Source organism: Portunus trituberculatus, chromosome 40 (assembly GCF_017591435.1).
Source record: "Portunus trituberculatus isolate SZX2019 chromosome 40, ASM1759143v1, whole genome shotgun sequence".
Classification (NCBI taxonomy): Eukaryota; Metazoa; Arthropoda; class Malacostraca; order Decapoda; family Portunidae; genus Portunus; species Portunus trituberculatus.
Genome location: NC_059294.1, coordinates 8,226,626 through 8,295,000, shown reverse-complemented (window position 1 = coordinate 8,295,000; position 68,375 = coordinate 8,226,626). Strand labels below are relative to the sequence as shown.

Genomic DNA, 68,375 nt, shown 5'->3' with positions numbered 1-68,375 from the left:
TGATATCTGGAATTAAAGGAACCGACGATAAGATACTACAAGAAAGGAAAAAAAAATAATGTATCACCAGAAGAAGGAAAGGCACAGATGGTCAAGAGGACATGTGCCTTGGTAGATAAGATATAAGAGTTGAAAGAAGACAGAGTGACCTGATGGACCTCGCGAAATTGAGGCATGTGTGCATTCTGAACCACTTATCCTTCGCACGTCCACTTCCTTCAAAAGACTCTAATTGAAGTTAATCAGGTTTTTTACGCCCTTCAATACTGATACGCATTTTTATCTTGACTTTTGGGTATGATTAGACGGTTTTATTTGTATGAGGAAGAGTCTATGGATGCCAAAAGATTAATGGCTAGTCTTTACTATTCTAATCACCACATATGTTTTTGAAGCTGTATAAAATCTCCAAATAGTAGGCAGAATAAATATGAAAACGTATCATGGTACTGAAAGGGTTAGGGTGTTTTTACGGTTCTAATAACAGACTAACAACATCTCCATATTACTTACAAGACTTTGCTAACCATCTCTGTAGCCTTGGATAACAGTCGTGATGAGAATGTAAAGTGTTTCTGAACGTGGGGCCTGAGACAGAAGGCGTGGTGCAGAAGGCCACCACACAACAAGAGGCGACAAGAGTGACACATCTGAAGGCACAGGTTGGCACAGATTGGCACGGTACGTTAATAAGAGTCGCGGTAGCTGGACGTTGCTCAAGACCTAAGTATATACAGGCTCTCAAGATACATATGCTTAAGATATATATATATACTTAAGATATGCAATATTTAACATACATATTATGCTCTAAATACATATGTTTAAGATACACATACGCTTAAGATACATATTCAAGACATATATAAAATAGGTTTGAAGGTGACATGGCAGTCATTAATCCATCTTTTGTTCATGGTAGCATAGCAAATAATCACTTTAAAATCATTGTTACATATGCTTAAGATACGCATGTGCACAAAATAAGTACGTAAAGATACATGTATGCTGGACACAAACACATATGCACATTAAATTTCCTACGAATCTGCAACAAAAAAGGAGGAATCTTCGGTCCATCGATTAATAGTAAGAAAACCTCTCTCTCTCTCTCTCTCTCTCTCTCTCTCTCTCTCTCTCTCTCTCTCTCTCTCTCTCTCAAGAAATCCCACATCACACCCGACGCTCTACCCAAAAAAATAAACAAATCAAAATATTTCACATCCATCCTTCCCTCCTCTCCATTTCCAGCAGTACCTTTCCTTTTACACCCTCCAGACCGCTGCCCATCCGTGCCCTGCCCTTCCATGCCCAAGGACTGGCACCCTCCGTCCCTTCCCCAACCCAAACACAGACACACACCCAAGGCTCCTCCCGCCACACCAGCCTACATTGTAAACATTCATCACTTTCCATAACTCGTCCTGGAGGAATCCCCGGGCCATTCCAGTCCAGTCCAGCCCTTTCCAGTACAGCCCTTCCCTCTTCATTTATTTGTTTTCACTCATACATTTTTTTTTCATTTTATTCTAGTTTGTCTTTGTTTTTTTATTATTATACTTTTATTGTGGGGTTAGGTTGTGTATGTAAGTGTTTATATTTACTTTGAAGTTTCGTAAAGGTTAATTATTAATACGTATGTTGATGTTTGTCAGAGAGAGAGAGAGAGAGAGAGAGAGAGAGAGAGAGAGAGAGAGAGAGAAAAGACAATCCTTAAACTGGTTCGTGCGTCTTGTTCAACCTCGTGACCTCACACGGTAAAATCCCCGGGTTGGGCCACTCAAGTGATGTGTGTGTGTGTGTGTGTGTGTGTGTGTGTGTGTGTGTGTGTGTGTGTGTGTGTGTGTGTGTGTGTGTGTGTGTGTGTGTGTGTGTGTGTGTGTGTGTGTGTGTGTGTGTGTGTGAGTTTATATACAGCATACAAACAAACAAGTCCGGCGTAATATAAGCATAATAAACGTCAACTCTCTCTCTCTCTCTCTCTCTCTCTCTCTCTCTCTATATATATATATATATATATATATATATATATATATATATATATATATATATATATATATATATATATATATATACACACACACACACACAGTATATATCACACACACACACACACACACACCTGTTCAAACCACACCTTCGCACACCCACACCTCACATCCTTCAACCACACCCAGACTCCTGCCATCCCCGCCTTTCCTGGCCTACTACCAAAGACAAAGGAGGGGGAAGAAGGAGATGGGGAGAGAAAGAGAGAGGTGGGGGAGGGGCGGGGGAGAGGAAGAAGAGGAGAGGAAAGGTAAGGTTTGTTGAAGGAGGTGAGTGTGTCCGGCCGGCGTGTGGCGCACAAAAACTGGGCCACAGTCTCGTGTGTTTCTGACGGTAAAATCCCCGAGTAGTGGTGAGAGTTGTGCCCAGGCCGACACCCGCCTGCCCCACGAGGAGGTCATGGCTCCCTTAGCATGTTGCTGTTGCTGCTGCTGCTACTGCCACTATGCTAATGGCCCTGCTTCTGCCAATGATGCTGCTTACTGCTGCTATTCCTCCTATTGCCATTACTACTAACGCTAACGTCACCAATAAAAGCAACAGTCCACTGCTGTCTGGCTGACTGGCGTGATGTGGACTGAGAGGGTGCCACAAGCAGCCTTACACCAGCGGATCTTGTTCCTGGGTTACATGTCCTGACGCTGGTGTTAAAGACATTGATTGACCGCTAAACTTTCGACTTAAAAAGCTCTCCCTCCCCTTAATCTATCCATCATTATTACTAGTATATTATTTTTCCACATTATTGTAAATTTCTATTCAACACTAACGGTTTGCTGCGCTAGGTGGAAGCAGCGTCTTAAATCTCTTCAGTACCAGGGCACGTTTTCATATTCATTCTGATTACTATTTTAGTGATTTCCTACAGCTTCAGAAACGTATGTTGGGATCAGAATAGTAAAGACTCTGGTCATTAATCTTCTGACCTCTATACATTTCCTAATGCAAATAAAATCATCTAATCATACCAAAAAATCAAGGTAAAAATGCGTCTCAGTATTGAAGGGGTCAAATATACATGGCCATAGTGACTGCCACACCTTACTTGAGCGACGGCGACATACAAATACTAGTTGTGTGTGTGTGTGTGTGTGTGTGTGTGTGTGTGTGTGTGTGTGTGTGTGTGTGTGTGTGTGTGTGTGTGTGTGTGTGTGTGTGTGTGTGTGTGTGTGTGTGTGTGTGTGTGTGTGTGTGTGTGTGTGTGTGTGTGTGTTACTAGAGTCTGTGTGAGCAAGAAAGGGTTGAAGTCCTGACAACCTGAATAACCATAGCAACAAGGTAATTGGCAGCGACAGGTTGTGTCTGGTTACCTAGAGACTTCTTCGAGTAGAGCTTACTAGATCACGCCATTAATGATAATAGGGGCACTTGTCTGTCTGTCTGGCTCTCTCCCCACTGACGGGACGGTGGACGGACAGACAGACAACTCTACAGGAGGACAGGTGGGAGACGGACTAAACAGATAACAGCATTATTATCACCCTCACCATCACCACCACTACCAACAAAATAATAACAACAAAGAGTGAAGAAGAAGAAGAAGAAGAAGAAGAAGAAGAAGAAGAAAAAGAAGAAGAGTTATATTATTATTATTATTATTTAGTAGTAGTAGTAGTAGTAGTAGTAGTAGTAGTAGTAGTAGTAGTAGTAGTAGAAGAAGAAGAAGAAGAAGAAGAAGAAGAAGAAGAAGAAGAAGAAGAAGAAGAAGAAGAAGAAGAAGAAGAAGAAGAAGAAGAAGAAGAAGAAGAAGAAGAAGAAGAAGAAGAAGAAGAAGAAGAAGAAGAAGAAGAAGAAGAAGATGAAGATGAAGAACAATGATGAAGAAGAACAAGAACAAGAAGAAGAAGAACAAGAACAAGAACAAGTAGTAGTAGTTGTAGTAGTAGTTATTTAGTTGTAGTTTATATAATAACAGCAGCAATGACGACGAACACCAACACTAATAATGTAACAGCAGTATCATCATCATCATCAATAACCCAAGCACAGTCTAGGAATATTTAACAGACCCATAGCAGCTCCCACACAGGCAGCCAGCCAGTCAGCCAGCGAGCAAGCAAGCATACATTACGCCTCCCGTCCTCAGTCTGGCGTGGCCTAACGAGAGAAAGCAAGGATGCCACACTGATGGACAAACACAGAGAAATAAAAAAAGAAAGAAAAACAGTCTAGGAGGCAGGAACTCGCCTTCACGAGGATCAAGGACGCACACTGAGGGAATTCCCCCGCCACTAGCCTGCCTGCCTACCACCACCACCACCAGTACCACCCCGCGCGACGCCTTCCGCTCTCCACCCGCTGCGAGAAGTGCCCCAATGCTGTTTTCTTTGCGTTTTTCTTCCGATAAGTTGTAAGGTTCGTGAGCGAGAGATTATAAAAACATCCGTCAAGCAGTGTGTGTGTGTGTGTGTGTGTGTGTGTGTGTGTGTGTGTGTGTGTGTGTGTGTGTGTGTGTTAACGTCCAAACTCTCATAAAAACGCACATTACGTATACAAGTGACGTTTATTTATGAACTATTTGCCGTAACATCCTCAAGACAAGCTGAAATTTGGCACATAACACAACCGCCTTTAAGGATGTATGTGGGGAAGGCTGAAAAACAACAAAAAATTAAAGAAAGAAATGATGGTGACAAGGACACCATCGAGGCCACACATCGGGCGGCGTCAGTGAAGATCCCGCCAATCCTGCCCCGCCCCGCCAGTCTACAGTGCTAAACGTTTCCAGATGTGGCCCTAGGAAAAGAAGAACGTGTTGCCGAGATGCTTCATTCAGACGAGCATGCATAGTACAAGCTAGTTACTTATTTTTTCATCTTCAAAAACTGACTAGGTAAAAAGAAAAAAAATGTCACTCATGTTCATTGCCTGCCGTGATACATTTTTTTTGATAAGTGAATGTGATCTTAACCACTAGAATTTCCATCATCATTTAATGTTGCCATCATTATAATATTATCGGTAGTCAAGAGAAAAACTAATACGAATATGCCATGAATATATAACTTTTTTTCTCTCTCTGCTACTGCTGCTGTTGCTGCTGCCACTACTACTACTACTACTGCTACTACTACTACTACTACTACTACTACTAATAATAATAATAATAATAATAATAATAATAATACCATCATCAAGTGACAGGTGAATATATGCAACGAACACACACACACACACACACACACACACACACACACACACACACTTTTTTTTCTCAGCTAAATGTTTTTAAAACGATATGATAAAGTTGCTAAGCAGCTTCCACCGCAAGCGTATTCCCAGTCCCCACATCTCACCTGCGGAACCATGCCCTTCCACCCCAAGTCCGCCCACCCTCTGAGACGTGTGTGTGTGTGTGTGTGTGTGTGTGTGGCCAGGATTCATGAAAGAGGTGTGAGGTACAATTATCAACTGAACATAAATCAACATAAGAGATTGGACGCTTGCTTCGTAAATCCTCAAGATACGCATGTTACGTCAGTGATGTTTGAATAAAAATACTGAACAAGAGATCTATTGTCGTGCACTATGCGGACATTCACGCACTTACGGAGCCACGGCGATAGGTACACTCAATCGCGGAAAATCACGCGGGGGCGCGGGGGCGGGCAGGCGGGCGCCCCCAACCCCCCACACACACACATTTTCTTGCTCTAACCCCAAAGACCACTCCCAGTCCCTTTTCCTTTCACCAGTGAGTGTGTCAAGCGAGGGTGGCCACTGGTGAAGCCTTACAAGCAATGCTACTAGTACAGACAGTGGGAGGCTTCTGGCAACTCTCTACATGTACAGTACGTAAGAATGAAAATACAATGGCACATTCTAACAACCAAATAATTCTGGCACCTAGAGTTTTTTGCGTTCTAATCACCTATAGATAACTAGAAGCCACTGAAAGCATTACATATAATGCTAGATATGAAATTCATATGCTATACAGCCAAATTCACAACCCTAAACCAAACTATTTACTTAACACAATAATCATACACAAAAGTAAATTAATAATTCCTCTTACAAATTTTCACCAACAAATGAATAAGGAAAATTATGAAATGATAATTTTCCCTGCAAAATTTTATATGAATCACATTTTATTTGACTCAGGGACAACAAACACCATTTCCCTCCTCTCAATCTCCTACAGGACACAGGAAACCACCCCCTGCGTAATGAACAAAGTTGCTATGTTGGATACAGAAGACTGGCGTATGTGTAAATGCTTTCACATGCCCTTGAAGAGTGATACTCAATAAAAACCCTCAATTCGGCCAATACACCATGCTGTATCCACGACAGCCGAAAGTTGCACAAAAACTTGTCCAGGGCCTGGTTCCTCAGTCTAGGTAAATCCCCAGTCTCGAGAGCAGAACCAGATATGTGTAGTTTTTTTTTTTTTTTCTGTCTCATGAGGCTCCTCTTATAGAAAGCAAGATATCCAAGTTGCAAAAGCTATATTAGACATCTGTTTAACAAAACCTTTAAATCTCTGTTTATTTTTGTCATTGGTTGTTAACTTGGGAGCTCCTCTCATATTAGTCATTCATACCAAGCTGGAACACTTTTGTTCTAAACAGAACATTTTGTTGTGAAACTTGTGTCCCACAGAGTTCAATGACACCATGACACCTCAGACTCAGTGTGAGCTGGCTTGATGTCAAGCACATGTGAATATGAATTTTGAATACATATATATACTTATACTATATATACCTATATATATATATATATATATATATATATATATATATATATATATATATATATATATATATATATAGAGAGAGAGAGAGAGAGAGAGAGAGAGAGAGAGAGAGAGAGAGAGAGAGAGAGAGAGAGAGAGAAAAAAATAATATTCTTCACAATACATAATGTATGTTTTTTTCTGTTCTGCACAAGGTCAATCTAAAATTTTATATTCTGTACCATTATTTACAAAAATTAAAGTTTTTCTCTACTTTCATAAACTGAAAACTTTCTATAGGATAAGATAATGAAATCTATATTTACACAGCAATATGTAAAAGCACACAAAAATGTGCAAAGGTAAATCCATTATTATAATGCTATTTATTTTGAATTATAGTTGCTCTTTTTTTCATTCACTCTGAAAGTTTTGTACTAAAGATTTATCTATGACTTACAAAAATCATGTCAACCATTAATAATACTATGCACAGTGCTCCATATGTGTGTGTGTGTGTGTAAAGGAGGGAGTGTGGAAGGTAGAGGGGAGGAATTAATTATCAGTATACTTAAAAATTTGAAAATAATAATAACCATGTCCAAAATATTATATTATTACTTAGCATGTATATTTTCATATCTACTCTAACTAAAAAACATTAATAGAGGACTGCTGAAAAGTAACCGTCTATCATACATTTTTTTTAATACTTTAGCAATCAACACTGATCACACACACACACACACACACGTTCTATATTCTTGTAATGCTTTTGTTTGATTTTTCTCTTTTTGGGTGACATAATGTATATGTGGGTATTGGTTAACGTGCACACCAAGCAGGGAGTGACACTGACGGGGGCAATGTTCCCTCCCTCGGTGGGAAAACCCAAACACATTACTGCCCTACACGCTACAAGACACCTCACTCACCATTCAATACACTGATTTCACATAAATGACTCACGTGCCCAAACAAACAATATACGGAAAATATTTTATGCAAGTGTTCATGATTGGTAGGATAGAAACGAGATGACGGTCGTCTGCTCCAGTGAGGCAGACGATGCTCCCTCCCTTCCCTCGCCTATCATTCCAGTACCACACTACGCCTAATCTACCGCTCCATCAAGTCAGGTGACTGTGGTACTCACAATCTCAGTGAAGCAAATCAGAGAACTCTCGCCGTCGACACGATAAGAAGAAAGATAAGGTGAGTGTTTTAAGAGGCGAGGCAACCAGCAGCAGCAGCAGCAGCAGCCAGACGCCGTGGTAAACAAACGTCCGTGACAGTGACCGCAGACGCCATCTAGGGGCTGCTCCTCCTCCCTCCCCTCCTCCCTCGCACCTGTTTTATTCTTCTTTACATCACATTCCTCCTCCATTATTCCTGATTCTTTTAATATATATATATATATATATATATATATATATATATATATATATATATATATATATATATATATATTTACGTACTGTAGTTAAAACTGGAATATCATTCTATCTATTCATCATCTACGTAATGTTTCTTTCAAGGAACTCCTTCAGAGAAAAGTCTGCGATGGAGTTCTTTAACTTATCAACCACTGGTCTCAGTAAATGAAAGCCGAAAAACCTGATGTGGGGTAAATATAACCACAGCATGAGGGCTTTATAACAATACCAAAAGGATTTATTACAATGTCTTATTAGCAATAAAAATTTCATAGCTGATTGGAATGAAATATCTGTGTACTGAAACCAAAGTCATCAAATCGGTAATCTTAACAATAACTCATAACACAACTATCTGTACCTTGACCCATGTCATGGAAAGTTAACCAATACAAGGATGCCATTCCTCGGATTGGCAAATCTTCAACAACAAAAAACATTACAAGGAAAGATACAATAGTTTCTTGAAACAGCTTAACACCACTTTAAAAATCAATTACTTTAGCATTCTTTTGCTGCGACTATCCTACACCATCTAGCAATGATATAAAATCATAGATATTTTAAGAGTAAAGTGAATTCATTCTCTAAAACATTGGTATAAAAGTACATATTTATATAACAACAGCCACAATATGGACACATAATACTTAACGAATAAAGACAATATGAGTAACAGTTATCACAAAAATTTCTTTACATCTACATGTATTACTATACATATTGTAAAATATCTTCACTCATCATGTTTTGTTAAATTCTGATAATTTCCTTCTGTATTTTACAGTACCATCTTTTCCTTAACATTAAAGCATTCATTATTGAAAAGAATAAAAAAAACTTTCTGAGTTTTAAATGTTTAAGGACAGAATAATTTTTTGGCAGGAATAACTGGAGCATATATGATATTCAGGTGAGCTTTCACATTACTTAAGTTTTTACTGAGAGGTACTGCAAAAAAAAAAAATGTAAATCTAGTAAAAAATAAAATAAAATTTAAATCTAGTTCCTTTCTCTCTTAAAAAATTGTAGATGTATTCTGATATAGCTATTTCTAAAGCAACAAAATCTTATCCTTATTTCTAAATAAAACCATTATTTTGAATCATATATTTACACACACACACACACACACACACACACACACACACACACACACACACACACACACACACACACACACACACACACACACACACACACACACACACACACACACACACACACACACACACACAGAAAGCACATTCTTAGATCAAATAAATGCCTATTTCAATTTCAACTACTCAGTGGGAGGAGCAGAATAATCCTCAGTGACCATATTTGTGTTAGTCAACAAGCTACATCAGTCACTGGCAAACCTATCCTAGGGACACATTTTACAAGTAAAATCTGATTATCAATACTTATGTTATATTAAAAAAATAGTCCATGTAAAACAGAAGCCATCTTCAAAGAAAACTTCTGGCTTTTTCTATTTTATATAAAAAATAAAGCCTACTAAGTATCTCTACCTATGTACTCAAGAAAAACAATAAGTACATATCTAAAGATCACAATATTTTGTTTCTCTATATGCATTATGACTTATCACATCCATTTTTGAGCTTCATAGAAACCCAGAAAATGGATTGTATGATTAATGAGTCTGTCATGTCATCATTCAGGCTAGGATGATCACTAAGGCCTGAGTAAAATTTTGTTTGGCTTTGATTTCATTGTCACTAACTAAAAGCCCCTTTCTTCTTTTTCCTTTAGCAAACGGAGTCCTGCCTTTGCTGCCACTATCTTGGCCACATCATAATTCTTTCCACTTCTGATCAATGGAGGCAGGCCAGGAATCTATCAAAAGAGTTTTATTAAAATAAGAAACAATTCACTCTCTTAAATATGTACACTTTTTATCAATCCGTAAAGCAAGTTTCTAATAAAATTTCAGCTTTAATGGTCAAGTTTCAATACACCATATAGATGTTTATGTATGCCACACTATATCCACAAAAAACAGAGGTTAAGTGACAGCAAGCAATAAGCAAAAAAGTATGAAGAGAAAGTAGATGCTGCTAATCTGGTTAAAAGATAGAGTGAACATATAGGGTCATATATTATTATGGAGAGAAGAGTAGATGAAGTTTAAAATCAATGAAGTAATAAAAAAAATACATGGAGGAAAGAAAACATCATTCAGATATAGACCATTTGCAATTAGTGATGAGAAGGTTGCACAAGGGAGTAGAAGTGCCAAAAGAATATGGTAGTCAAGTGAGGTCTTAATATACAGGAAATTATCTCAGAAGTACAAGTGGAGTAAAACAAAATCAGGTCTATTGTGGAATAAGGAAATACTAGAGGAGAATGGATGTTGCAGGAGTTGGATGAATAAGTAATGCAGTGTTGCAAGGTTTTGAGCATACAGAAGGAATGAAAGAAAGATTGTTAAAGATCATAACTGTTTGATAGATTACCAGTGTATTTGTATATTTCATTACCAAATTTGACTAGTTGAAAAGCTAATTAACTGGCAAATAAACGATAATAATTTATTTAACACATTATCAGAAAGAATAACTGTAATACAAAACTTACTTCAAGCTTATACATTGCCTTGCCATCATCTTCCTGAAAGGGTAACTTGTCAAACCTAATTCCAGTGGGCACCATTTCATACAGTTTGCGAACACAATTCATGGGGATGTCTTTCTTCTTCATGGTTTCTTCTATTATATCACCCATGAGGACCTGCACCACATCCCATGCTCTCTATCAGAAGTTTGAAGAAACATAAATATTACCAAGAGAGAGAGAAAAAAATAAATAAATAAATAAAAATAACTTTCATGTATTTCACACATGAATTCTAGAAAGCAGCAAAATAAGGTGATAGGGCCATCACTGCCAGCCACCTCAAAACAGGATGGTGTGTACTTACAAGAACAATCATCGTTAGTTAAACGTTAAATAAGCAATCATGTGTGCTCAAAGAAAATGTGATCTCACCTAAGTCCTACAAAGAATTAACTAATCATTTTCTTTAAATTCTAAAGCAATGCGTAACCTCGAAATTAATGGTCTATATCAAGGAGGAAAATAAACTCCATACTACAGGTGTAGCACATTAGATGTTCAGGTGTAGTATACTATGAAACTTATTTTATAGTTAACATTGAAACTTTGTGAAGAGTGAAAGAAAGAATGATTTCTACACTAACAAATGCAGTAGTCTATAATACTGAATTTACTTTAGTACATATGTAAGTACAATTGAAAATGCATCAGAAGTGTTAATGAACAACTAACCTGCAAGGATTTGCCACTATCGAGATAGACAGCACCGATAATGGCCTCTATCAGATCTCCCAGAGCTTTGGGGACTTCCACATCCTACAGAAAAAGAAAAACAAGTCATAATCTCACACAGGTGCAAAGCAAATGGGTGTGATATTGAGAAATACTTGCAATGAAGGAGCCTTATTTTGAACCAAACTGTTCAAGCTATGTGGTTCATCCCTATAAAATGAGGAAGTAATTTCTTTTCCCCATCAGAAGCCAAGAGGCTAACAGAATTATATGAATTAGAGTAGGTGTGAAAGTTGTGTGCCTTGTCTTGATCACTTTTTTAGGGTAGACACTTGGTATATATGTAAAAATTTGGTTTATCAAGATGTAAATTTGTCTAATTTGAAAATGAATAGTATAATGAGAACTTGTAAGTTTTCATGTGATTAAAGAGGTTCTTAAATATGAGGAAGTAAATGTGCATTAGCCCTAATTCTAGTTAGAACTTACTTCCAAATCCACAGCATCATCTTCTGTGAAGATTTCATCATCATCATCAAGTCCATTTTGGAAAAGACTGATAAACTTGTCAATTGAGGCCTGGAGCTTGGGGGCAAGGTACAGTAAATGACACTGCAAATTCTTCTTGACAGCTGCTCTCGCCAAGGTTTCATTTTTAACATAATATGACCTGAAATAGGATAAAATACCTTTTACTTTCAACTCTAGCAGTATCTGCTGAAATCTGTCACAGTAAAAGCACCATATCTGTTCAACTTGTACTTGTAACGTTTTGGGACAAACACAGTCCCATCTTCAGGCAAAAAAAACTTAATAGGAAGGTATGGTCCAGAGCTGCCTTGTCCCTCTGAAGGAGTGTTCTCTGAAAATGCCAGAAATCCAAGACTCCAGACTGGCTGCATCTTTATTTGAGTACTTGATTAAGTGTAGATCCTCAAAGTTTTATGCTTTGGCAGATCTATGCTTAATCAAGTACTCAAATCAAGATACAGCCAGTCTGCAGTCTTGGATTTCTGGCATTTTCAGAGAACACTCCTTCAGAGGGGCAAGGCAGCTCTAGACCATACCTTCCTAATAACTTTTTTGTCTGAAGATGGGCTTACTGTATATAATGTGGCATATTTTTCAGTGAGGGTCTTACCTAAGGTCTGACATCTGACCAGGTGTGCAATGAACATGGCTGGAGAACACCATTCCCGTCACTAAGTAATCTAAGATGGCATCACCCAAAAATTCAAGTCTCTGGTAGCAATCAGTCACCTGCAACATTCATAAAATTTGAACACAGTGCCTGTTTCATACTGGTGTGGTGTCTATAAGTAATGATCACAAATCCAATTATGTTTATTATCTAATAACTTAATAATTTGATAACTCGACATAAACAAGTTTATGTCGAGTTATCAAGAAAATCAGTCCACTTATATAGTCATAATACTTTTTCTAATATTTAAATCCAGTCTAAAGTCCAAAGAAAGTTATATTGTCTCTATATCATGAGATCTTAGTGTATTTTGTATCTATAACATGTTTAGAAATGTTCCATTCTGAGCAGTCAAAGATCACAGAAAAGAACTAAAAAAAAAGGCTGTAAAGTTGCACTAGTTCTGAAAATACTGGTTCCATAGAATAAAACAATCAAAAGCAAAAATGCAAATAAAAAAAATAAAAATCATTGTAAGGAAAACTCTTTCATACAAATGGTTGTCTCTAAAACATACAAGGTGGTGGTTTAGAATTATATATTAAAGAACTATAATACAAGAATCTAGTAGTTCATAAGAAAACAAAATTGTGCATCTCTTACTTTTATGATTCAATTACTTGCCATATATTTCTTCATTACCACCTCATATATATACAGTAAAGGATCATCACATGTTCATTAGTATGTACATATTCACTAATTAATATATAGAATAAAGGCATAAGAAAGTTAATAGCTGTCTTTATATCTACTTTCATACAACTTAAAAAATAAAGTTCCCATCTTTATATTTCTTGTGGATGGAGAAAAAAAAATCTTCAACTTACTTTGTTTTGGCAGAAAGAGCTGTGAGTTGTAGCCTGTACAATAAAGCTTTTATCTCTGAAAGTATACTGGATCTTTTCCTCAAGGCGGTCAAGGCAATATTTATCATAATACCTGAGCACTTCTTCATTTGCCCATTCCTCTTTGCTTAGTAGAGCTGATGGTACAGGTAAACTACATTGAAATGAAGTGCCCTGAAATCGATAATAATCTATATTTCATCCAAATAGAAAAAAAAAATTATATACATACAATAAAATCTTAAAAGAATCATATATAATCCAATCACTACACAACAACACATATATGTCAAGAAGGGTTCTAAATGAGATGGATCAATATTTATGTCATTCTGATCACTATTTCTTTAACTGTGCCAACTTTCTTTTCTTGGTTTGTTTTGTTTCTTTTTTTTCTTTTTTTTTTTTGTTAGAATAAAAAAATAAGAAAACCTGCAAGAAACCCAGAAGCCTACACATGACCTGCAAAAATATATAAATAATTTTTAACCATCATCCTCATCTGTAAATTTCTCATCTCTTAAAAACTTACACCAACAATATGATTTTCTATATGACAAGATATAACTGTATCATTCACTGTTTCAATACAATTCAGGTCTTAACCCCTTAAGTACCATGATGCATTTCCATATTCATTCTGGTTACTATTTGGTGAGTTTATACAGCTTCAGAAACTTATGGGGGAATCAAAATAGTGACTGAAGACAATGGCCATTAATCTTGTGACCTCCATAGATCCTTCATAATGTAAATAAAATGGTATAATCATACACAAATCTCGAGGTAAAAATGTGTCCCTCTACTGAAGGGGTTAAAATGGTTTAATGTAAATGAATAACTGATGTTATGTTAGATTTATTTATCAAGTTATCTCATTATAATCATATAATGTCAAACATCACATAAAAACTTACATTATAAATTTCCATGCCCAGGTTGCCCAGAAAATTCATGGCAGTCTCACGGCCACCAACAAGCAGGGAGATACCAATGAGAGCCTCAACACTGTCTGCCACACTCTTGTCAGAGACTTCATGTTGTGTCCAGGGATTGTAACATGATTTTCTTCCTCCATCTTCCATTTTCTTTATTTCCTGTGATAAACAGAAAACAATCACAGGGATCACAGGGAATCAACTTATGAATGCATGCTTCAGATCAGTGTCTTTTGCATCTATCCAGTAGTCCTCGGGAGCATCAATGGATTTCTAGCCTTTATAAGTAATTCATATATCTTATTCAAATACTAATACGGTTTTAGAAAACCATTACTGCATAGAAATTTGAAACTCCTTTGTTTGAAAAACACCTGGTGTTATCACATCATGGTAATTTTCTTTATTTCTAAAGTAAAATGGTACTTAAAGCAATCCCCATTTATTCCTGAGGCTTAATACCAAAAACATTCTTTTGGCAAGAAAATAAGTAAGCAAATAAATGAATGGATAAATTAATGAATAAATGAATAAGCAAATACACAAAATAAATCTCAAAACAACAAAAAATAAAATAGAATGCGAAATCGCTCTTACCTCTTTGAACTGTTCTTCAGTCACATTAGCATATTTTGCCCATGTATCACTGGGAGCCTTAATATTCTGAAGATGAAGTTCTATTTCTGGTTTCAGGACAAATCCTGGTAATATTCCATTGATTTTTGGATTCAATATTATAGACTGAATTTTCTCTGGTATGTTTTTCAGTTTTCCTAGGGAGTATAGAGTTTTGTTGCTAATAAAGCGGCTACGTTGCTGAGAAAGTGTTCCTTCGTGCTCCAAAGGATACTTCAAAAACAGATACTCAGCAACAGCATATTTAATGAAGGAATCTCCCAACACTTCCAGTCTCTCTAAGTCAAAGTTGTCATTTGATCCTTGTAGTATGAGTGAATTCAGAATCATGAAGGGCTGAATAGGTTTGGGTTTAGCATTGGCTAGGATTACTGATACATTGTCTCCAGGATGCTGCACTATTTCCTTGATGAACTTGGCTAACCAATCAAAATCCATGTTATCAGTCTTGTTACACTGCCATCTGGGTATCACAGGAGAGTCTGGGGAAGTCATCATGTTGCTCATTTCTTCTGCCAAACATAAGCTATTGAGACGATGAAGCACAGATGGTATCATCATGATTTGCCACCATAGAGAGGCTTTCAGAGGCAAAATCCCACATAACTCTGGCATAAACTTGGGGGGTTCTTGACCTTTCTTTTTCCCTTTTCCTCTTTGCACAATCATTTTCAAGTTATTAAGATCTTTTGGCAAATGTTTTACTGTTAATAATGGCTGATATTTATTGCTTATCTTTAAATTGTATCTTGAACAGAAATAGTCTTCATATGAACTGTAATAATTATCAGGGAATTTATCTTGAGGACTCATTTGATCCTCAATTTCTGTAACATAGTACATGGGTTCATCAGATGCAGTTAAATAGAGAGGGTAGATAATGGCATCCTCAAAATCAGACCTTTCAAAGTTGAATAATCTGTTAGGAGGATTCACTGCCTCAAATGTTCTTAAGGTCTCTCTGGAAGCAATGTCTGAGAGGAGAAGAGTATCAATCAGGCCCCAACCAAAGGTAAAATCAGTAGACTTGTCTTTTGAGGAAAATAATCAAACAGATTTGGATTAATATCAAGCAAAGTCTCAAAGACAACTTTGTGAAAATGCTCAACATAATTAACTGTTATGGGATCAAGGTCCATGGACTCACTAATCAACTGAATTTTGACTATTACCTCATTCCATTTTGGTGAATATAATGGGAATGGAGGAAGTCTCAGAGTCTCCTTGCAAAGGAAGCCCACTGACATATTCATATCCTTTGAATCAATTGTTACTTGATTTGAGTTGAATGGTTTTGATTTCACAATAATCTCATACAGCTTGAAACGTTTTTTTGAGACAGAAAAGGCCTGACACATCTCTCTGTTATAAATCTGCCTGCGCTTTTTAGTGCCAGGCTGAGGCATGCCTCTCTCCGTAGGCTCTTCTGGTGGCAGCTCTATAAGACCATTTAACATATCTTTTTCTGATTTTCCTACTGGACGGAGGCGGTCATCTAGTTCTTTCATCTCATGAAGTCTTTTACAGAGTGCTAATGCAGCACTCTTTTTAGCATGATCCTTGTTTTTCATGCAACTCCCATATATGGTTTCTTTCAAACATGCATTTATTGGTAATTTGATACCAGCAATAATTCTGTTTTCCTCATCCTCAGAAGATGTCTCATAAACAGTTTCAGGTACTAACTCAGTGAATTTGTCTTGGGGTAGCTTTCCGCAGTACACATTAATAAGGCATATGGCAGAATTAAAAGTGATTCTAGGACCATCTGTGCCAAATGGCTCGTATGGAGGCATAATCTCATCTTCTGCAAAATGAAGGCTTGTTTCCAAGTCTGTGGGCAACTCTCGGTTAATGCAGATATTTGTTAAAACAGTCTCAATTTCTCTATATAATCTAACAGATGACAGGAGATCATCTACATCACTTTCTTCAATCATGAGGATATACTTTGCTGGTATAGCTCTTGCCCTCCCTCTGGACTGGACGTAAGAACGAAAATTCATCGCTTTATCAAAGCGAATCACTGCATTGCATTTTCTAACATCTAAACCTTCTTCTAAAACACTTGTTGAAATTAAAAAATTATTCTCTCCTCTAGCAAATGCCAACAAGGTTTCCTTTTGCTTCTTAAGTTCATTCTTAAGTAAATTGATATCAGTAGAATACCTAGAATTGGCACTTATAACATATGCAGGCTTAATGAAAGAAAGTTCTTTGTAAATCTTTGCAGCTTCCAGGAGAAAGTCATACAACAACTTGGCTGTGTTCCTTCTTTCTACAAAGATTAGCCCACACACATCACTCCTACACACTGACAATATATCACACAATCTTTTAACTTTTTCAGAGGTATGATTTAATGGTTGGAACATTTTCTTCTCCTCATTACAACAATAATTATAAATCAATTCCAACCTTTGACAAAGAAGCTTCTTTAAATCTCTAACAGCAGGTATTTCTTCAAAATCTTCCGTTTCTTCAAAATTATCCATTTCATATTTGACTGCTCTGGCCCCACTCCAGTCTCCCAAATGATCCATGATCTCACTTATGTTGTCTAACTTTTTTTTCAAAACTTTTTTTTGTTTGCCATCAATATTTTCCATTTCATCAATATCACTCTTAATACCAATTAATTGTGACTGAACATTTTCTGCATATTTTGAAACTTCATTTGGAGAGAAACAAATTACAACCTCTTTGGCTGCAGTGGTGTGCTTCTTTACTGCTTGAGCATCTACTGAAGTTGTTAATGCAGAAAACATTGTTTTTTCCAATTCTCTGATTTGATTTCTCACATCATCAAACTTACATTTCTTGTGAATTACACATGCAGTAAGACCAAGTACTCTTGGACAGAGCTCTGGTTTGTGGGCTTTAAGACTTTCATATCTCCTCATAATTTCACGCATGGGATGGTTCCCTGTAGCATGATGACATTCATCAAGGATAAGCAGATTAACATCTGCCAAAGACATCTGAGAATGCAGTATGAGATCCAGGAAAATTTGAGCAACTATTACAAGAACTTCATTTTTGTTGAGTTGTTCTTTCCACTGTAAAAAAATAAATAAACATTTTGTTTGTTACAATAGTAAAGACAATTCATTGCTAGTATCCAGCAGTGATTTTTTTTTTTTTTAATAAGTTATACTAAAAGATTTCAGAAATATGCTCCTATCAAAGAAATAAGAAAAAAAGTAAATATAAACAGCTTTTTTGTTGTAAATTATTATAGAGTCATCAAAAGCAACAGCAAAAGTTTCACTTAAATCCCAATTTGCTTTATTGCTTTATTTCTGACTTTTATGTATTGTTTTCTTAGACAAAGATCAAGGCTAACTATAACTCTTTAAACATGTTATAAGAATGAGCAGTTAATTAATTTTTCTTATTATGTGGTTCATGGGAGGTGAGCCTTGCCTATCTCATTATCAAACTAGTATTTCAATTACACATACATCTTCATCTGTCCAAATGTCAACTCCTCTTGATCGTTCAAACATACCAACGTTGAATGCAGTGTGTTTGTGTATGGCATGTCCTTGTTGGTACACTAAGGGGACCGTGTTAACCACAAACACTGTCCATTTTCTATTTTCTTTCAATGATTTCCTAATCTGTAGCAATGAAAAGAAGTGCCATAATATTAACTAGAAAATAGTTCACAACCTATAAAAAAAAAAGACCATACATATATCAACTTATATAATAGACAGACATCCCATATATATATATATATATATATATATATATATATATATATATATATATATATATATATATATATATATATATATATGACATCCTGTTAAATAAAAGATTGATAACCAAGACAAGATACCTACATTCACACATCCACAGCTAAAAAAAAAAAAAAAAAGCATATTTTATCTAAAAAAAAAAAAATTGAATATAAAACAGCAAGATATTCACAATTATCTTCTCAGTATATAATATCATGCTGTTCATCCAATAGATGTTGTATTGAAGAGAAACTTTATGAAATGATTCTGCCATCTCACTGTTTCCAAACATAATCCAGTATTCCTACCTGGTACCCAAGGTCTTTGATGAGCAGTATGGAGATGAAGGTCTTCCCCGATCCTGTACCCAGAACAAGAATGGAATTTTGCTTCTTGGCATGTTCATAGAGTTCCAGTTGGTAAGCTCTTGGTCTGAAGTCTGCCGTTTTATTTTCCTAAAAGAAAAAATCTGTGTAGCCAAGACAAGGTATGAACAAACAAACAAACAAACAAACAAACAAACAAACAAACACACACACACACACACACACACACACACACACACACACACACACACATACCAGGTAGCTCAGTGGTTAGAGCGCTGACTTCACAAGCCAGAGGACCGGGGTTCAATTCCCCGGCCGGGTGGAGATATTTGGGTGTGTCTCCCTTCACGTGTAGCTCCTGTTCACCTAGCAGTGAGTAGGTACGGGATGTAAATCGAGGAGTTGTGACCTTGTTGTCCCGGTGTGTGGTATGTGCCTGGTCTCAGGCCAATCCGAAGATCGGAAATAATGAGCTCTGAGCTCGTTCCGTAGGGTAACGTCTGGTTGTCTCGTCAGAGACTGCAGCAGATCAAACAGTGAAAACACACACACACACACACACACACACACACAAGCATGATCACAAGCATGCTCTCACTTATTATATATATATATATATATATATATATATATATATATATATATATATATATATATATATGTATATATATATATATATATATATATATATATATATATATATATATATATATATATATATATATATATATATATATATATATATATATATATATATATATATATATATATATATATATATATATATATATATATATATATATATATATATATATATATATATATATATATATATATATATATATATATATATATATATATATATATATATATATATATATATATATATATATATATATATATATATATATATATATATATATATATATAAGCATACAATGTTTATACATCAATAACTATCTTATTCCAATTCCTAAGAGTTTAATAGGTATAGTTTAACAAGATGCCTTACTGTAGAGGAAGATGCCTCATCACTGTATAGGCTGGCCATTGTTGTAAATTCTCCATAGATACAGATTTATCTTAATTAAAAGCCATTATGCCTGTAAAAAGAAAAGAGTCGATTAATTATTCTCTCTCTCTCTCTCTCTCTCTTTGTAAAAACAATTCTTACAATTGTTAAATAGAATAACACTCATTGAGAATGAAAATCGAATTACATATACAAATGTGAGAGTGAGAAAGGATGAAGTGAAAATGACAAAAAAGAGAGAGAGAGAGAGAGAGAGAGAGAGAGAGAGAGAGAGAGAGAGAGAGAGAGAGATTGGGGTGGTGCAGCTTTGTGGTTGCAAGCTTGAAAAGCATGGCTATAAGCTGAATATGTTAAAAAAAGAATCAGTAAAAAAAGTCTTAGGAACTTGGTTGAGAATGATAAAAAAAAAAAAAAAAAAATCGAAAGAACACAGTAGTAATTTCAAATGAAAGTTAAATGTCTGGATGAGGATGAAGATAAGCCTCAGTGTTTTGTTGCCTTGTATGGGTCAACTGACCTCAAGACTTATAAAGATGAAGAACAATGAGGAAGCAGCATTTAGTGTCGTAATGGGTGCACCGAATATTTCAGAATGCGTTACTCCGTGCTAAACTCACAGCATGAGCAGCTATCAACTTATTTGTTGGGTACCTCCCGCTTAGTCAGTATAGAACATTCAGTTGCAGTGACTAACCATCACATACATACCTGTGAGTCTGGAAAGGGCAATACGTACAAGTAACACTCACGTCTCCCGCCCAGCTGACTACCTTTCGTCCCATCGCCACCCCTGTCCCAGTCTTCGGCGGGTTTGCATTACTTCCATTCATGTACTTTCTCTTCACATAATCTTTTGTCTATGTGAAAAGTCATATTATTATTCCAAACTTAGTCATAGAAATAACAGCACGTAGTATTACCCTTTTGGTGTAAAGTTTACTGAAGATACCTGAGGACCAAAGCTTCTTCACAGAAATTCGAACAGTGTGTGTTTATATGTGTGTGTATGTGTGTGTGTGTGTGTATTTATTCACGGCGATACGTATGCGACAGCCCGACGGGACCAAGATTATTGAATAGGGGACAAAAATTTTATGTCCACCTTAATAATTGGCTTGGATTGATAGAAAAAAGAGAATATTATAATGTTTAGAAATAAATCCGTGACAAATTAAGACGTGATAAAATAACGTTACGTACTGAGAAAATGTGGAAACTATTCAGAAAGCATATGAGACACACTCAGAAGACCCTAAACGCACCCAGAACGCCGCTCACAGTCTCCCACACAACCAGACCACTTAAAACACTCAATACCAACTAAAACACATATAAAATCTCAAAATAGCAACACAAAAGCCCAAAACTCATTACAAGCATCAGACACATCAAAACAACCCGACACCACAAAACACTCAAACACACATAGAATATACAATAGACCACTGAAAACACACAAAGTGATATAACACACTCAAAACGTCGTATATAACACTGCAAATTTCTCCCAAACACTCTCAAAACACATCCTAATACTCAAACATACCCCCGTGCAACACACTCAAAATACGTAAAATATTTCTGAAATCATTTAACACACACTGAAGACATCCAAAATTATCCAAAAACACAATTATAACACACCCTAAACACCATACAACACTAGGATACACATAAAACATTTCCATATATACCCCGAAAATACCAGGATGTATTATAAAGGACGATAAGATTACAAGGGGGACTTAGTTAAATATTATGACTTGGTTCCTTATCTTCCTTTTCTTCCTCTCTTTCCGCTTTCTTCTTAGTCGTCCTATTTTGTTTCACCTTTCTTAATTCTTCCTTCTACTGCTTTCCTTTACAGATCAGAGTCTAGAAATACATAGAAACACACACAAAAATAGAATAGATATTACACAATCAAAATATTGACAAACTGAGGTGTTGGAAGAGAGACACAAGCCCAGAGCTATGATAAATCACCACCTTGGCTGTGACGTCATCAGAGGAAACGGGAACCGTTAGGGGAGCGATAATAGTGGTGACTCGACTAAATTCCGTAAATAATAAAAAAAAGTGACCTTTAGAAAAAAGAAGCCATGCACGCCCGAAAGCTTCATTATTTATGACTTGATAGACCATCGAAAGAATTCTAGCTTAACTAGTTTTAAGGAAATGTATAAATTAAGTATGTCAAAAATATATAAAAAAAAACATTTTCACTTTTAAAACTGCTAAAACATTCAGCCATTTCAACTTTATATTTCCTTAAAATAATGTAAGACAATATAATCTTCTTTCTCAGGCATCTAACAGTTATCTAGGTAGAGCCAGTAGTGAACAAGTGAAAAGATATTTATGTGAAACAAAAGCATAAAATCTCTAAACTCATTAAAAACTCTTGTAAATTCCTAATTTCACGTTACACTTTATAGAGTCTAAGATATCTTTCAAGCTATTCTAGAACGAGCCACACCATTAAACACAAGCGTAAAAATTAGTATATATATGTAATTTACGTTTAACAACATTAAACACCATTTCAAATTGCACATATTTGACTCAATAGGTTGATTTTATACTTGAAAGAGCATAGACGATTATTTGATGCCATAAAAACTCAGAATAAAAAAATAGATAAAAAAAGACCTAAATGATAAATCGTAAATTTTGGCCGCTAAACAGTTCACACTTACGCCATTAAACATAATATATTTACCCAACAGAGGCGCTGAACACACTTCAAACACAACGAAGTATTTATAAAAATAATGAAAAACATACCTTGGAAGCATAATATCATTAGAAAAAGTAAAAAGAAAAAAAGTATAAGAAAATACAGTCTACCTGGGGCGGGGGCACTAGGGAGGGGCCAGCATCAATGGAACAGCCTGGAACCATGTTGCCAAATTTATTCTCCTCACAGCAAAATAAAACCATATTGGGAACATTTGACCATGGGATATGTAATGCTATAAGTGGCTCTATTCTGAAACATGTTTGGCTTGCACTCAGCCATGCATTAAGTGAAAGAAGTAAATCCGCTGGTAATTCTGACGAATTGCCTCTAGTCTATACTGTTTAACTATTGCCTTTTCAATATTTTGGTAGAACAAGTTTTTTTTTCACAAAACTGTGTGAATGGCTTTTAAAAATACCTTTAACTAATGGACGTATGGAATTGTGGTGGGTTGTGGTGGTAATGTTGACTTGTACTGGTAATTCACTATTTTATTGTCATAATTGCCCCTTAGTGATAGCTAATATGTTAATATTATTCACTTGTGTATGGGTGTATTTAGGTTGGTTCTGGTTGTATTTGAGCATGTTTAAGAGTGTTATAGTATATATATATATATATATATATATATATATATATATATATATATATATATATATATATATATATATATATATATATATATATATATATATATATATATATATATATATTGAGTACATATTGCATGCTGTGTCTCGATTTGAAGCCAAACATACTGAATGGTAACTTTCAGTAATACCAAACACTGCCAACACCTCCACAACTACCATCACTGTAGCTGTGTAAGCAAGAGGCTTTTAAATGGAGTAGCTGCTACTAACCCACTCACCTTATGTCAAAAGAGACTAAAAAGGACTGAAGTTTGGAAGTTATAGTGAGGGTATGGGTGCTGGCGGATGGTGCTACTGCCTATATAATCGTAGCAACAGTTGCCACATAGCTTGTTATTTGAAAAGAAAGTTTGCTATCAGAATGATATTAATACTACTGCATAGGTAGGTATACTACAACTTATCCTGTACTTATACTTATAGCAACAGTAGTGATATGGGTAAGTGTAGGTATAAAGTAATGTGAATCACTGCTGATTCCTCACTGATGGGAACGTGCAAAATAACTAGAATGCTACATGATATTTTGATAAAGAATGTCCTTACAGGCTACGGTTTATTACTATACATTTGTTTCTTCTTTATGTAACAAGTATCAAGCAAGCATAACCACTGTGTCTATACCCCTCTTTCCTTTTATCTGAAATAGACAAAGAATCAGCCCCATATGATTACTTTTATTCAATTGATGACACCACAAAACCTCTGAAAGATTAACTATTTATTTTTAAATACAACAAACTTCAAAGAATGAGAGGTTATGTAGCCTAATATTTACCAAGTGTCAAAACCAGATAATAATTAGTTTAGTTCCCTCTTTGGTTCTGTAATATGCAACAATTAATAGCATTAAAAGTAATATATGGAGTGTCTTTAAGCATTTATAAAATGTATGCAGGTGTGGTGGAGGTTTGGTAAATGTGGCTAGTACATGAGAGAGAGAGAGAGAGAGAGAGAGAGAGAGAGAGAGAGAGAGAGAGAGAGAGAGAGAGAGAGAGAGAGAGAGAGAGAGAGAGAGAGAGAGAGAGAGAGAGAGAGAGAGAGAGAGAGAGAGAGAGAGAGAGAGAGAGAGAGAGAGAGAGAGAGAGAGAGAGAGAGAGAGAGAGAGAGAGAGAGAGAGAGAGAGAGAGAGAGAGAGAGAGAGAGAGAATCACATCTCTTCTATTGCTAAAACAGCTTCCATTAAGTTGTTCATGTACTTTCAGCTATTTTCATTCTCTCCCTGGTTAGTCTTTTACAAAACCTCATCCATCTGCAAACACATATTGGGCTGCTACTGATTCTAGATTCTAACTTTCAGCTTTTTTTTTATGAGGTAGAACCAAATATTTCATCTTAATTTCTGTATTCTAACACATGTTGATCTTTTCATTGAATGCTGCTATCTTCTATTGTTACTTCCATGGCTATCCTCCTGAACTTGCTCTTTTTTTAGGCAAGAAACCTCAAGGTTACATAATGATGAGGGAAATAATGTTTATTGTGTATAAGGATGTAGTACAGTATAAAGGTTTAGATTTAAAGGACAGTGGTGCCTGAGAGCAATCCCTCCAGAACTCTCCTTTTTACTCAAGATCATGAGTGAATGAAGTGCCCAAACCTCAGACTAACTCACTTGGCTACAATCATTCTACTTCCTGTGACAAATCCCTTTTTTGTCAGTTGTAGGGATTCTCAGATCTAGATGCTATAGAATATTCGGTGACATTGATTCATCCTCAGCCTGCTTTACACTGGGTTCTAATTTATTGGAGAGAAAGGTCTTATTTCTTCACACTTTTGATAATTCTTGGTGTGATTATTTATGGTGTGTGTGTGTGTGTGTGTGTGTTATACTTGTTTTATATCTTAGTAATGCAATTGATGACATCCCTAAACCAGTATTTCCATTAAGCTTTGTCCAGGCTATCATAATTGTATGGATGCTTATTCTACCAAATATCTTCCCCTTACAAATTCTAAACTCTCATACAGCTTAGTCCATTACTGCATTATACCTTAAGGAAAAAATCTGGCAAGATTGATTGCCTTATTCAGCTTACCAGTCTGAATTTTAATCATATGATTTTTTTTTTTTTTTTTTTTGTGTGTGTGTGTGTGTGTGTGTGTGTGTGTGTGTGTGCATGCATGCATGCACACTTGCTGCATAAATCATCTAGGTCATGCCACAAAAACACTAAAGATAGCATAAGTAAAATCATGTTATAGCAACTTTCAAGAATATGCAATATTCAAGTTGTCCATTATCTTTTTTTTTTTTTATAGAAACTAAAAACTGCTATAATGGGTGACTAAGTGCTATATGCTTGTTGCCTTTACACCTGAGAAAAAAAAAAAAAAAGTATCTTCAGTCTGTAAGTTTAGTATTACTTTGGATAGTGTACCATTTTAAGTATTTTTAACATATACAACCTTTACTGAATAGATGCAAGATTTATTGACTCGTTATTAAGTACGTGTACAAATAAAAATGTAATACCCATTTCAACATATAAAATAAATAAAATAATCTTGTTTACACTACCTAATTCTCATAATCACCCATGTTTAGATCCACTTCATTTGTAAATCCATAAATACCTTTATAAAGAGGCATATTTAAAGCACACTGAGAAATATTCTACTTTGTGAAGATGGTAAAATAAATAATGTTTTCTTTAGTCGTGAGATTGGTTTCCTCAAGTGACATATTATGTCCATACAGCATGGTCAAATAGTTACAATGTACACAATGCTTCTCAAACATTTTCTTAATTAATTATAAAACACAATAGCAACTTAATCTAGTTTTTAATTTTCTATAACAAAAGATATTGTACAAGGTTAAAAGAGGAAATTTCTTAAATGTTCATTTGCTTAAACTATCTGCCTATTATATTCAACAACTTGCCAAATTTTCATATACTTTTTGTATTTTTGAAAGTTTAATAAAGCTATGTATACATATGCTTTTAACTATCAAAACAGTGTTCAGTGATTGATGTTTGAAATTATAAACTATAGAAAATACTGTACCTATCATGACATGAAACAAAAACTACTCTTACACTTTGTTTCATAGTTTTCTTTGCAATATAATTCTACAGAACTTTCAAGATATGAAATACATAAAATCAAAGCTTCCTCTTTAAAACACATCAAGGGCATGACACGGATGTTTGTTGTTTGAACTATTTTGTGTTCTAGTTAAGCAAAATACTAAACTTTTACTTTTATGCAGACACAAGTCCTCATAACATGAAAATTCAGTTGAAATGACTAGGTAGGTTCTCGTGCTGTATACATACATATATGGGACCTCGGTTACCAAATACCTCCCTTTATGAGAAATCAGTTTTCAAACACAATTTTTAACTATAATTGTTTCGGTTAGATCTCAAACAAAGTTACTGAATTTCAAAGTACTCAAAAAATACAAAGTAAAAGTTGCCGTTCATTACCAATTTATAGTTTCTATAAATATCTCCTTCACTTTCATCTATCTGGAGAGAAACACAGAAGGTAAGGCAGTAATTTAGTCTCTGAAATGAGTTAAGTGTGATCTTGTTGAAGAGCCTCGATGTAAACAGTTTTTGGCTTTCAGTAATAATTCCAATCCACCTATAGCTCTGACCCAAAACACCACCACTATTACACAAGTCTTTAAGTGGTATAGGGGTTAAAACAAAGGGAATATAAGTAAAGTTCTTAGGATCAGAAGCATAGATAGAACTAGAAATAATGGATTCAATCTTGAAAAAAAAGGTTTAAGAAAGAGATGAGAAGGAACTGGTTCTCCAATAGAGTGGCTGATGAATGGAACGGACTCAGTAATCAGATTCTTAGTGCTAAGTCAATAAGCTTTTTGTTTCCAAACATTTTGTTTTGAAATGGATTAAGTTTGAGAACTGAGGTTCCACTGTATATATATTCAGCAAAGGCAGAAAGCTTGACACAATGGAAATAATAAGAAGTTCCGGCATGTATACTGACATGATCTCATCAATCTCAAGAGGAACATGAATAACTGATACCTGCCATATACGTCAAGACTAAGTGAACAACTAACATAAAAACTTATCATATGGACTATATAATGGCCATGTTGTATATTTTGTCTGAGAAACCTTTTCCAAAAATATTCACTGGAAAGGGTTACTAATTTATTTTCAAAGATATTTGGGATAATATATTTCCTTCAACATGCTCACCTGCTTTACAAACAAATCTGCACATCTGTTGCACTGTCTCAGACTTTACTTCCACTTCCCTTTGTACACAAATGCCTAGAGATGTTGCCAGTCGGTTGCCACAACACTTGAATTGCTCTCCATGGTGTGGGCAATTGTGTCAGGGATGGAGTGTGAGAGCCACATGGCATGGAGCTTGGAGTATTGGGTGGCATCCAAGTGAAGGGGATTACCACGCTTCAATCCTTGATCTGTTTCACCATACCCATCCAAGTATGGTGGGTTCACAAAGCAACCTGAAGATATGATTTTAAAATCATTAATTTTAAAATAAGTAACTCAATTATTCATGTCTATTCTAATACTACTATTATCTGCAACATTTCTGCAAATATGAAAGATTTGTGAGGGACACATGGTGTAACAAAAGGGGAGGATGAGAGCAATGAAAATATGGCTAAAAATTCAGTATAAGCAGCTATGATGGAGAGCATTGTGAAATGTTTGAATGAAAACATAAATAAATCAAATAAACAAATACAGATATTCATATCCACAAAGCTCTTACCTTTGATTTGTCCAGAGAGCAGAAGGATCTTACACTCACGAACTCTAATGAAAATACCAGTCCCTGCTCCACAGAAATGAGCATGGTAGGTGCAGGCTCCTACCATCTGCCGGGAACCCTCAGGGAACTCAGTCTGACAGCAGTAACTCTGAAATTTGTTCTAAAATTAAACACACAAACACTGACAGATGCAACATACGATGATAAAATAATGATATTCAGGAAAAAACTCACATAAAACTTACCACAACTTTGTGATGGTAAACTTTGAAATATTCAAAATGTCAGCAAAATTATTTAGGAATTTAGAGTTCCTAGAGATAAAAAAAAAAAAAAAAAAAAAAAAATAAAAAAAATAAAATAAAATAAATAAATAAATAAATAAATAAAATAAAAAAATAAAAAAGCTATCAAAATAATAATAAAGAAATACATATGAAAAGTTAAATAAGAACTATTAAAAGTAATTTCCTTAAGGAATAAGTGAAATCCTCAGCCATAAGCTGCTAGTTGTCTCATACCTGTGAGCAGAGCATCTTGCCGCACACTAGGCACATGGTTGGTGTGCGGGAATCATCACCAGAAGATGCAGGGCAGGGGAACTGGGAAACTGTGTTTATCAGCTCAGAGTAATCATGAGGTAGACTGACCAATTGGTTGATGTGTGTCCATTGCCTGACACAATCTCTTCTATCAGCTGCACAAGCCAAAGGCCCAACACGATCATGACTACACCATCTGTGGAAGTATCAATACCAATAACAAACATACTTTCCTGACACAGCAGAAAATGAAGACAATAAGATATATGATGGCATCATTCAAGGAATAACAAATGAGGTACAGCTAAACTGTTTAACAATTTGTACCAAAGGCTAATTACTGTAGTTGAAGTAAATTATACCTGCTACCATTAACTAAACATCCTAAACTGAACAAAACACTCCATTCAGTTTCTAAGCTTAAAGATCTTATGAACAACTTCTTCACTTTCTTTTTATGAGCAACTTTCCCTTATTTCTTTACCTCAAGATTTCATCAAATGCCAGTGCTCAAGTAATAGAGTAAGACATCATTTTGTAAATGAGTGCACATGCTTACTTACCTATTGACTAGTTCCAAGAGAGAAGGATCACTAAAAGTGGGTCTTAGTTGGTTTACTGAAAGCCCTAAGTAGCGGAGGAGGCAATAAAATTCTGACTCAGGGACCCACACACTGGACTGCAGCTCTTCAGGGACTGGTACTTCCGTCAAGAAATGGAAGAATAACCCACAGCATCGCAAGTAGGACAAGCTAAGAGAAGTAAGTTTCATTAATGTAGATATGGACATGAATATCTCATTATAATTCTCTTATAAACTTTATCATTACTGTAGTGAGGCTCGGTTATATGAAGAAATTGGTTAAAACTACTACCAAATATATATATATATATATATATATATATATATATATATATATATATATATATATATATATATATATATATATATATATATATACACATATATATATATATATATATATATATATATATATATATATATATATATATATATATATATATATATATATATGCACACACAGGCAACCCACACTTAACGAACGGGTTACGTTCCTAAAGAAATGTTCATTAAGCGAACTGATTATAACAAGTTTGACCCCTGACTTGAACTTCCATTGAGAGTAAACAAAGTGAGAGTGCATCGTAGTACAGTGAAAGGTTTAATGAAAGTAAAAATTATAAAGTTAAACATTTAAGCAGTTTGATTTAAGACTAAGTCATTATAATGTACACTAATGTATGTATTAAGTAACTTTATAATGTTGATGATCTTAAATTTATGAAGGGAGGGAGAGTGGAGTGGGAAATACGCTAGCTGGCAACTTGTGGAATGTAAACAATGGGCGCATCATTGTACCGCATACAAAACTTATGTACATTTCCACAAGGCTTTCCATTTTATCCATTGCAGAGTCACAAGTTCAGGTGGTTCTTTTAGCTTGCAAGGAAGATATGGTCTCACCAGCCTTCTTAACCCGTACAGCGTCAGCAGATCTGAGACTTTGTAATTTCGCCAGTGCTGGCCACATCATGGATTTTTTTTTTTTTGCTAAACCAGTCTTAAATGATGTGAAACAAATGAAAATGACAGTCATTCATCCCAGAACTGACTGGAAGTGGTATTAATTGGTGTGAGATATTTTGCGCTTAGGTTAGCAACTTAGCAAAGCCTTATGTGACTAGTTTATTCGCTTCCTCGTTTCTCACCAGTCAATCCCCGAATTGGACACATGCATAATATCGCTCCTGAGTTGAAAGAAAAACAACATGTCATGTTTTGCTGTTTGGGAGTGCTTGTGGATAAAAATAGACACGAGATATCGCGAGGGAGTGTTGCCTTTGACGGTGCAAATATTTTCCGAGTAATATGTACTTGTTTTTCCTTATAACAAAGCGATTGGAAAATTCTTATTTATGTCATACAAAGTTTTCACAACCACAATATAAGTTACCAAAAACAACTGAAATGGTGAGAGTAAGTAATGGAAATTACGCTTTGTTCATATTAGCGGAGTTGAGGCGTCAGTTTCCCGCTACACCGAGCTGAAGGCAGCAGAAACAGCTAAAGGTCAGAATTGTAATAAATAAATACAGGAAGCATTCATGTTAGCAGGGACGAGGAGGCAGCATGAGCAATGTCTACAGTGCATGATGGCAGTATAATGGTAGGTTTTGAGGACGCAATACCTCCGAAAACACGAAGAAGCTCGCCGACGTATCTCATACGTCTCTGACACCTGGTTCGCTCAGAGTAGCCGACATATCTCATATGTCTCTGACGCTGTACGGGTTAATAGAGTCTGCTGACTTGAAAATAGTAGAGGCAGTAGATGGAGTCAAGCCATGGTGGCAAGCAATGCTATTAGTTTTCTTGCCTCTCCAGCTTCACTTTGAGAGTAAGAGACTTCCTGGTCTTCTTAGCAATGCTAGGCAATATTGCAGGGCTGGTTGCAAGGTGTTTTGGTGGCATGTTGAGCGAGGGAAGACGAGCTGGTGCTGAACACCGTTATTGTTTTTAGCTGAGAGCGGGGAAAGGTAGGGGTGTGAGTGGTGCACATGTTGTCCACAAGAGGCACTGGTGTATTCAAAAGCCTGTCAGCTTGCGTGATATGGCGGGGCTTTCAAACTTGGAAAAAATTACCTGGATAAAATTTTGTTAAAGGGAGTTTGGTGTTCGTTAAACGAGCAGATGGTAGTAAAAGGAAACTTTCCTTGTAGCAAAATTTCATTGTGTGAACCTTCGTTACACGGGGGTTGCCTGTGTGTGTATATATATATATATATATATATATATATATATATATATATATATATATATATATATATATATATATAGAGAGAGAGAGAGAGAGAGAGAGAGAGAGAGAGAGAGAGAGAGAGAGAGAGAGAGAGAGAGAGAGAGAGAGAGAGAGAGAGAGAGAGAGAGAGAGAGCAGAGAGAGGAAGGGGAGGACACAAGATTACCAACCAATTTCTTTTCACGTAATCCAGAAGCTGCTGGGGCTGAACTTTGATCTGAGGAATGTTGGCCAACGAACGGCAATGAGCCATCATGGACACCAGCCAAGGCCCATCTCCTGCTTCTGAGCTTTTATCAGAACCTTCATCCACTTCCATGTCGACATCAGCTTCTGGCTCCTCACATGTGAGGAGGAGTTGCACTATGTGGGCCAGGAAGCACACTTGCAGGATGTGGAGATCCTGTTTATGAGGTTATACATTTAGTAACTAAAAATTTTCAGTTTGGTACAAAAAGGAAAAGAATCTTATGAAATCCAAATATTATCATGTTAAAAATAATTTTCTTCTGTATTTTCTTTAAATGTCATCAAACAGTTGTATGAAAACAAAGTCAATACACTGGTAGTATTAAGGTACACAAATTGTAAAGGAATAACAAATATTACCTGCTGTGATCCTGTGGCTACACCCTGAATACTAGGGAATATGGATGGTAGTGACAGTGTGAGTGTGACAAGGATGCTGAACACATCCCACTCAAGCACACACGGCGTGGACTCTCCTCCCTCTAAGAGGAGACTCAACAGACGAACTGCTACACCTTCAATGGTCTGTGGAAAGAAAAAAATGTATAATCAGATTAATCAATTAGATCTCTAACTGTTATATGTATACATATTGCAAGACTAGTGCAGCCTCTAGTCTAGACTAACATACTAAACTCCTGGAGCTGAAGCCAAAATATCAACCTATTACATCAGAAATAAAAGGAACAATACTAAACACAAAAAACATCCTATTACAAGTCAGTCTCAATGATACTAGCTTATTCATTATGTAACATTTGTTTATGAATTGCCCCCAATTTAAATGTACACTATGCTGCTCGCCACCCACCACAACAAAACCACACTCCACACACCCATTCACCACACCAACCTGCATTTGCTCCAATGTCTGGTAGCCTCCAGTGCCCTTTGTAATAAATAATGGACCAAATGAACAATTAGAGTATTTGTGAAGTGTATTAAAGAGGAAAAATATTTGTGTAAGCTTGTCTACCACACTATATTTTTCCTGATTTTAATTAGCCTCAACACAAACCTGCTTTCTTTTGACACAGAGAGGAGCATAGGCAGCAAATTTGACAAGAGGAGCTAGACAGTCTCGCTGGCGGGAGGAGAGGGAGGTGAGTAGTGCACGGTTACTGTTCCGTTGAGTCTCTTCCAAAGTGTGGATGGTATAAGCTGTACTGTTCCATACCATTAAGGGAATTCTTCTACTGAAGAGATTAGGGTTCACATGAAGCCCATGCTGGAAAGAATTTTTAACACAATTACATATGATAATGAAAAAAGTAATCCTGAATAGTATGACAGTAATATGGCTCTTTTCACCAAAAGTAGATCTAAAGTTTATCCAAGACACAGTCAACTGCACAAGACACTTCTAAAATTAATGCTTGTATTATTACATAAAGAGGACCTTAATTCCATTTAGCCTTTAATTTCATAACTTGAGAGAGAGAGAGAGAGAGAGAGAGAGAGAGAGAGAGAGAGAGAGAGAGAGAGAGAGAGAGAGAGAGAGAGAGAGAGAGAGAGAGAGAGAGAGAGAGAGAGAGAGAGAAAATCAAGTACACACTTACCATATACACAGAATGAGAAAAGTTGGACATCATTTCCAAAGTCTGAGTGGGGAAATCTGGGACACTGGTGGCAGCAGGACCATTGAAAAGTGCTGTGAATGCTTCAGCAGAGTCTGAGGATGTGGCTGCTGCCAGCTCACTGGCTACTTCTGGAAGGGATGGAGGAGTCCACATTCCCTCTCCATCATTACTGCTTGCACTGTCTTCCTCTTCATCCTTTCCCTCTCCACTCTGCAGAATGAGTAGGATTGCTCTAGTTATTTCAATTGATTTTTTTTCTACATTTGGATAAAATTTACATTCACCTTAACCATAAAATTTAATTGTATAGCACAATCTATCCAGAACCTTAATACACATTTTATCAAGAAATCTGGTTAATCTGCATTCTATTAAGAAATTAATTTGCTTTCAGTGTACTTTAGACTAGAAATTAACATAATCCCAGTGTGAATTATCACAAATAAATCTGCTATCCAAACTAACAATCCTTCATGGGTTTCCCTCCTTTAGTAGCCAGGTTGCCTACATAACCTATGGTAAAGCAAATTACAAAGCTAGATTTTGGAGTAAAGAATCAGCAACAAGTCAAGATATGGGGATGAGTCCAATATGATGAAATGGTTCACTGAGTTGTCTTGGCCATCTCACTTCAGAGGAATCCAAACACAAAGGAGGGCAGGACTGCTAGCCTTCTACATCATTTTTACTATACAACAAATCTTCATGGAATATATTCACTGCACTGTAAGTGTCTTTAAAGTTATCTTATCTATGAATATGAGAAGCTCAACTTTCTAAAATTCAGTATTCAGCAGGAAGCTGACCATATTCTGGAAATAGCTTACCATGGTATAGTGCAAGCACATATATGTACACATGGATGTGTATATACATGTACACACACTTGTAGAAAAGAGAAAAGAAAGACAATTAAACAAAATAGCTAACTCAATACCTTTTTATGTTTTTTGTAGAAAGCGATCCTGGACCAGCGAGGTGGCCTAACCCTCTGCCCCCCATCCCCTGGCACTGCCTTCATAAATGTAGTAATGCCAGTATTTGTGGAGCCTCTTCCCCTGCCAGGCAACCCTCCCATTGGGATGGAGGCAGCACTTCCCCCAGCACCTACAGAGGTGGCTGCTGCCATCCCACCTACAGTGCCATGGCCAGCCACCATGCCTGTTGGCTGTGGACTGGTATCCATCTGTGTATCATCTGAGTGGCCACCCTCCTCAGTGGGCCGAGCACCATTCACCATCACAGTCTGTGCACACAACACTGTTAATGTTGGGCAAGGGATTCATACACAGGTGACAAGCTCAGTGGCAATAAAACTTTATCCTTCATATGTTTGAAGATAAGAAATGGAGGCAGTTTCAACAATAATTCATAAGGAAATACTGGAGTCATCTTTCTTTGCCTCTGGCTTTTTTTAACGAGATGTTATTAAATTAGAGAAAGGAAAAAAATATGCGGGTTAGTTACAACTTTTGAGTTGATCACAAGTTGGTTATGACTTACAAGTAAACTACCAATAATACTATGTTATAAGAATGCAGACATATTACACATTCATTAAAATGATTTCCACATCAATCACTGAATTGAAAAAAAGAAAACATACAACCAACAAATATAAACTGTTAAAACAATGATACTTCCTCAGATGGCTAATCAAACTGGTTAAATTTGCCATAAGTAAAAGTGCATTCTTATATCAGCAATAGATATGTAACTATGAGGCATTAGATAAATCCATTTCATCAGTGAGCTGCCACTATTCAATATGCACTACTTAAAATCTGGCAGGCAATTTCATTCCTCATTAGAAAAGAAAAACAACAACTACATATTAAAAGGATTCTAATCTGTTTGCAATCACTCTTGTCTTTATACCTTATACTTAAGGATAATGTGAAGACCTCTGAGCCAGTCAGGCAGGGAGAGGGTAGGAGGAGGAGGCTGATCCTGGAGGCCAAAGGAGGACCACGTGACTCCCGGCAGGAGGGGCAAGGCAGTGTTGCACAATGCTTCACAAAGAGGGCATAGGAACTCTGACTTCTCGATATCAAAACTCATGTTCTGCCGATATCTGAAGAAATAGAAATAGCAACATTATTATTGCAATATCCCCTCTTTCTCTCTCTCTCTCTCGATGGCAAAACACTAACAACTGTTGGTGCCCAACATGACATTAGAAGAGTATCATTAAAGTCACACCACAAAAAAATGATAAAAATAAAATACATTAAATTATTCTGAGTAACAGTCTACAACAAAATGAAGGGGCTGTACTCACCGGTATGGTCTTCGCCTTTCTTTGGTTACAACATCATCAAAATATTTCTGCCAGCAATTGGCATGCATAGCATGACCACATGATGAGGTGTGAGCCCCCCAATGCAGGTCTCCTGGTAGTATGAGGGTGTCATGAGTCTCTGGCTGATCAAGGTGACGGGAACGATTGCGAGATAGTACTGTGGACCGCTGGATGAGTGCCCCCAAGACCATAGGGCGGCCTCGAATGCCCTCGCTGTGGCACAAGCGATCTTCTTGGTGGCACAAGATACAAGTGTACCTGTTCATATAAATAAACATCAGTAATATGGTACTTAATGTTTCAGAGAATTAATGTCTAAGTAGTCAAACCTTTATACTGTAGAAGGCAATAGACACCTGCTGAAATTAAAATCACTCCCAATGAAACCTAAAATAGTGGATGAGAGGATGTTGTGAACTCATCATCATCATGAAATGGATGAGTTGACATGCATTTTTAACTAATGAATTGGTGTTACCTTTACATTTTTTTCACTGCTACAAAAAATAATTTGTCATTTTGGTAACTATTTCCTACAAGGCTTTCACTACATGCAATGCACACAATAATTATCATTCATTGGCGTGTGGCACCACTTAAGTACATAGCGAGCCAGGGAGGAGGGACGGGTGGTGGCAGAGGCCCACCCAGGGAAAGCAAAACCATATATATATACCTAACTCATGCAACACCCTGTATATGATGAATACAGCCAGTGAAGCAGAGGATAAGGACACAATTCTTGAATACTTACGTTACTTCCTGAGATGGCACCAGCGTCTGCCGAGGCCCAATTGCTATCATATCTTCAGGAAGCTGCTCACTAAGTTCCATTACCATTGGTTCAGGGATGTCTGCAGGTTGGTCAGTTGATGGGGTTTCCTAAACAATAGTTTGACTTAATAATCAATTATATTTTTAATGCAAAAAAAAAAAAAAAAAAAAAAAAAATATATATATATATATATATATATATATATATATATATATATATATATATATATATATATAAATAATAATAATAAATCAATCAATCAATCAATCAAAAATAATAATAATAAAGAGAAAATAAATAAATCCATTGACTCTCTCTCCATATGGAACCTCTCACACGGTGATTGTAATAGTATTATTTGGTGCTTCTTCAGATAAAACCCCCCAAAAAATATATGGAAGCTATGTTTTGAGGGAAATAACTCTCCAGCAAACCCATCAATGCTTCATTTTCAGGACTCATGAGTTATGGCTTGCTCTGAAGAGATTTCCCAGCATTCACACATCAGGTTCATGGATTAATTTTAAAATGTTCAATGAAGCAAGTAACTTCATATAATGAAAGGCATACAGAAGTATTACTTGAGACTACCTTTGAGGAAGTTTGTAGAAAAATAAGGCATCAGAAATAAACAATATATTCCTTACCTTGAAGAAAGTTTCATTTGTCTTTATGAAATTTTGTTGCATGGAGGCCATCTTTGCCATGATTCGGGCTTTTCTCTGGGCAGCAATGTCAGCTCTTTTCTTCTTTTCTGCTGAGGCTGATGCTGTATCAGAAGAAGAAGTAGAGGCCAGCACAGCTTCAGATGCCTGACTTGGTTTGGCAGAGTCACTTGACAAGTTGAGAACAGCATGGTACCTGATAAAATGCATCATGAGCAAAACTGATCACTAGCCAAACACAAAACATTAAAAGGCAAATTTGTAAAAATGTTGCCAGGCTCATCATACAAAACTGGTGTCCATCAGTTTTCTATTTCTCTAGAGAAAACACCAGCACAGTATTTAAGGCAAATTGTAAAACTTCTCCCACTAGTTCAGAAACTCACTTCTTAATGGTCCATGTCAAAAGATCTTTGTGGGTTGTTGTTCGGCGGTGGCCCACCAAGCGGCCTAGGAGGCTGAGCAGGTTGATTTTCTGTGCCCGGCGTGTGAAGTGGAAGTATGGGTCACTATTGTGGTGATAACGTTCCTCCTCGTGGAGGGCATAGCCTATGAGGTGTAGAACCTTCTGCAGCTGAGATTCACTGACACTCTGAGTTTTGGGTTCACTCATCCTGGAGGAAAATGAATGATTTCCAATAAGTATATGAAACAAATTGTTCATTATAAAGAAAAATGTGATACTCTCTGGTCAGAATCAAACCCCAGTGGAAGGACACTGAAACCATCAGGAGTCACTATAAAGGAAAATAAAGATATCCCCTGGTCACACCTGTGGATGCACATTCTGAATGCTATAATTAAAAAAATTTGCTATTTTCATAAATATTCTATAGTTGCAAAAATTTGGAGACACCAGTGATTATTAGTGTCCATCTTACTATCTTATGCAATTTGCACATAACCAGCAATTAGTATATTCTTTCATCCCACAATAAGAAATGGTTATAATGAAACTGACCTTTTTAAAACTGTTTTGATGATGTGAAGAAAGACATCACACTGGAGGATATTGACAATCATGGTGAAGGGCACAGTGAAGGGTGGAGGAACAGGTGGAGGGCAACACTCTTCTTCTCCAGCCCCTTTCTTTCTTAGTCGCTGCCCAACCTGTAAGGTATAACATCCCAATTGTAATCCAGTTTTCTTTTTTTTTTTTTCCATGAAAGAAGTACTGGTGCTGGTAACAATTATAGATATAGTGTGTGTGTATATTCTCTATATTCTGTGGCTTTCCTGTTTTATGAAAGATGATTTACATACGTGCTAGCTAATATTCTAGTACAGACTACAGCTTTGGTAACTTACTTCAGATTTGCTTTGTTCTTCCCGTGTGTAGTGGTAGAAGAAGAGGTTGTAATGAGAATAGTATTCTGGTTTCAGTTCAAAGAACCCTTTAGCATTGCCAGATGATTTCTTGAAATCAGCAACTTCATCAATAACCTGAAGAAATATCATCCAAGTAAGAATATTACATATATTATTGAATTTTATTTAAAATAGGTGCACAAATGGCAGGATTCCACTATACTTATTTCTGACATTGAAGTCAGATAACATTTAAGGTTTCATGAGAATAGTCTAAGGTAAGATTGTCAGTATAATCACATACCTTTTCCATGCCTGTCTCATGATTCGGCCCTTCAGGTAGAGCCTTGTTGAGCACTGAGTGTGGCATGGGCTCAATACAAAGGAGCTGAATAATCTCTTTCTTAATCCTATCCTCCTCTTCCACTTGTCCAATGCCTGGGGTGTAACGCTCAGCTACCAAAGTCATCACAAGCTGCAAATACTCCTCAACCAGCACCACTGTCTGCCTCATATTGTCCTCATCATTGCTCTGGAGAGAGAGGGAGGTCATAGTAATGCATCATTTCTCACACATTCACAACTACTCTTATTCACTTTTGTTAGCGAAAATTATTTCAAGGTGAGAATGAAACCATCCAAAGCATACTTTCATTAAATACAAAAGAAATACCTTGTAGTAATTAACTTCATAGTCTTCCCGTGCCCAGTTCATGAGATTGAAGCGGTTCAAGATGTGGACAAGAAACTCATTGGAATCGATGAGTGTTGCTGCAATCTGTAGAAGCATCACATCTCTGTCCAGCATCTCCTGTCGACACCGCACGTTGTGGTAGAAGTAGATCTGGTTGATGAGTGAAAATCCATTGCGGCGCCACATCCCTGCATGCACCTGTGGCGATAGCAATGAGTGATTTCATTAATGTGATAAAGAGGCTGTTAGGTTAGGTTAGGCTACAACTAAATTAAGTATCTTAGTTTGTCTTGGTTGCATATCTTCAGGAGAAATCACAATTAAGTATACAAACAGACAGAAATCACAACACTAAGGAGACAACTGAAGGCTTTTATGTTCCTCGAACACTCAGTCAATCATCTAACACATTATATATAAAGCTAATCTAGTTGTCTAGAGCAATTCCTTATTACTAGTTAAGGGGAGGCAACAGTTTTTAATTAAGGTGTATTTTCTTTCATATTCTCATGAAATAGTACCTCAATTACAAGAATCCCAAGTATTATTGAAATACGATAATTAGTTTCAGAGAAAAAATATATCATACGCTGAAAATGGTAATAAATAGCATCAGCATTCTTTGCTATTTCTCTAATGTTTTTCAACCTACCACTTTGAAAATAAGTGCACAGGTAACTCTTGATTTACGTGTGTTTAATTTACGCGTTTTTGTTAACCCCTTCCTCGGCAGAAACGAGTATACTCGTTTTCACTAAATGTTCCGTTTTCAGTCATCGACGAGTATACTCATCTAAAATTTGACCTTCAAAAACCAGCTACAGACATATATATTCGTTTTCACTAAATGTTCCATTTTCAGTCGTCAACGAGTATACTCGTCTAAAACTTGACCTTCGAAAACCAGCTATAGACATATTTACTCGTCGATTCTGAGCCTTTCTAAGCCACTCTACATGTGAAACGAGTATTCTCATCAAATCGTACGCCTGGCAGAGGCGATAGGGTGGAGCGGTGGGATTTCAAAGACGCTCTTACTAGAATTGCTCCGAAAACCACTGTCGTCGCATGGGTGTTGTTTTCATCCACATTACCACTCATTTTTTGTACACTTTTCAAATAATTTACACCCCAAATGTCTAGTTCTGAAGAAGAAAGTGAATATGAACCTTCCCTCAGAAGCTTGAATACTTCTGATGACTGCCAGTTCATCAGACAATGAATATTTCTTGACAAGTGAGGAGGAGGAGGAGGAGGAGGAGGAGGAGGAGGAGGAGGAGGAGGAGGAGGAGGAGGAGGAGGAGGAGGAGGAGGAGGAGGAGGAGGAGGGAGGTGAGGGGAGAGCTTGGAGTTTATAGGAAGATGAGTTTTTTTTTTTTTTTTATTTATACCATGTGGGCTTTTCACGGGAATTTATGGGCTAAAGGGGATACTTTTTGGAGTACCTCCTATCTTAAAGCCCACCCACTAGGAAACCGTTGCCCAGAGTGAGGAAGCCCAACCTACACTCAGACCGTGGACAGGATTCGAACCCGTGCGCTTGGAGACCCCTCGGATCCCAAAGCACGCATGGTTCCACTGTACCGCAGCGGCCCCAATGAGTTAACTCGTATATGTCTACAAAGGTATTTTCAAAATAAAAAGTTAACCAAAAAAATGGGGAAAAACAGTAATTACCAGCTGTTTTCATAATCAGCATGAAAAATACTATATATAACCAAAATAAAAAAAATTAGTCTGAAAAAGAATTGTTTTTAACTAAAAAATTCTTGGGGAGGGGGTTAATTACTCAATTTTGAGGTTTGGGTCAAAAAGTCGTATTTTTTTGCCATCGCCTCCTCTTAAGATCATGGTAGTTTCCATACCATTATAGTGTGTACTTCACCATTTGCAAAACAAACCACATATAGTACAGCTATTTTCTCTTTAACATAAAAACCATTATGTACATACACTGGGTAACCAAGTAAATGTATTGCTTGGCATGACTAGATCCATCATTGTATCCACACAACAGAACATTGCTATTCCACACATTAAGAGTCCCACCTGTGCTATCATGACTTGAGTCCTCAGCACAGGTTCCATTAACTCCTCTGGTGATGGCTTTCCCTTAACCAGGAACTCTGGAGAATTGTAGTTGAGGTCATACTTGTCCAGGTGAAGCGTGAGAGCTGCTACCAAACGGGATAGCGGCAGGTGGATGGAAACAGGGGCCGAGGACACATCATACTCAATGCAGGACACAGAGTAGTCTAAAAGCTCTCGGACATACCTCCTCCGGCTGGCCTCATTCCCCAGCTCCCCAAGTGACTTCATCAACATCCTGAAACAGGCAATTCCTTAGTAATTTGCACAATACTACAAGTAAAACATACCTGCAATTAGAGTGAAATAATATCATAAATTAATGATCAATATAAAAATATTCAGAAATTTTTGTCCTTAACAACTAATTAACTGAATCATATCACGAAATACAATTAAATTACATTATCAAGAATATAAAGGTGATTACATTTTTTCTTTGATAAGATCTCATTAAGGACATCACACAGCCACAATAAAAAAAAAAAATTATGAATATATAATAATTAGAGGTAAAAAAATCAAAAGGAACTAATAAATAAATACAAAAGATAAATGTATAAATAAAATATATGAAGAAATAAAACAAATAAAATACAAAAATTAACATGTAAGGTAAACAAAAATAAATAATAATAAAAACAAAAACAAGAAACAAGAAGCAATTACCGATAAGCCTTGAGGAGTACAATGCGATCCGAAGCTGCCCACTCAGTGACAAGCGGGATGACTGATGCCAACTTAATATGGAGATTGAAGGCAGATTCCCACTCAGGCTCATACTCCATGTGAGTCCCCACCTGCCGCACCATTGGATCCATGCTCTGTTGTTTTAAAAGTGGAAATGTAATTAAAATGATACGAAGAGAAACAAACAACTTAGTACCCATGTATGAATTATGAAAATGATTATCAGGAAACCAAGAACTGTACTGGAGAGCAATGATGTCCCCAACTCAACTCACTTGCATCATGCTCAAGAGACGTAACAGGAGACTGTATCCATGAAGAAACCCTTTCCGTAGATCATCAGTCCAGACTTCCGGCTTCACACCCAGCAAATACTTAAGATCATACAGGATGTACTGGATGCGCCGGAAGGAGGAAGTGTTGGAGCTGCGATGTTCTAGGGCAAGTTTATCTGAAACATGAAAAGATGTGCTGAATGGTAATTTTTTTTTTAAGTAGGATGAGACTGAGGTTCCTAGCTCTATATACTTTTTCTTACAGAAATGTTGACATGTGAAGTAGATAAGATCGGTAAGAACAGAAGAGAGTGGTCCTGTTGGTGATGCCAGTGCAGCATGGTGTATTGGTGAGAGATTTTGATAAGACTGGTAGCTATGGATGAAAGTGAATTTTCATAAGAATGGGTGTTTGTGGAAGTACATGTTCTGTACTAAGTGAGAATTATACGAATGAAATAAAACTTCCTTCAAAGCAGATAAAGAAAATTAATACTAAGATATAAAGCACTGCACTTACTGTCCTTAAGTTTTTTGTCACATTCAGACAGGAATGTGTTGAGGAGACGTGCCAGCACATCTTCTTCAGCTACCAGCATGTGAGCAATGGTAGGCATGGTAAACAGCTGCACACCAAGAGATGCCACTGATACTGAATGGTCATGGTCATCAAGAATGAAATCCTTCATCATCTTGCTGTAGTGTTTGGTGAAGGTCTGAAAAACAAAGATGGCACTCCATTATCTTCAATTTTCATAGTTTTTTTCCTATCCAGCAATTTTTTTTGGCTACTTTCATCTTGATAACAATTTGAATTTCATTTGCAAAGTATCCTACCCTGGCAAACATCTTCTTGCTCTCTTGATCCATGAGCATTCCAGAAATAAAGAGACGATGCCATTGCACTCTGGCTGTCTTCCACATTTTGGTGTCTGTCCAGATGATGCTCTCAACAATAGTCCCTCCATCCTGCAATACATAGATGCAGTTAGTTAGCTTTGCAAGGGATTCCATGGGTTTACGTTTAGTCACTCTCATTCAGCTCTATCATGCACAATTTGCTCTTAGTCATTAGTTCATTACTCCCTTCACATGATTTATTCACTCAAGACGTGGCTTTCCTTATATCTTTCATTATACACATCTCACATACAACTATCCCCTCTTCTTCAATGACACTAAAATGTCTCCCTCTTCCACAATGAATATCCTCAGTCTGTCCTTTACTCATAATCTTAACAGGAAACTTTACATCTCATCTCTTGCTAAAACAGCTTCTATGAAGTTAGACGTTCTGAGATGTGTCCGCCAGTTTTTTTCACCCCCCAATTGCTAACTCTGCACAAGAGCCTTATCTGCCCTTGTATGGAGTACTCTTCGCATGTTTGGGGGGTTCTAGTCACACAGTTTTACTAGATAGGGTGGAATCAAAAAAGCTTTTCGTCTCATCAACTCCCCTCCTCTGACTGACTATCTTCAGCCTCTTTCTCATTGCTGAAATGTTGCATCTCTTTCTATCTTTTATCTTTATTTTCATGCTAACTGTTCTACTGACCTTGCTAACTGCATGCCTCCCTTCCTCCTGCAGCCTCACTGCACAAGGCTTTCTTCTTCCTCTCATCCCTATTCTGTCCAACTCAGTACTCTCAATCATTCATACCTTCCTGCTTCTGTATTTCTGACTTCCTACGACTTGTCTTCTTTTAGGAGGGAGGTACCGAAGCATTTGCTCCCTAATTTTGGCTGACGCTTTTCTCTTGTAGAGAACTAGCACTCAAGTGGGCCTTTTTAAATTTTTTTTTGGCTGGCCCTCTTTCCTACATAAAAAACATACCTTATTGATGATGTCACTGAAGATTAGTCTGAAAGTCTGTGCAGACTCCAGAATAGTATGCAGCCAAACTAATAATCTTGAAGCAAAGATTTGGTGGGCTATGATGTACGTTTCCATCACCTACAAATGAATTAATAATCATTATACACTCTCGCAACAGTAAATACAACTAATACTTTTCAAAATATGGACAAAATTATCAGATTTCTACTACATAATATGTCTTAATGGAATTTACAACAATACTGATAAACATTCTTACACATGTGGCAATAGAATAGAATATACCTAAATCTTGAGCTTGATTTCTCTTCTATTTATATATATTTAGCAGATATAAATAGCTGAAAGAAAACACTCACTTGAACTTTGAGGGGCCTTACTCCCCCTCTGGAAGTCTGTTTCTCCATTGTACTCTTGGTTTGAGAACAATGCTGGAAATTTGAGCACTTAACGATGCAGCGTCCCTCCCTATCTATACTCGTGGCAAAGGCTACCGCATCTTTCTGGCTGCAACTTATTGCTTTCTCCAGGGTATTGATCACCTGTGAAAGCAAGACATATCTAGATCAACAACTAACATATGCATATCTCAAGAAGAATTATGAGGAAGGGGAGATGCTATATATGAAAGGCACAAATTCATGCTTATGAAAATCAAGGAGTCAGACAAAAGGAAATACCAAATTACATAATTTCACTTGGACTATCTCACAATTTTTAATATCTATAAAATCATTAGGATAAACAATTACACAGGATTCACTTTTGATCTACAACAGTCATGATATCAAGCACTACCTCACAGAATTAACTCTCTATCCAATGTTTGGCACTGAAATAATCTGCAGGGGAACAAAAGAATTGACCTAGAATGAGGAAAAAAAAGCCCTTACCTGGTCATAAGTGTGTGTCTCATCATTATACAGCATGGTAACGTAGGTGTCTTTAATATCATAAAGACTAGAAAGATTGGTGGGCTCTCGATCTGATTCACGGATTTCCAAATCTTTGGGAATAGAAAAGCCTTCCTCATAAGTGAGCAGCTCCTTAGCGTAGGCAAGGATGCAATCAAATATGAGATGAATCCGCTCCACCTGGAGAGAGAGAGAGAGAGAGAGATGTGATTATAGTGCAAATGAAGTAATAATCATCAAGCATTTCAACATATCAAGTAGTAGAGTACTGGCATAATGTCTTACCATATCGGGGGGAATCTTTTCTAGGGGGTTTTTGGATTGCTGCACCATTTGCCCCTTAACATGAATATCACAGAAGACATCGGTTTTCCATGCTTCCCGGTCACCACAGTCACAGTAGCCACCCCCAGAAGAGGTACTGATCTTGTATCTGTTGTGTGAAAGAATATCATGGGTCATACATGCCATCAAAAATACATTAAACTAAAAATTTCCTTGACAAACGCCACATTCACACACACACACACACACACCATGCATAGTTTACAGCACAGGAAGGATAGTGGCGAGGGATCAACATTCTCTTGGGTTTATGGATTAGTTACTAGATAATGAGGGAAAGATAAGAGCTACTAAAGTAGTGTAGATATGATTTTTTTATCTTCTTATTTTCATATTTTCTCTTTTGAGAGAGAGAGAGAGAGAGAGAGAGAGAGAGAGAGAGAGAGAGAGAGAGAGAGAGAGAGAGAGAGAGAGAGAGAGAGGAATTGTGGCTTAATTGACACATCATGACTTCTGGCTTTTGAAATCTACTTATCAACATCCTTAGAATTGACATGTGGCTTTAGGGAAAAAAAAAAAAAAAAATAATAATAATAATAATAATAATAATAAGGGTAAAAAAAGCATGAGGACAGGCAACTAAGGAGGCCATTTTTGTGTCCTTGGTCATTTTTTCAATTTTACATAAAAGGAAAAAAATATAAAATAAATAAATAAATACATGAATAAAAAATAGATAAATAACAAAACATACAGAGTAGTCTGTACATACACATTAAAAAGGAAAAAAAAGTCAAGCCTAATTAGTTTCTTTCCTTTGAAGTCATGTTACACAAGCCTTGCCCAACAAGATGAACCTTTCTCAAAATGACATTATAGTGTCTCTCCTTCAGACAACACCTCACACTTTCGGTTTCATTCTACACTACCTCTACCAAAACTGATTTACACAGAAATATGATGAATAAATAATTAAATAAATAAAATCCCACAAGTAATAACCTCGTACCCCCCACCCTCCTCTGGTGTGGTTATGGGGATGGGAATTGGTATGTCTTTCTGTACCTGTGTTTGCTGTGGGCTGAGTTCTTGAAGCAGTCAGCACACAGGACACAGGTGGGGTCCATGCCACAGTCCCGACACCCATACGTGGGATCCCCATTCTTAAACACTCGGCCACACAGGGAAGGAGGGTTATCTAATTGTTTCACCATCTGAGGAAGAACAAATCCACCAATGAATATCTCATCATTTATATAAATGAAAACTTCAAAATAATTTCTCACTTCATTGTATTTCATTTAGATTTCAGTCCATCATAATAAAGAATGACTTTATCAGCGAGAGTTGCCTATTAAAAGCAGACAAAAAGCAAATAGATGAGAAGCAAAAGTGGTCACACACCTGATACACCTGAGTTGGATCGCCTGCACACATGAACCTCTCCAGTGGGTCAAATAGCATCTTTTGGGCCTGCTCCTCATCAAATAATATTCTCAAACAATTACAGTTCGGCTGAAAATAAGATCACAAGTTACCATATTTTATCAACAAGCTAATGTAAATGGAATAGTTACTATCACATATTAAAGATATGGATAAAATTTTTCCAACAGGGCATACATTACAATACATAGAAATAAGAAATAGTTTTGCACATAAATATACGTCTTTTGTAAACGGCAGATTGATAGCATAAGCCATGCCAAACTTATCACTTACTAGAGGTGAGTAAATTTCAGGAACTTTAATCCGCCAGTAATCTCTGACGTTGAGGGCAGAGAAACGGCCCTCCTTGTGGAGGGTATCCCACCGCTCCACCAATTCTGCCACTGTGGGATCCATCATGTCATCCTCAGCCTGCAATAAATAACAATCCATTATGCTCAGCTGAGTGGTGGCTAGTCCTTTTCTGGTAGAACAAGCTGTCAATGCCAGGTACACCAAGTTTTACCAGGCAATGGTCAATTTTCTTGAGAATAATAGTTAAGAGTATCTTGGCTCATCCATGTGTACTAAAAAATCTTCTGGTCTCTTTTTGGCTCAATAAAAAGATGGTGATATTTTCCATGTATATATATATATTTTTTTTTTTTTTTTTTACTTCATGCATTGCTCATTTTCTCCTTAAAAGGCTTGCATGAGCAATATTAGCTCATTATCAGACAGTGAGCATAACATTTTTTCAGTACAGCAGGTAAATCACAAATAAATCTGTGACAGCATCCCTCCTCACATTAGTTAGAGCAGGTTACCCGAGTCCTTTGTGTGCCAGAAACCAGCACAGGACAGCATTGGTAGGCACTGGTTGCTTGTGTCACAAAGCCAGTGTTTTCTATGCACTCACTCTTAACTGGGAAGCCATAATGAAACTATGTGGTATATGTTTTTGCAAGTTACCCACTAACTCCACCAAGAAGTGAAGAAACCTATATCATTATAAAACTGTAAGAGTTGCAAAAACAGATGCAACAACATAAACACTTATAATTGAGACTAAAGACATGACTATCACTACATCATAAAGTCAACATATAAGCTCAAATTACACATGACTCATGGCCAATTACAACAGTATGAAATCAGTGCAAATAATCAACTTTTTGAAAACATATGTGTGCAGCAAAGAGATTAGATATGACCTTCCTCAAATATTTCAAATGCTGCACAACACTCTCTTATCTAACCAAGTTCTAGGCAACCCACCTGGAAGCCTTTGTCATGAGCCAGCCAGCAGCTACATGACCTTCATACTGATGGCTCTATAACAATGCACAAGCCTGTTACACAAATCCATCTCATAAAATTCCCCATATGACACAGCATAACTTTCTGCTGTTTGTGTTATTTTCAGGTTAGTTTCTGATCTGCTTCAGCCCCAAAGAACAGTTGCTGAGAACAGAACATCAGCCTAAGCATCATTTCAACCAGAGACTACATACACTTGATTCTCTCTTAATAACAATCCACATCCTAATTCACGATACTCTCAGTTCCTCTATTGAATCTGACAAAGGGAAAATTCAAGACAAAACAAAGAGAACACAAAGAAAATTAATCAGATATCAATTTTGTTAACTTTTCCTTCAATAGATAAAAAAAGGAAACCACAGAGAGAGAGAGAGAGAGAGAGAGAGAGAGAGAGAGAGAGAGAGAGAGAGAGAGAGAGAGAGAGAGAGAGAGAGAGAGAGAGAGAGAGAGAGAGAGAGATAGAGAGAGAGACAGAGAGAGAGACAGAGAGAGAAAGGAGACTAACAAATGACACTTAGCTCCTTTATTTTGAAAATTTTATCCATCTTTTTACTTATACTTGGCAGGATAATTATTTCTGGGTAACAACATACCTAAGAGTGGTCTATGACGGAGCTGGTGGAAATGCAGGGGTTATATGAGTATGAGGAGGCCTGGTGGATGGCTGGTTAACATGTGAAAGGTGGTGGTGGTGATAGTGGTGTACAAGGAGAAATTAAAGAAAGAGTCTTATGTCATGAAGTGCAAATATATCGCACTCCCACCAGTGCAATTTGTGACTTTCAACGTGTAGAATGTTTATGGTAAATTATCTTCTAGGAGTGCAGTGGTCTCGTCATATAAATTGTTCTACCAAAAGTGTCCTTGTAACTATAATTTTCATCACATCTCCTCCAGTCACCACCAGTAAGACAAAAACATTCCTCATCTATTTCTCAATACAAAATTCCTCTTCTTTTCCTACCACAACACAAAATTTAATCTCACATACATAGACCAAGGAAATAAACACATAGGTCCATACACACACACACACACACACAAAATAAAAATAATAATAATAATAATCTCACACACACACACAGACCAATGAAACAAGCATACACCCACACTTTCTCTCTCACCCCATCAAAATAATATTCTCTACTCACAGCTCCCTAACACAAACCAATACTCCTCTCACTCCCTCCTCACACACACTACACCTCACTCCAATACTCCAGCCCTCTCTCCCTGCGCCCTTCCACCACAATAACACTCCTTTCACCCCTCCACTCGAGACAAAGATATTTGACTGCTCCCCAACACAATAAAAAACACAGTATTCCTCACTCCTCGTCGCATTCCTGTCTCCTCCAGCAGGCAGACACGTCCAGCGAATCCGAAAGCGATAGCACGGTGAGAGTGAAAACTGCCACGGGGGGAATTGGAGAAAGGAGAAAATCCCACAACGAGAGAAATTCCAAGTTACAAAAATGACACTGAACACCACCAGATCTACATATTCACACTATCATTCCTCTATTTCGGTGTTCTTTTTCAACTGGCCCACACACGCCCCACTCTTGGCTGAGGGAAGGTGGCAGGGAGTTGTGGTGGAGGCAGCGACACTGTACACCCACGAGTAATGACGCAGCGAGACTTACACTTTCAGCCCCAACAACAGACAGTCACTTCACTTTCCCTGCTGCTGCTGCTGCTGCTCCCAGATGATCCACCACGACCCGCACGAAATCCACGCCTGTATTTTGTCACTAAGTTGATTTCAAGGTTTTAATGGATGTCTAACTTAATCGAAAGTATTTATGCGAAGTGAAATTCGCATATATGAATCGTTAAATTTATGTGTTTGGTAGATTAATGAGGGGTAAGTATAAATATTCAAGATAAACAACTTTTTTTTTCTTTACAGTGATATGATTTTTACATTTGTAGGTCTAAACACAATAGGAATGGTTAGGATAAATATCTAAATGAACTAATATGTAAGTAGATAAGCAAGTTGTTTGCATGAATCACACCCGGAAATTACTTGTTGGTCTTTTGTCTGACCACTTTCACATCACACGCATACGTAACTAATGCATTAATAAACAAGTACATGGTTGAATTGATAAGCATACCTCTCACCATACAAAGTAAAAAAAAAGTAAAGTAAAGAAGAAAATATACCAGAAGAATATACTACCTACTTTCCTACTAAACCATTATTTCATCACATACACACACATGAAGAATCTAACCACTCACAGTCCTTCAAAACTGGATCTTCCTTGTATTAAGAACCTTGCGGTGATTATATAAACATCTTAAAATAAATAAATTAATTGAAAAAGAAAGTAAATGCAATAGTTTCCGTGAAGTGTAGGTATGAGCAACAGCGAATGAGAAACCAGAATATGACAAGTTCTCCTTTCTGATTGGTTACAGCTGGTCGGGTCAAAGTGTGTCTGTCCACTGGAGTGTTGGGATAGCTGACGTGAGACACAAGCCAGCCAATGAGAAGCCAGAATAATTATGTATAGCCTTTCTGATTGGCTACAGCTGGATATGGGTCTCATTGGTGCTCCCGAGAGATGTCAACAGTGAACACGCAGAAAAGAAAATGTAATACAGGTTTGGAAAATCTGGAATGCAAGACAATGATGATACCGGACTTTCATGATGTTATGACAAATACACTGATGCAGGTGAGATATATTTGAGACTGGTGTATGCATTTCTTATTTCCATTACTGTGATATGATGAACGTTATTACATAGGCTGTTATTGGGGGTATTTTTAGACCTAACTTTTGATGTGAGTACGTGCAGGAGAACCAGGGTGAACTCATGGTATTACATTCTGAAGCTAAAGAAGAAAGGATTTATGAGGTGCGTCTTTTAAACACTTACTGTCGTATTTTGAATCAATCGTCGACTAATTTTCAAGTGTTACGACAAAGGACTTGGGGTCTGTAGGGGGCCGGGGGGCAAGGTGGGACTCATAGGTTGGGGGGGGGTGTTCTAATTTTACCACACCCCCTTAGTGCAACATACTGAAATCAACTACGTATATGATTATGTTACTGCTGCTGCTGTTGATGTGATTTGTAGAACCATAACATTCTATAAGGGGGACTTCACTATAAATGTATAAACCCAAACTTAGGTAATCCACATAACCACGTGCAACCCAAGTCTTTGTTTTCTATATAAACTTTGCTCTCTCATCTTGACCTCCATAAAGGGGTTTGCTTAGATCATTGTTACTCCATGCATAGTTGCTTTGAATCAGAGAAGCAGTAGAAATTAAGGTGATAAATGGTAGAATACAAATCCAGTCATATATTTAAATTACGATGTAGGCCTATGGACAGCCTTGACTTGGTAATCACACCTATAAATAATGCTGCAGGTACACGAGGAGAATAAAGAAAATAGATTTAGGTGTGTATCGGGGAAAAAGATTCTCGGCAATACTGTGAGGGTATCAAGAAGACTTAATGTATATAAAGGGAGGGACAAGAGGCGGGGCAGGTGGAGTTTACGGTGGTGAGGCTCAATTATTTCAGTCGGCAATGACGTATATTGCACTTCATGAATAGATTAATGGTTTCATAAAGACTGAGGAAGAAGGTCCTTGGTCCACGGAGAAAGGTATTGAACAGAGTGCCGGTAACACCTCGGTTGGCTCACTGAAGCGAGATACTTAATTGCCAGTGAGTGGTATTGGTGCTGTCCCTCAATGAAGAAAATACCATCATGGGGTGTTCTTGCTTGCTTGTTATAGCCACATCTCTACCCTCGTGTGTAGGTCCCAGAAAAGATAATAATGCACACCGAAGGCATTTGAACACATGATGAGAGAGAGAGAGAGAGAGAGAGAGAGAGAGAGAATCCATTTTATTTGGTACTATCTATTAGGTTTGTTTTGAGAACCGAGACGTAATTCAGAGTACTGCTGTAGCTGGTGACATGGACAGCAAACAGTATTGGCAGCGAAAACAAAGAGCACCAAGCCGCGCGGGGCTCACACATTGTGGCGGGGAAGGTATTTCAAGTTATAGAGGCAATCGATTTATGCAGTCGGTTGCACCAGCAGCGATTTGCAGCGCATTAAATTCAAGTATCCTAAGAGAAACTGCGAATATATTTCCTTTTGTTCTCTCTCTCTCTCTCTCTCTCTCTCTCTCTCTCTCTCTCTCTCTCTCTCTCTCTCTCGTTATGATTAAATGTATACAGTATGATTTTTCAAATTATTTCCTGATATGTACTTGAGCGGCATCGTGTCTGCGTTATGAGGACAGGAACACTGGAAAGCGTTAACAAAAGAACTCGGGAAATGGTAGCGATGAATTTATGACCAGCTCTGAATGGAATAGTGAACCCAGGAAATTAACGCTTAAATCACCGCTTTTCCCACAAGCGACGAAAAGTGGGCCATGTCTCAGGCGGTCGCGGCGGTGTGGTCTCAGCCCACCGCTGCTCCATCCCAGGGAGAAGGCAAGGTCTGTTGGCATGTGGACCTAACGTTATAGGGAACGTTTCTCCTTGCTAACCGAGTTTCTGTCAACGAGCGTTCCCTCTGCAGTGATTTGTCGGTGAAATCTTTCCTCAGGAAAATACTCTTTGCTAATGCAGAAATATTGACGGTCGAATGAAATAGACAAACTAGGATTACTGAGTGCTAAACTGATACCAAAGTATAATATGAACTGATCCTCTGTATAGATAATAAAGATAAAACTAAGTGTTTACTCAGTACAAGATTACATTTGGCTGTATATATTGTAATCATTCCCGGAAGAGAGCTGGCTGTCTGGATGACTAGACAGGATTGCTCCTGCTGTAGTTAGTCCATTAAAGGCTTTTGGCCAGCCACCACGGGGCTGCAAGTCTCTGGGGTTAATAGGGCTGGCTTGACACACTCTCAGCATCAAGGGGGCGTTAGTGGAGCCCTTCCCCGCCACACACCTGCCTTTGCTCTCGTTCTTACTCCTTGTATGTGTTCAGTTATCAGGGTCACGTTACTCCTGAAGGTGATTTGGGATTCCTTTGACTGTTGTTTCCACTCGTCCTCCGCCGCTGGGACCACCAAGGGCACGGGGAGACAAGAAGCTTACGATGTAGCCCGCCTGGTGTTTCTTTCCGCGGTGGTTGTCTCCTGATGGTGCGTGTGGTGGTGTCCCTTGAGGCAGCCTGGAGGTCGAGGGCTTATGAATATGGAGAGAGAGAGAGAGAGAGAGAGAGAGAGAGAGAGAGAGAGAAGAAATAAAAAATAAGAATACATGTCTGCTGTTTTTCGTTTCTCCTTTGTATTCCTTTAAGTTTGTACAGTGGATCCCTAAGAAAATATTGATATGACTTCGTGCCATGTCAATGTAAAACAACTAATTATTCGTCAGAGAAGTTAAATTAAAACGAGGTAGTTTCTATAATAGACTTATAATTTATGGAAAACTTGAATTCTGTTACGAGGCATAAAGTGAAATTAACTCATGCATTATTTATCTTTTATCATCTCTTGCCTCTGACGTTACGACGCGGCGTTCCGAGGAGCCTTTTGTATATTTAATTCATTCCTCTCTCTTCTTTCTCCGTCTCCGTTCGAAAAATGAGGGAGGTGAGAAAGAAAACGGTGACTCGAGCCGACAGACACTTCACGAGACTCAATAAACACTTGTCGAAGAAAACGTTACCTGAGGCACAGGGAGACTCAACTGAGAGGACGCGAGGACGAGGTATTCTGTCCAAAGAGACCATACCTTGAGGCAGACACACACTTGACATGGCTCGATAAACACCCTGTCGAGGAAGATGCTAACTAAGGCAGGACACTTGATTGGAGGGGATAATTAATTGTACGGGAAACGTTACGTAAAGCAGATATATTCACGGTAGAGAGCAAAGTCACTAGAAACATACACTGACCTTGTTAGAGAGCTAGGATTTGACATACACTAACGCCCGTGTTAAAAATACCTTCCTCTCTCACTACGACTATTTTTCAAGGCGGCAGACACAACTGGCCTGGTTTTCAAGACAGTTTCTCCTTTCACTTAACTAGAAATCTTGCCAATCTATCACTAGAACCATAAAAATACTCCTTTGAATACGAGTCTCCAACTGGAAGCTTTGGAAAGCAGTGATAGTGAGAGAGCAAAGCGTTTCAGAATACGGTAAGACACTTGAATAACAGATTGCGAGGAACACTTGTTAAGAAAGATAAATAAAACTAGAATAAGCGAATAAGTAAAGAAAAAAAGGAAAGTAAAAAAAAAGAATGTAATAGAAAGGATACAGATACTTAACTTAAATACCCTGATAACAACTTGCCCACCGAAAGAAAGACCTTATGTGTATAGAGAACTTATTGAAACCAAACTATAAAGAAAAGGTCAACGGAACAATATATCAACATGAAAATCTCCTCCTCCAACAACAACAACAACAACAACAACAACAATAACAAATCAGTAACAATTAAACCATACTGAATAAGATATAAAACCGTGAAGAACACTCGTAAAATCTGCCCAAGTAATCCCATAATTGACACACACACCGGATTCAAACATTCTTGCAAGGCGGCACTGACCTGTTGAGTATCGAGTGGCCATTAGCAGCGGGACTTTGTCGGGTGAACGTTTCGAAATCCAATAGAAGAGCGACAGTGAGACATTGTTACCCTTGGATGACGAAACTTGGGAGTGTGACGTGAAGTGAAGGAAATTGTGTTGTTTGTCGTGACGTGAAGAGTGTTATAGTGCTAGGAAAAGAGAGAGAGAGAGAGAGAGAGAGAGATTTATTATATCATTTCTTCTCTTTAAAACTAACCGTAAAACTCCGCTGTTGATTGTTAATACCTGTAACAAAGGAAATGAAATAAAATTATAGATCTCTAAGACACTTGTTTTTCTTACCTGTTGAGCATAGATCCTGACTAAGGTAACATGTGTTTTACCTGTGAAACTAACTGTGACCTCTGACTTTATTAACCTCTTCAGTACTGGGACGCATTTCTACCACGAGTTTTGGGTATGATGAGATGATTTTATTTACATTAGGAAGGGTCTTTGGGGGTCATGATATTAATGGCCGGAGTCTTCACTATTCTAATCCCCACATAAGTTTCTGAAGCTGTATAAAATCACAAAATAATAAGGAGAAAAGAATATGAAAACACGTTATGGTACTGAAGGGGTTGATTTTAGCCTGTAACATTGCATAAAGCTGTGTGTGCACCTGTCACCACCATCACCACCACCACCATCACTACCACTACCACCACCACAATAAACATCCAGACAGACACGAGCACCATCAGTATTGTCACCATTATCACCATCGCGAATAACATTGAATGGGTCTCTCCTCCTGCTCCTCCTTCTCCTATTCCTCCTCCTCCTCCTCCTCCTCCTCCTCCTCCTCCTCCTCCTCCTCTCCTCCTCCTCTTCCTCCTCCTCCTCCTCCTCTTCCTCTCGTCTCCTCTTCATTGCATATTCACAAGCCACCCCCCCAGAATATCCCTCCGAGCCTCCTTCCCTCCTTTCCTCTTTCCCTTCATCCTTGTCTTCGTCCTTTCTTCTTTCCCTTCTTCCTCCCTCCCTTCCTTCCTCATCGAGTCAAATACCTCCACAGTTTTCCTCCTCTCTTTATATTTCCTTCACTCCCAAAACTTCCCCACCATATATCTGTTTTCTTTATCTCCCTTGCATTGTTCTTTCCTCCTCCTTCTCCTCCTTCTCCTCGACAGTTTTCCTTCATCTCTCACCGTATTTCCTTCACTCCAACAGTTCCTCATCATATCTCTACTATTTTCCTTATCTCTCTTGCATTGTTCCTCCTACGCCTTCCTTTTCCTCTTGTTTCTCCTAGTCAGTCCTTCGTAACTCGCTTCACCATTGTCTCTTTCCTTTTCTCGCCATCCTTCGCGCCTTTACTCTTGGATATTAACCCTTTCAATACCATGACGCGTTTCCATATTCACTCTGCTTACTATTTGATGATTTTATACAGCTTCAGAAACTTATGTAGTGATTAAGATAGTGAAGACTGTGGCCATTAACCTTCTGACTTCCATAGACCCTTCCTAATGTCAATAGAATCACATCCAAAACTCAAAGTAAACCTGCGTCTCAGTATTGAAGGGGTTAAAGGTCCAGCACTGATAGATTGTCAGTAATTACCTCCCCTCACCTGGCCTATCACGCGTCTATTACCTGGCGGGAAAGTTGTTTCATTGGCTTGCTTCTTGTGCTGAAAGTTTGGTCCGTGTGTGTGTGTGTGTGTGTGTGTGTGTGTGTGTGTGTGTGTGTGTGTGTGTGTGTGTGTGTTCAGGTAAGGGCAAGGCAGGTCACTTTTCCTCTTTCCTTCCTTCCCTTTCCTTTTATTCCCTTCTCCTCCTATTCCCTCCCATATTCTTCCCTCCTTTTTTTTCTCTGCTTCCTTCCTTAACCTTTCTCCTCCTCCTCCTTCTCCTCCTCCTCCTCCTCCTCCCCCTCTTTTTCTCTCTCTATTCCGTAACTTACTTCCATGTTCCCTCCCTTTCCTCGTTCCCTCTATACCTCCTTTCCCTATTTATGTTTTCCCTTCCTCCCTCTCCTTCTACTCCTCCTCCTCCTCCTTCTCCTCTTCCTTCTCCTCCTCCTCTTCCTCGTAATGATACCTGATTCCAACCACAGCTCATATAAATTACTCTTTTTTTCTTCCCCTCTCTCTCTCTCTCTCTCTCTCTCTCTCTCTCTCTCTCTCTCTCTCTCTCTCTCTCTCTCTCTCTCTCTCTCTCTTCCTTTTCTTATTTCCCGTTTTCTTCTTTTCTTCCCGCTTTCTTCTGAGTTTTTTTTTAGATTTCTTATTTTTTCCCTCTCTTTCCTGCGAGCACATTTTCTTCTTTACTGTTTCTCATCATGTTTATGGTTTTCCCTTTCTCTCTCTCTCTCTCTCTCTCTCTCTCTCTCTCTCTCTCTCTCTCTCTCTCTCTCTCTCTCTCTCTCTTCCTTCCTTCCTTCCTTTCGTACGTATATCATAATCGTGATCCTTCTTCCTCCTCTCATTTATCATTTCTATTTTTCTCCTTCCATCTCTTCTTCCCTGTCGTTAAAGTTTATTCTTTCATTTGTCTGCTTGTCTGTCTGTCTGTCTGTATCTATCTGTCTATCTATCTGTCCGTCTCTCTCTCTCTCTCTCTCTCTCTCTCTCTCTCTCTCTCTCTCTCTCTCTCTGTGTGTCTCTCTCATCTACAATTTCGCTTGTGATCACATCTTTGCTCTCTTCCACTTTCCACCACCTCCAACACTTCTCCTTCTCCTCCTCCTCCTCCTCCTCCTCCTCCTCCTCCTTGTCTTTGAGAGTGTCCTGGGCAGCTTACATAAATATCAATCCTGTTTAAGCTTTAATCAAATTCCTACCTTGGATCGGTTCTGAACCAGAAATGTCGCTCCAAATGGGATCCGAACCGCTTCGAACACGGCGCTTGAATCCTTGTTGCCTCACCGTGACCTCGATCTCTCCTGTCCCTGCCTGACCTCCATATGACCTGACCTGGTATTGTGGGAAAGTGTGGTGTTTGTCTGTCTGTCTGTCTGTCTGTCTTGATTTCTATCTCTCTCTCTCTCTCTCTCTCTCTCTCTCTCTCTCTCTCTCTCTCTCTCTCTCTCTCTCTCTCTCTCTCTCTCTCTCTCTCTCTCTCTCTCTCAATCTCTCTCTCTCTCTCTCTCTCTCTCCAATTATTTTCACATCCTTCCTCGTCCTCCTCTTCCATTATTCATTCCTTCTTACCCTTTCTCCGATTATTTCCAGACCCATTCTTCATCTTGTCATTTCATCCCCATTATATTCTTCTTTTTCCTCCTCCCTTCCTCCTTCCTCTTCTTTCCTTTTCTTGTTCACTTATCCGAAAAAAGAAGAAGAAAAAATGATCAATAACGGAACGGCTTCAGTAACGAGTGGCGCTTTCATTTATTGATTTATTTCTTTTTCTTTTTGTTTTGATATTTGTCTCAGCCTCTTTTCCATACGATGCTGATTCCTTGAGAGTTCCGAAGCAGCGTCACTCGAGCTTTAGATTCAGGATAGTGGGAGGGGAAGGAAAGGCAAGGAGGAAGAAGAGGAGAGGAAGAAGAGGAGGAGGAGGAGGAGGAAGTGGTGATTGACGTTCCTATATAGAGAAGGAAACGTTGTAGATAAGATGAGGAGGAGGAGGAGGAGGAGGAGGAGGAGAAGGAGGAGGAGGAAGTGGTGATAGACGATGTTATATAGAGACGAGGAGGAAGAGAAGGAGAAGGAGGAAGAAGTTTTGTTAAATGTCTTGAATATGCTTTAGAAAATGACTCAAGGATATTTCAGAAAAGACCACTGAAACATCTTTCAAATCCTTAGGAAAAAAAAAAAAAACATCTTAAATTCCCTTGAAATTACCCTATAGAAAACCTGTTAATATTCCATGAAAATAACCTAGGAAACGCCTTAGAATCCTTTGAAAATACACTAGAAAAATCCTTAAAATCTTTGAAAATATACTAGAAAAACACGAATATTCCTTCATATATGGTAAAAAGCCCCAAAATTCCTTATACCATAAAATGCTTAAAATCACATAAAAATGCCCTATAATGCCTAAAAACATCTTGGAAATGCAATAAACTGCCTCAAATCCCTAGAAGATACCCTTATAAGCCTCAAAACCTCTAGAAATACCCTAAAATACTTCAAACTCCCTAAAAATTACCCTAAAATACCTCCATCCCCTAGAAAATACCCTTAAAAGTCTCATAACCTTTAGAATATGCCCTAAAATACCACAAAATTTCACGATTACTTTAGAGATTATGCCACAAAATGCCTAAAAAAAATGTAGTAAAAAAAGCTCTTAAAACACCCTTGATGATATCTTTGCAACTCCTCTTGAGAAACAGAGAGAGAGAGAGAGAGAGAGAGAGAGAGAGAGGCTGTGAAAATTTGTGGTCGTAAAGCTGTCAGTGTGAGGAGCGTCTTGAAAGGTGTTCCCGCAGGTGAGAATTAAGACAACGCAGGTGTTTTCCTTTGTTTCTATTCTCTAACGGCTTTTATCTGTTTATCTGTTCACTTTCTCTCGTTCTCTTATTCCTATCTCATTTTCTTTTATTTTGATTCTCCTGTCTGTCTTCATTTCTATTGTATTTTCTTTCTTTAACGGCTTTTATCTGTTTATGTGTTCACTTCCTTTCGTTCTCTTATTCCTATTTCTTTTCTTTTTCTTTTGCTTCTCCTGTCTATTTATATTTCCATTGCGTTTTCTTTCTCTAACGGCTTTTATCTGTTTATCTGTTCACTTTCCTGCCTCCTCTTATTCCTTTTTTTTCTTTTTCTTCCTCTTTTTTTTTTGTTTTCGGTCTATTTATCGATCTATGTAAGTATATTTCAACTAAGTTTCCTTCCTTCCTTCTTACTTATATTTATTTTTTCCTTTCTTTCTTTTTCCTTTTCTTACTTTTCTCTCTTTCCTTACCTCTTACTTGCTTACTCACTTACATCCTTCCTTACGAGTGCTTATTTAGAGCAGAGCAGAGGTAAGGAATATAATGAGTGAAGGCAGAAGGCAGGAGGAGAAGGCAGGAGAAGGACTAGAGGATGAGGTCGTGAAGGCACATAACATCATTTTCTTTTTGTTCCTCTTTTGTTGTTTTCTGTCTATTTATCAGTCTATGTAAATAAATTTCTATTACGTTTTCTCTCTTTCCTTCTTACCTTTATTTGATTTTTCCCTTCCTCTGTTTCTCCTCTTCTTACTTCCTCTCTTTCCTTACCTCCTACTTGGTTGCCCACTTACTTCCTTCCTTTTGACACAACAGAGCTGAGGAAAATGATAAGTAAAAGCAGAAGGCAGGAAGAGACAGGAGAAGGTTGAGAGGATAAGGTTATGAAGGCACATAACATTGTTTATATTGGTGGGGTGCCAGACTGTCCAGAAATGTCAAGCGGCAACACAGCATAACAGTGAGGGCGGAGAACATGTATGGAGGTTATAAGGGAATGGCATGCTTTTAGTCTTGTATGAGCGAGCGATGAACGTGTAAAGAGCAAAAAGAATGAGCGGAAAGGGAAAACAAAAGACATACAGAGGGATCCTTACTGGGCTATTAGGGAGAGACAAGATAGCACAGAAGAGAAAGGAAGGGAAGGAGTACAATAGGAGAGAAACAGGTGGTAGTGGACTCAGGTTAGATGGATGTATTTAGGCGTGGAAAGGTGAAAGGGGACCAGGTGGAGGTAATGTAAGGTAAAAATGAGGGAAAGAAAAGAAGGGAGGGTATAAGTAGGAGGGGTCAGGGAGTGTATTTGGGTGTGTGGGGTGTGGAGTGGTGGAGCAAGGGTGGAGTGTAGCACGAGGGGGTACACCAAGGAGAAAGATCAATGCTTCGAGGCACGGCGGTCACGAGGGGCGGTGTTGTCAAGGTCAGGGTGGTGGTGGTGGTGGTGTTGATGGTGGTGGTGATGATGTGGAATTACTGTGGTGAGAGCTGTTATAGTGAGTGCTGGTAGGTGTTGTGTGTTGGCGGTGGTGTTGGCACGATTGTGGTTGTGAGGATACTGGTGTTGTGGTGTTGTGGGATTGTGGTGCTGTGGTGATGGTTGTGGTGATGATAACTAGGACTGGAGTGTAATGGTGTTGTGGTGACAGTGATTTACGTGGTGGTGATGGTATTGATGGTGGTAATGGTGATGGCTGTAGTAGTGTTAGTGATTATAATGATGATAATAATAATGTAAAAAAAAGAATGATGATAATGATGATGATGATGATGATGATGATGATGGCAGTGGAGACGGTGACAAGAATGAAAATAGAGACAAAAGTTAACAAAGAGAAGAGGGACAGGCAGAAAAAAAGGAGAGGGAGGGGAAGGGAGGAAGGGAGGGAGAGGACGTGAGTGGGTGAATGGGGGAGAGAAAAGGGGAGGGAGAGAGAGTAAGGGAGGAAAGGCAGCGGGAAGGGAAGGGGACAGGGTGGAGGACAGGGATGCAGCTGATTGGGGGGGGAGGGGGAGAGCGAGAACCAGACATGTGAGGAAATGTGAGTGAAAGGAGTTGAAATATTGAAAGTTTGAAGTATATAGAAGTGTTGGTGCATCTTTATTTTTTGGATTAATCTATTTACTTTTTATATGTCTAACTTTTAACTTTGCATGAGATTTGACTTCAATAATTCTTGAGTGACTAACGATGAATATGTGTGTGCGCGCGCGCGCGTGTGTGTGTGTGTGTGTGTGTGCGTGTGCGTGTGTGTTACTTTATTCGTCTGTTGTTAATTAATTTTTGTTCCTCTTCTCTCCCTGCAGGTAAGACACAACACTAGTTCATGGCGCCATACCTGTTTACCTGAGTCTTTAACAAGGATGCCGGTGAGTGTTATTAATGATATTGCACCTGTACCTGTTAATTATTCACTTGTTCATTCGTTGCATTCATTAATCTACCTGTATACTTATTTTCATTCTCCGTTATTTTCATTCTCCGTTATTTCAGTTTGCTTCATTTTTTTCCTAATTTGTTTTCTCTCATGTCTTTTTCCTTTTGTTTTCATTATTTTTCCTTTTTTCATTTGTTGCTGTTTTCCTTTACTCTCTTTAGTTCATTCATTTTATTTAATCTATATATTTCTTTACGTATTTGCTTATTTGTTTCGTTTATTTATTTATTTATTTATTCATGTATTTATTTGAATGCTTGTGTGTTCCCAGCATATACTCGTGAATTCATTACCCAGCCTGCCTCGCCATTACCAGCGTCAGGTCACCTCGGGCGTTAAATTGGTCTGCATTTCTTTTTTACTAATTATTTCACCTTAGGCTTTTTGTGAGGAGCGGCGATTAATTGATTTTTTCACGCTTTTTATACCTTCTAGTCGGCGTCTTGATCACTTAAGAAAAAAAAAGGCATTAATAAAGGAAAATTACCTAGCTATAGTTTTACCATAGTATTATTTTATAAGAGGCTAAACCTTTTATTTTTTTGTGATAGTCAGTCTCCTAATTACGTAAAAAGGCAAAATCAACTAATAAATAAACACTTGGCCATGTCCACTTGCCTCTCCTCACCTCGACTTGTGTAAAGGTTTTGAATTAAGATTTGCACACGTATCTAGTCTTAGGAAATGAGTAAAATGCGTTAGACAAACAGCACTGGTGGGTGATGGGAGATACGGAAAGTTGTGAAGACTTTTGTGTTCTGCAGTGATCCTTTCTTTCTTCATTATATCTAATTTGAGTCCGACAGAGTTACTAGGAGTAATACAATCCAAAGTGCAGAAATTGTATTTGCGCCTCATGTTAAACATTATAGGAGAGCTGAGTGTATATTTTCATGACAGTATATCTCGTGCGCAGAGACAGAGGAACGTGTAGAGTTACATAATCAGAGATATTTCATCGTATTTCACCCTGAAATTCTAGCAATCCCTCATGTCTAGATATCAAAGAGAACAGCTGGAGTTTTATTCGTAAAGTGTAATTCTGTGTAGAATCACAATTGTTCAGATAGAATAACAGTACGAGAGATAACCTGTTATGTTTTGGTAGAAATTCCATCTGTGCCTCTCGTCTAAACACAGGACTGTTAAGAGTGTTTTTAAACAGGTTATCTTGCAATGTAGCGGCGGAGTAGCATGGAGAGAGAGAGAGTAACAAGATCGCCTATTGCATTTAGCAGAAATTCTATCTGTGCCTGTTGTCTAAATTACAGAACAGCAATAGGCAATGCAGTGCAGCACAACCATTGCACGAGGCAGGCCAGGGAGGAGGGAAACTTTAAGCTTTAACATTACCTTGTAAATGTCAAAGGGTCAACTCACACTGAAATGAGCTCCGTTTCAAGGTTAGTGCTGAGAAAACACAGACAAGTTGGTTAAATCTAATGCTGCGCTTGTGTTCCGTGCCCTGATCACTGTAGCGTTCTCCAAGCAACGCAGTGTTTGCATTGTCACGCTTATACTGTTATATTGGAGTGTTGTGTTCCGCTGTTGTGGTGTTGCTGGGGTGGTGTTAGGTGTTTGGGTGTTGTGAGTCCTTGTGGGGTGTTATGTTGAAGCAGTGTTGTGATGGTAGTGTGTTGTGTTCTTGTATTCTGACGGTGTTGTCTGATGTGATGTTGAGGTGTGATGTGGTGTTATGGTGTTGTGGTGTTGTTGTGCTGGGGCGGTGCTCTGGTGTTGAAGTGATGTTGTCAGCAGCACACGAGTGACCTTTGATGCAATACCAGCTTTTATTTCTTATTTCATGTTTATTTACGGATATACTATATTGATGAAGGAGGTGGAGGGAGTGGAGGGTGGAATGTTGGGGCGTGGCTGATAATGCTGCATGTGTGTGTGTGTGTGTGTGTGTGTGTGTGTGTGTGTGTGTGTGTGTGTGTGTGTGTGTGTGTGTGTGTGTGTGTGTGTGTGTGTGTGTGTGTGTGGGCGCAGACGGTCACGAGGAAAATTAATTATGCAATGAGTTGTGTCAAGTTAGATGACGGAAGCTGATGGGTTGTGGCCATTATTATCATTGTGGTCTTTATCATCATTTATCTTGGTTATCAGTTATCATCATCATCATCATCATTATTACTCCTACGCGTCCTCTTGTCTTCGTTTTCTTCTTTTCTATTTTGTCCGTGTCACCTTCTTTATTATTCTCGTGCGCGTGTGCTTCGTCAGCGTGTTTCTCTTTCTTACCCTGCTCCTCACGGCCTTACCCTCGCCACCCTCGTCCTCCTTGTCCTTCTCCTCAACAATCATCAGCCCATCGATTTGATACAGAAATCTTGACGTCGCAGGATGGACCAAACAGCTGTGTGTAACATGACTGGCATAACACACGCAGCACACACACACACACACACACACACACACACACACACACACACACACACACACACTGATGTTAGGATTTACAATATATAATCCAATAATTGTGCAATATTTAGGATTATTATTCCTCACAGTAAAATTAGAGACAAAATCATTTACTTTGCTTTTTTTTCCCCCCCGAGAAAGAATAGGAGATAGTTTATTTTCCTGCGCCATTCCGATAGGGTGTATAATAAGGCTGTGGGAGTGTCATGGCGTCCGAGAGCTGCTACAGGCTAGAGACTACTAGTCTGTAAACACACACACACACACACACACACACACACACATTGCTCATCAACCTGCGTATCATAAAGCTCTATACACCATGACTGTCATATACCTACCTATGCACACACACACACACACACACAGGCTCGTATTCACAACCAGTAGCGTGGGAAGTTTCTGTGACGGATGACATGAATAAAGAACGTACATGCATTCACCATTCTCTCTCTCTCTCTCTCTCTCTCTCTCTCTCTCTCTCTCTCTCTCTCTCTCTCTCTCCCTATATTTTCCCTTTCCTCAGACAGGTTAATTGGCGTGGGTCGGGTTGGCTTCCTTCCGCTCCGTAGGCATGGGGAGAAGAGGAAGGGAGCGTGGTGGAGTGAGGGAAGGCGAGTGGTAGGGGTGAAGAAGGGGGCGTGGTAAGGTAAGGAAGGGGATAGGAGTGGAGAAGAAGAGACCATGGTAGGGTGAGGAGGGGATGTGGTAAGGTGTGGGAGGGGGCTTGGTAGGGTAAGGAAAGGGGGACGTGGTGGGGTGAAGAAGGCGGAGTCACGAAGGAATATTCAGACAGGTGAGAGGTCAGAGCAGCGGTCAATGTCAGTAGGAGGACGAAGTGGAGGTGATGAAGGTGGTGGAGGTGACGGAGGTGGAGGAGGGCAAAACAGGTGCTCAGGGCAGCGGTCAATGTTAGTAGGAGGACGAAGTGGAGGTGATGAAGGTGGTGGAGGTGGAGGTGGTGAAGGTGGAGGAGGTAATAGTGGAGGGCAAAGCAGGTGGCGCCACGGACTTCCCGGAGCCGGGAATAGTGACAGAGAGCCACTGCATGGGTTAAGCAGGGTCATGAGTCACGCAGGGCCAGGCCGGGGGAAAAATAATGCACGGAACACCACCACCACTACTACCACTACTACCACCACCACCACCAAGCATTATTGTTATGGTCACGGAGAGGTGCTAGTGGCGGCAGCGGCGGTGGCGGCGGCGGCGGTGGTGGCAGTGGTAGTGGTAGTGGTTGGGGGGTGTTGAATTCCAGATTGTGGTGTGTTGGGGGTGATGAGTCCATGGTAGGTTCACTGGACTGTGTTGGAGAAGTCTGGTATGTGGGATTAGCTGGCAGGAGGGTCTACTGGGGGTCTGTTTTTGTGACAGGTCTTGTATAGCATTTTGAGGGTGAGTATGAAGGTGTTCTAAGGAGGAGGAGGAGGAGGATGAGATAGGGTATAGTTATTATGTCATGCAGGGTATTTGATCTTTGTTATAGGGTGCAGTGCTGGGGACAGGTGAGTGAAGCCGGCAGGTGTTAGGAGGAGGAAGACGAAGAGGAGGAGGAGGAGGAACGGGGATAGAGAAGGAGGAGGAGGAGGAGGAGGAGGAGGGGGAGGAGGAAGAGAGGAAGGTATGTCAAGGTATATTTGGTTTTGCAAGGTAGGTCGTGGGGGGAGGGTGAGTAAGATATTGGCTGGAGGAGGAAGAGGAGGAAGAGGAGAAGGAGGAGGAGGGGGGAAGGGAAGAAGGAGGGAAGGACTAGGAGGAGGATATCCAAGCGAGGCTAAAGGACAGGGCCAGGATATTGCTTTCTGTCCGGAGATTATGTAGAGGTAAGGGAAACAAGGAAGTGCACAGCTGGCTCTTGTTTAGGGCAAAAAAAAAAAAAAAAAAGGCAGTGAAAGAAAACGTGATGAGTAAAAGGAGGAACTTGTCTGTTATGTTTTTTTCACCTTTCTTTTTCCTGTGGTCTTTGTCTCTGGAGAATGAAAAAATATATATCCACTGCAACAGAAGTATTCAGTGTTTATTTGAATTTTTTTACTTACCTTTTTGCATGTGAAATTATAGGCCCGTCATGTGATTGATGTCAGTCTGCAGTTGCTGGTGTATGTGTGTGTGTGTGTGTGGAGCAGGTGTGGTGATGGGTGGGGCCAGGACGAGGGTAGAGCAGCAGGTGTGAGCGGGGGGGTGCGGGCGTGTTAGGTGAGGGCCGGGCACCACCACAGCAGCCTTCCCGCTGCCACATCCCGGTGCTGGTGTGGCGGCGGCTCCACGCTCTCCTTTAAGGCGGGGTGTGGTGAAGGCGAGGAAGAAGGTGGCGTCTCGAGGGCGTTAGGCTGACGGTGGCCACGGCGAGGGCCTGGAGGGAGCCATCGCCATGCAGTCTGCAGCCAACACCCTCTATCGATCTCCCCGCGACACTATTGCCCGAGGCCCACCTCTTCCCGCCGTGACGAGCCCCGCAGTCCCCCAGGTGCCAGCGAGACCTCCCTCCTACCTTGCCTTCCGTCTTACCTTCCTCCCGCTGCCTCACCCCTGCCCTGTTACCCTACCTTCCTTTACTACTTCATTCATTCCTCCTCTCCCGTCAGTACCTTCCTCAGTTGTTAGTGGTTCCGATTTTCCTTTTCTCCCTCTCCATTCCGTCTTCATTATAACTTCATTTTTCCTTCCATCTTACTTTTCTCCTTTACTCATTTCCTTTCAGCACATTCCTCTCCTGGTACCAATCTCTCCTGCTTTCTCTTTTCCCGTTGGCTTTCCCTTGTCTTACTTCCCTCCTGTTATGTCACTTCTCCCCCTTTCTTTGCCGTTCTGCTCCTCCCACCAGCATTCCTCTCATTCCCATTCTCTAGCCTGCACCTTTCCCTCCTTGTAACGACTCTCCCTCCCTCTCTCCCTCCCTGTTCTCCTCCCTTTCCTTCCCCCTCCATCTTTCCAGCAGGTAACACTCCCCCACCTTTCTCTCCTTCCTCCTTGCAAGTTACCTCCTTCACATTTGGGGTGCTTCCTGACCTCCGTGTTCCCTTTCCTTCAGGTTCCTCTTCCTTTTTGTCCTCCTCCTCCTCCTCCTCCTCCTTCTCCTCCTTCTCCTCCTTCTCCTCCTGCTCTCTCCCCCCCCCACTTCACCTTATTCCCTCCTTCTATCTTCACTCTCCCCTTTCATATCTCCCTCCTTCCCTTCTTCCATTCCTTCATTCCTTCCTTCCTCCCTTCCTCCCCTCCCTCCATCTCTCCATTCGCTCTGTTGACCGTCACACACCATCACTCTTCTGTTTTAATGATAATCAGCCTCCCCAGTTACCTCGCACCACTAACACCACCACCAACACACACACACACACACACACACACACACACACACACACACACACGACTAATACTAGAAATTACTATAAACAGCTCTGATTTAATTTCCTCACAGAAACAAGATAAAAGGTAATGAAAAGCAAAGATTCCCACGTTCCGCAAAACTCTCCCAGCCTGATAACACAATCCAGTAACTCTTGACTTGCTGGTAATAGCTCTCGATTAATTAGGAAAAATCACGAGAGACGCATAACAACTTCATTTCATCATTCAGTGAGCACAATAAAACAACTTCGCACCTTTGTAATACACAACACAAATGCTACGGATACTTATTGGGGACTGGTGCCTAATGGACTTTGAAATTGATAGTATTTTAGATACAGAATTAACGTGATTATTCTTGATAATTTCGTAACATTTATCACTCACCATTCGAAGGGAAATATTTCTTTGTTGGCTGATTGGTTGATTAATCATTGATGTAAAGCGAGGGAGAGGCGGATCACCCACGTGCACACACACGCACACACACACACACACATACACACACACACACACACACACACACACACACACACACACACACACACACACACACACACACACACACACACACACACACACACACACACACACACACACACACAGACAGACATACACACACACACACACACACACACACACACACACACACACACACACACACACACACACACACACACACACACACACACACACACACACACACACTACCTGATCTACATAAGATAACAAAGTTTCTTAACAATATGACGAAACAAAAGCTAACATTTTTTTTCCATTCAGTGTGTGTGTGTGTGTGTGTGTGTGTGTGTGTGTGTGTGTGTGTCTGAACATAACACAACATTCAGCACACATTCACCTCTCGTACAATTAAGAGTTCGTGGTCGTGGAATCCTTTTTTTTGATACGTGTTGAATGTCTTTTTTTCTCTTTCTCTTTCTCACTCTCTCCAGTTTTTGGGTCTTCCTTTTTTCCCTGTATTTGTTGACGTAACCAGCACACACCGGACCAGGGAAGGCAGGGCGCGTCCCGTGGTGGTGGTGGTGGTGGTGGTGGAGG

At 38.6% G+C, this 68,375-nt stretch overlaps 2 protein-coding genes across 7 annotated transcripts; both read right to left on the bottom strand.

The window, feature by feature from the left end:
- Positions 1-8,378: 8,378 nt before the first annotated feature.
- Positions 8,379-20,998, bottom strand: LOC123516077 (endoribonuclease Dicer-like). Its single transcript, XM_045275124.1, is given in 13 exon segments — positions 8,379-10,011; positions 10,756-10,929; positions 11,467-11,550; positions 11,956-12,136; positions 12,608-12,726; positions 13,501-13,692; positions 14,436-14,615; positions 15,054-16,099; positions 16,102-18,151; positions 18,557-18,715; positions 19,150-19,296; positions 20,183-20,273; positions 20,940-20,998. Coding segments are annotated over 12 exon segments (4,485 nt in total). The 5' UTR covers positions 20,222-20,273; positions 20,940-20,998; the 3' UTR covers positions 8,379-9,897.
- Positions 20,999-26,012: 5,014 nt separating this feature from the next.
- Positions 26,013-49,831, bottom strand: LOC123515943 (E3 ubiquitin-protein ligase UBR2-like). 6 transcript variants are annotated; one of them, XM_045274874.1, is made up of 31 exons: positions 49,759-49,831; positions 47,084-47,221; positions 46,766-46,876; positions 46,427-46,575; positions 45,362-45,509; positions 45,056-45,256; positions 44,522-44,704; positions 44,160-44,279; positions 43,163-43,294; positions 42,846-43,041; positions 42,326-42,501; positions 42,030-42,184; positions 41,322-41,598; positions 39,252-39,470; positions 38,883-39,110; positions 38,579-38,713; positions 38,232-38,380; positions 37,657-37,884; positions 37,253-37,466; positions 36,585-36,712; positions 35,810-36,088; positions 35,407-35,602; positions 34,466-34,774; positions 33,508-33,738; positions 32,967-33,176; positions 32,309-32,473; positions 31,870-32,102; positions 29,442-29,630; positions 28,858-29,074; positions 28,337-28,484; positions 26,013-28,064 (listed from the first exon to the last, which is right to left on the bottom strand). In XM_045274874.1, the coding sequence occupies exons 2-31, from the start codon at positions 47,207-47,209 to the stop codon at positions 27,865-27,867; spliced, it is 5,652 nt and encodes a 1,883-aa protein (XP_045130809.1). In that variant the 5' UTR covers positions 47,210-47,221; positions 49,759-49,831; the 3' UTR covers positions 26,013-27,864. The 6 variants fall into 6 exon arrangements, with proteins under 6 accessions (XP_045130809.1, XP_045130808.1, XP_045130811.1 ...); XM_045274873.1 differs by having other exon boundaries at positions 49,445-49,797; XM_045274876.1 differs by lacking the exon at positions 49,759-49,831 and adding an exon at positions 49,622-49,744.
- Between the last annotated feature and the right edge of the window lie 18,544 nt (positions 49,832-68,375).

Bases quoted from the DNA above. Each gene is read 5' to 3' on its own strand.
- LOC123515943 (XM_045274873.1), bottom strand. The intron at 41,599-42,029 runs GTAATTGCTTCT...TGCCTGTTTCAG, and splicing joins GTACTCCTCAAGGCTTATCG to GATGTTGATGAAGTCACTTG. The intron at 39,111-39,251 runs GTATTTCTTTTG...CTCTCTCTCCAG, and splicing joins ATGAAGTTAATTACTACAAG to AGCAATGATGAGGACAATAT.